Source organism: Gorilla gorilla, chromosome 4 (genome assembly GCF_029281585.2).
Source record: "Gorilla gorilla gorilla isolate KB3781 chromosome 4, NHGRI_mGorGor1-v2.1_pri, whole genome shotgun sequence".
Lineage (NCBI taxonomy): Eukaryota > Metazoa > Chordata > Mammalia > Primates > Hominidae > Gorilla > Gorilla gorilla.
The window spans coordinates 54,859,689-54,930,559 of record NC_073228.2 but is presented as its reverse complement, the minus strand read 5'-3'; the positions used below and the strand labels follow the sequence as shown (position 1 = coordinate 54,930,559).

Here is a 70,871-nt window from a genome sequence, read left to right as displayed (position 1 = left end):
AGCTTCGCATCTTCGTTTTATTTTTGGTTAAACTTATGAGAGTGTATTAAGACAGAGAGCAGCTCGAGAGACATTCAGAGATGGAACACACCAGACCCCAGATCACAAAGCCAACCATGCCCAGCCCCTCCCAACACCCCCAGCCCCACGACCATCGTTCTGAATTCTGACGACACCGTGAGCCTGCCTTTGTACTTTAAACTCATGGAAGGATAACCACCTTCACGTTTTGAAATAAATGTTTCCTGTTGAAATGATTTTAGATTTTAGACAGAAATATTGAAAAGGCACTATAGTGTCCTCCTATAACTTCCATCCAGCTGCCCCTAATAATGATGTTTTGCAGTCCCATGGCACATAAGAAATTTAGGCCGGGTGTGGTGGCTCACACCTGTAATCCCAGCAATTTGAGAGGTCGAGGTGGGAGGTTCAGGTTCACTTGAGTCTAGAAGTCTGAGACCAGCCTGGGAAACCTAGGTGGACCCGGTCTCTAGAGAAAAGTCAAAGAAATTAGCCAGGCATGGTGGCGTGTGCCTATACTCCCACCTAGTCAGGAGGCTGAGGCAGGATTATTGCTGGAGCCCACGAGATCCAGGAAGCAGTGAGCCATGATTGCACCACTGCACTCCAGCCTGGGTGACGGAGTGAGACTTTATCTCTTAAAAAAATTTAAGAAATTTAATGTGGGTACAATTCTATTAACTCAATAATAATGTGAACTATTATCTAACGTTATGAAGGCTAGAATTATCCCATTTTTGCCTAACTTCTCATACCTGTTCCAAGATCCCACCTTGGACTCACCCTCTGCCTTCAGCTCACGTCTCTTCAGCTTCCTCCACATGGTCCAGCAAACACATACCTGGGCTGAATGGGAGAGCTGGTTGGTCATACATAAAGGTAGACCGGTGGGCAGGGATTTTCAAACTTATACAGTCAATGAGTTTTCCTTGGTGTTCTGGAGAGCACCGTTTGAGAAACGCTTTGACAGTGAATCCAGGCCTCAAGATCCATCCGCTGCTCTAGCTTGAATTTTGCTCAAGCTCAGTGAACACCTGCTCTGCCGGGTGCACGTGAAAGGGGCAAGGATGAGTAAGCTGTAGATAAAGAAGACAGGACGCAGGGGGTCTGTCTAAGCTCTATCCCATGCCTTCAGCACTGAGGGATGAAATCCAACTCTTAGGGAACGGTGGCCACGTGCTGGGCCAGCCCCAGGCTCTCAGGATCTGACAGTGAGTGACGCAGAGCCAGGCCTTGCCCCTGGGGAGCTCTCCAGCATACACCTCCCTCTCCCCTCCCAGCGTCCCGCAAAGCAGGCGTCAACGCCATTGTGAATGCACAGAGGAGGAACCTGACTGTTAGACCTGGGTTTTCCAGGGTTGCACGGCTTCTGGGAGAGGGATGTGACCCTGAGGACAGGGCACAGGCCAGTGTAATGCCAGGATGGAATGAGCTGTGATCTGTGCTGCATAGAGGCCTAGGCCAAGGTGGGACTGACGGATGACCAGGTCAGCCGGGTCACTGAAAACACTCTTGGGTCCTCACCTGCCGGTTCCCAGGAGTCCGGAACTGCCAGGAGAGTGGTGGCAGGTCCCCCATCCTCAGCTGGGTGGGCCTGGATAGAACAGCAATGCGAGGGCACATTTCCCTGGCCATTCCCTCCAGGCACAGCTGTGACCTGTTCATTCCAAATTTGTGGAAGTATTTCCACACACACAGAACTGCAAATAGCAGTGGACATGGTGAGAGGCGTTTGCACATGGGATAGGCAGGATTTTGGAGGCAGAGCCTCCAGGGCTTGCCGATGGGTTAGCTGCAGGGCTTGAGAGGGAACAGAGAATCCAGGATGATGTGTTCAAATCTGTCCATTCACCTCTTCCATTCCACGCCTGTGCTGGGCACTGGGAGAGACAGATGCGCACAGGAGCCGCGGCCGAGGGGAGGTGTGGGGGGAAGCCCAGAGTGTCTGGGCAGGGTAGGAAGCCCAGAGCGTCTACTGGGAGCTGGTCCACCTGGGTGCCGTCCAGGTTCTCTGCATGTAGAAGTATAGGCTGAGCTTCCTGGAGGAGGAGCAGCTGCTGTTGCTGGTGACCAGCACATTGAGGAACGGAGACTACTCTGTCAACAGACAGGGGGATGACCTGAGGTCTGGATGGTCTAGGGGGTGGTAGGGCCCAGGAGGACCCAGGAAAGGGTCTCGGGGATGCAGAACATCCTATGGAGGGCATTTGGGAGTCAGTGCTCAGGTCACTCCGGGTCACTCAGGTCATTTGCCGGCCCCTGTCATAATTATTGCCATATGAGAGTGCCACCCGTCCTATGACATATTTTATATATTTCTGTGAATGGCCTACTTGTTTGTATTTATGAATTTATGTTTAAAGGATGGGCAGGGGTGCTCGAGAGGTCCCCAGGAGTTTCCCTCTGGGGAGAGGGGCCCACCCCTTCCCAGCAGCCATCTGAGCCCCCCGATCACTTGGCCACAGCCTCTGCCTGGAGAAAGCATCCCCCTCGGAGATATACGGACATCAGAAGAAACCTTCCTCTGTCACCAGGACAAATCCTGTTCTTATTTGAACCAAGGCCAGTTTTCCTAATGAATGCAGGGAGGACAGCACAGATCAATGAAACCAGCAGATAATCCACAAGACAGTTTCCAGAGCTGGGAAATTTCCTTCCCTGCCAACACTTTTCCTGAAAGTTCTTAAGAATGAGGCAAACAGTTTAAGTCTCTCTTGCACTGTTCTTTTAGTGAAAGAGTTCAATGAGGAAGGAGAGGAAGTGGAGCATATGCTTAGTTTCCAAGCTGGAAAAGTGGCCCATGGTTAACCAAGACTAGATGTAAAAGCACAGGTGGCCGCAGGTCCAGGTGAGCCGGTCCTATGATGGCATGGCTGCTAATGCCAACAGATGCTCCTGTCCTCTCCTTTCAAGACTGACTTCTTCTGGTCTTTCATTCGTTAAAATAAAATTGACAGGGCATCATCCGAGAAGCTCTACACTTTCCCTTACTTGGATTTCAGACTCTAGATTCTGCTGAGATTTGAGCTTCATGGTGAACACATTCTTGGTGTGCTTGCTGCTGAGGGGTGTGGAGGACAGAGAGATGGTGAAATGGCAAAGTGGCTCTTGAGCATGGGTGGGGGAAGCCCCCACATGTCTGAGTCAGTGCCACCTGGACACTACCCTTGGAGCATCCTGCTGAGGTGGCCATTTGGGTTTTCTTTCCTTTCCTTTTATTCCACTGTTTCTGAATCACAAATAAAAATCCAAGGCAAACAGCACATTCAGATCCCCAAGCTCTCCACCTCCAATGTGACCGGGGACGTGCACCACTTCAGGCTCATGCAGGACCCACAGCGTTTGGACCTCAGCTAAGGGACCTGCTTCTCTTCAGCACACTGGGCTTGTTTGTGTTGGGGTCTGAGCCCTGAGCGCATGGTCAAGGAGACCCCCAGGTCTTTCTGAACAGAGACAGCTGGCCTGGCGGCCTCCCTCTCACTGCATGCAAGAGTCTGTTAGGGCGGCTGTCTTGCTTCTATGTGTTGGGAAATTCAATGTAGGTACCTAAAAATGAAAAGTCCCAGGACATCTCCATGGCTTGGGATCCACAGGAGAGCATCATTGATGCTGGGGATAACTTAAACATATAGAAACCCGCAGGACTACCTTAGACAGGGCACAGGGCACAGCACCCGGGGATGCAGAGTGGAAAGTTCACCACTACAGCCTGGAATTGCCTCTGTGATGCCTTCTTCATGACACTTGGCTGCCTTCGTGGCTGGAAAGCTGAGGCCCGGATCCCAACATGGCCACAGGCTAGCAGCTTGCTTCACCTTCCTGAACTGCAATTTCTCCATCTGAGCCTTTCTCCTAAGAGGAGTGTGCAGGGTCACTTAGCCCATATGGGCCAGAAACCCCGCACAGTGCCAGGCACACAGCAGGCCCTCGGCAGATGCTGCCCCCTTCTGTCTCCACCACCCTCCTGGGGATCCCTCCTGAAACAGCCTCCCTCAGCGCCTTGAGTCTTGCACCCTAACAGCCTCTTGCATGCAGTGAGAGGGAGGCCCCCAGGCCAGCTGCCTCTGTTCAGAAAGACCTGGGGGTCTCCTTGACCATGGGCTCAGGGCTCAGACCCCAACACAAACAAGCCCCGTGTGCTGAAGAGAAGGAAGTCCTTTAGCTGAGGTCCAAAGGCTGTGAGTCCTGCATGAGCCTGAAGTGGTGCAGGTGCCGGGTCACACTGGAGGTGTAGAGCTTGGGGATCTGAATGTGCTGTTTGCCTCGGACATCAAACATCTCACAGACTGCCTGGAAGAAGGTGGAGCAGACTGGGGTTAATGGTCAGCAGCAGCAGCATCCCCACCACTGGGGCTATCCCTTTTTAGGCCCTTACCATGGGCCAAACACTGAGCCATGTGCTCCATGTAACTTCTAAGCACGCTTACCTGATAGGGTGACAGCAAAGACTCGAAGAGGTGCCTGGGCTTGGCACATAGTAGCTATTGCTACTATTATGAATGTTGTTTTGCCTTTGTTTTTGTTTTGAGACACGGCCTCACTCTGTTGCCCAGGTTGGAGTACAGCAGTGCCATCATAGCTCACTGAAGCCTCAACCTCCCTGGGTTCGAGCAATCCTCCCACCTCAGCCTCCCAAGTAGCTGAGACTACAGGTGTGCGCCACCAAGCCCAGACAATTTTTTGTATTTTCAGTAGAGACTGGTTTTGCCAAGTCGCCCAGGCTGGTTTTGAACTCTGGGGTTCAAGCAATCTGCCCACCTCAGCCTCCCAAAGTGCTGGCATTACAGGCGTGTGCCACTGCGCCCAGCCATTATGAATGTCAATATTGACATGATCTTGTATCCTTATGCCCACACTGGGAGAGGTCTGATTGTCCCCATGTTCCTGGTGTGGAACCACATGGAAGAGGCCTATGTTATCCCAACAGCGCAGAAGCACAGCCTGAGTCTCTTCTTTGGCTGAGCCAAGGGCATGCTGGAGAGGCCTGAGAGAAGAAGGAGTCGCCCTTGTGACCAGTGCCCTTTTGGTTCACAAGGAACGTCTCCTCTTGTTTAAGCGACTTGGCTGAGCTTGCTACTTCTGCTTTGAGAGTCAAATATCAGGATCAAGACTTTAATTATCCCCAATTTACAGATGATGAAACCATATTGGGCAGGAAAGAAAGTCACCCCAGGAGAGCAAGTTGGACCTGAGCACTGGCTGAGGACAAAGGGGAATGATAATTTGGGATGTAGCTTGTTAAGGGGTCTCACAAGTGTTCTTGTGATCCAGGTGTCGAGAGGATACAGCAGAAAGGTTGCCAGGGAGACGAGGGTAGGGTACACTGCAAGAGTGGGAGAAATTAGAGAGAACATGCAACAAAGCCTTGGGACACTGGGAGGGGGATGGACCACCCTGTTTTGTGCTATGGGAGAAGACAGCAAGAAAAGGAATCTGTGTTAAATCCCGAGAGCCTGCAGGAGAAGCAAATGCCCTTCATTTTCTTCATCAGCGGCGAGACTGGCATCCCTGCAGCTTTGGGAAACCATGCTAGTGTAGATGCCAGCTCACGCCAGCGGGCCTGACTGGGAGACCTTGGGCTGGGGTTCTGGTCTGGGGCTCCTAGTCCTGATGGGAGGAGAGTTCAGCCCCAGGTTTCCTGTACTTCAGCTCATATCCAGACAATGGTAATTATTGAAATGAGAGACTCAAAAGAAGATGGAACGTGAACTTTTTTGTTGTCCCATGTGGACACCTGTGTTCGGTTTCCAGTTCTACCTCTTGCTGTCTGTGTGTTCTTAAGTAACTCACTTAAACCTTTCTGAGTCTCATTTTCTTCATTTATAAAATAAAAGACATAACATTTATGTCAGATATTGTCCTGAGGATTAAATGGGAGAATGAACAAGCCTCTTCTGCATTCCCCTGGCATCCAGGGGGTGGAGGCCAGAGAAGGTGCTAAACGTCCTGCCAGGTGCAGGACAGCCCCCATCACAAAGAATTGACTGGATCCTGATGTCAGTAAGGCAGAATTGAGGATCCTTGGTGTGGGGGAAAAAGAATAAACTCAGAAGCTTGGCAGATCTCAGTTCAAACCCTGGTTGTATCACCTCTAGCTGAGTGACCTTAGGCAGGTCTGTGAACTCCCTGAGACTCGGCCTCCTCATCGGTAGAATGAGGTAGATAAAAATGCCAAGGTCACCCAGAAATAACCCCGTGCATATATGGTCAACAGATCTTTGACAAGGCCATCAAGGATATACAATGTAGATTCTTTTATTCCTTTACTTTCTTAATAGACTTGCTTTCACTGTACTGTAAAAAAAAAAAAAAAAAAGCACAATGTAGAAAGGAAACGCTCTTCAATGAATGGTGTTGGGGAAAGTGCATGAAAAAGAATGAAATTGCACACCTGTTTTACATCATATACACAAAATTAGCTCAAAACGGATTAAAGATTTAAATATAATATCTGAAACCATGTAAATCCTGGAAGTAAACATAGGGAAAAATCTCCTCGACATTGGTCATAATTGGCAATATTTTTTTTGATATAACACCAAAGCACAGGCAACAAAAGTGAAAATAAATAAATGGGACTACATCAATCTTAAAAGGTTTTACACAGCGAAGGAAACCATGACAAAATGAAAAGGCAACCTACGGAATGGAAGAAAATATTTGCAACCCATATATTTGATAAGGGGTTATTTGAAAAAATGTAAGGAATTCACACAACTCAATAGCAAAAATTAATAAATACATGAATAACCCAATTAAAAATAAGCAAAGGACCCCAATGGACTTTTTTCCCCAAGGAAGATATACAAATGGCCAGCCAGCATATGAAAAGGTGCTCAACACCACTGATCATCAGAGAAATGCAAATCCAAACCACAATGAGATATTGCCTCATAGGATAGGACGGCTCTTATAAAAAAACGACAAGAGATAACAAGTGTTGGTGAAAGCATAGAGGAAAGAGAACCCTTGTGCACTGTTGGTTGGAATGTAAAGTGGTATAACCTTTACAGAAAACAGTACGGAGGTTCCTCCAAAAATTAGAAGCAGAACTACCATACGATTCAGCAATCAGGTTAGAACCTTGAAGAGAGATCTGCGCCCCATGTTTATTACAACACTATTCACAATACCCAAGATACGGAAACAGCCTAAGTGTCCAGCAACAGATGAATGGATAAATAAAATACATATAAACAATGGACTATTAGCCATTCAAAAGAAGAAACTCCTGTCCTGGATAAACCTGGAGGACATTACGCTAAGTGAAATAAGCCAGACACAGAAAGACAAGTTTTGTATGATCTCACTTATAGGTGGGATCTAAGAGAGTCAAACTCATAAAAACAGATAGTAGAATGGTGGTTGCCAAGGGCTGGGGGTGGGGAAAATGGGAAGCTATTAATCAAAGGGTGTAAACTTTCAGTTATAAGATGAACAAATTCTAGAGATTTAATGTACGGCATAGGTGGTAATGGATGTAATAAATTTGATTGTGATAATTAGTACACAATATATACATATACGAAATCATCACATTGTATGCATTAAATATACACAATCCTTGTCAACTCAATATTTTTTTAAAAATTTTTTAAATGCCTAGGCCATAAGAATTCTGAGAATGAAATACAACAACATACATGAATGGACCTGCTACACAGAAGGTGCTAAATAGGTTTGTTTTGTTTTATTTTGTTTCAACTCTGGCAGATGTAGACTTATTGGGAAAGAATATAGAATGCACTTGTGCACAAGGATGATCTATACGATGGTTAAATATCCTGCATACATGCCATGTCATTTCTGCTCCTCAGTCAATGGATAATAAAAGCAGAACCAGCCTTCTGGTGGTCACAAAACATTTTGACATGAGAAAGGCTGATCATGAGCAATCTGGCAATGTACATCCCAGAGCGTGCATGCCCTTTGACCCACAGCTACCATGATGTCATGTCTAGCAATTAGTCCTAAGGAGATGATCAGAGATGTGTAAAGAGATTTCATTCTAACAGCATCCTCTGTAGTGGTATATGTCAGGGGCTGGTAAGCCATGTCCAGAGGAGCAGGCTGCATCTAGTCCACCACCTGTTTTTGTAAAGTTTATCAGAACACAGTCATGCCCATTCATTTACAAATTGTGTATGGCTTCTTTCCCTGCAACAGCAGAGTTGAGTGTTGCAACAGAAACCTATGGCCTGCAGAGTTTAAAATATCTACCCTTTGGCCTTTTATAAAAAAAGTTTACTGATTCCTGGTGAGTATATTAAAAAGTTAGGAAAACCTAAATCTTCAAGAGTGGAGAATTAGAAAGTAAGACGTGTTGTATATAAGACAGACAGTTTGTGTGTGCATTTATTTATAAATATATTATTTTGAAATAATGTTGTCGACATATGTTGCAGGTCTTAAAAATTGTTCAATATATAGTGTTAATCAAAAAATGGCAAATTGTAAAATGTAGACAGAATGTGATTGTGTATTTTGTGCATACACCAACAGAAAAGGGTGCTAGGAAACCTGTGGACCAACATAATAAGTGTGGCTCTTTTGATGGTGGTATCATGGATTTTTAAAAATCTTCTTGGTTTTCTGTAGATTCTGACTTTCCTGTAATGAGTATGAATAAGTATGTATTTCTTGAGAAATGTGAAAATAACTTTATCTTCCCAGATTTCTCATAATTGAAAATGTTGGAATAAATGGTCCTGGGACAGATCTTTCCATTGAGAAGGGCAGAAGGGAAACCCTGGGGATTCAGCTGGGTTTCTGTTGCATTTCTGGTAACACACAGTTGTGAAAGGCCAGTGTTGGCCATTCCCCAGGACAGTCTGGGGTAGAGGAGGTCAGGATTTAACTACTTGAGGGTCCGGGGAACAGATGTGGTGGCCACAGTCCTTCCTGACTCACTGTTTTCCCTTCCACAGTCCCCGTCTTCTCTTCACTGATGCACATAGATGCCTGACCAGAGGAGAGATTTAGTTTTCGTCCGAGGATTATCTGTTATGTTGCAGTTCTGAAATTCCCATAACGTTTAAGCTAGAACACAAGTGATTTCATTCTCTCCAATGTGTATGGCTTGATAGAAATATATTCTATTATGTAGCACCTTAAATCCAGATAAAACATAAGGAATTTCTATTGCATGTTTGTATGATCAATGTTAATAATATAAGAAAATCTAAAAAGAAGCTGTTTCCTATATTACAGTATGAAATAAATATGCTGAATGATTTGTTTTGGGGGGTGGAAAGGTATAAGACTGAGGAGGGTGCCTGTGGGGAACAGTGATAGGAATCCTTTCTTAAGGGTTGGGTTTTACATATGTCTTTTAAAATAGATGATATCATTAATAAATTATCTGTGGGCATCATGAAGAAAGTGTATAACGTACAACTTTATGAGCTTGACAGTTGGTGAAAACTTTTCTGTTTGAAATTTTATTTGGCCCTCCCCAAAAGAAATGTTTATTTATGAGCATTAGGATAGTTCCAGCAGTAATGCCTCAAAAGAACCAGGAGGTATAGTGTTGTCTAAAATGTGGACTCAGGAGCCAGACTGCCTGGCTGTGCAACTAGCCTTGTCACTTCCTAGATATGTGGCAAGTTAATTAACTTCTCAGTGTTCTTATCTGTAGAATGGGGATAATCCTAATATACATCTCAGGGTTATATTAAAAATTAAAAAGGTTAATTTTGTAGAGCACTTAGAATGATATCTGGCAAATAAAAGTGTTCATAAAAGTAAACCCTATAAAAGTGTTTACTCATTAAATACAATAATCTGAAACCATTAGTAATTTAAACATTTGCGGCTGACTTGGTAATATTTATGAAAATAAGTACTGTATTTATAATCTTTGACCTTATTTGACTCCTAGGAATTTATTGTCCAGCAAACATTTTCACAGGCAGACAAAAATATTACTATAAAATCATGTTTATTACACCAATCTGTGCAAAAGGAAAAAATAGACGATTAAAATGGCCATCAAAAGGAGTAATGATTAAATGAATGATAGTAAATCCATTCAATAGTGATCGTATTGTCCAAAAAGAATGAGGCATAGTCATGTGACGTGGGAAGATCCACGGCTAATGTTAAACGGTAAATGATATAAAACGTTACGCCCAATAAAATACTTTCTGAGAGAGAATATATGTTAATTTATGCGAGTGGCGCCAATGTGGAGGGTTGATGCTAATTTCATTATACCTCACAGACAGACCTGGGCTCTCCCACTCATTATCTATGTGGCCTGGGGTAAGTCATTTAACTGCTGTAAGCCTCAGCTTCTTCACCTGTCAGGCAGTGATACCCTGACTACTCTGCAGGGTAACTCTGAGATTTAAACGTGATCATCTCAGAATATGCCTGGCAAACAGTAGGAGCTCAGAACTTGATGTTTTTTTCCTACAGCAACTGCTGTAGGGGATAGCAGCTAATGCAAGAGGTTGGTAAATCCTTATATATATATCAAATATTGTAGAAACATAACTACATGCTACTATTGTTTCAAACCCTCCCCCCACCCTCTTTTTCCCCCTGAGACAGAGTCTCACTCTGTTGCCCAGGCTGGAGTGCAGTGGCGCCATCTCGGCTTGGCTCACTGCAACCTCTGACTCCTGGGTTCAAGCGATTCTTGTGCCTCAGTCTCCCAAGTAGCTGGGATTACAGGCATGTGCCACCATGCCCAGGTAATTTTTTTGGTATTTTTAATAGAGATGGGGTTTCTCCATGTTGGCCAGGCGGGTCTCCAGCTCCTGGCCTCAAGTGATCTGCCTGTCTCGGCCCCCCAAAATGCTGGGTCAAACCTCTTATATCCAGTAAAACAGCCTCACTGGGTCAATGGATATCATGTGGCTGCCTAACATTTTTACTTTATAAAAGGTCTTCCTGAGACCATTTGAAAGTATGGATCAAAACACTTTATGAACAGGGCCACGGGTTTGCATGAGGCTTGTCAGTGGACCTCCAGGATGAAGACCAAAGTGACTGTGCAATTTCTAGTGGAATAATTTACACTGAAGGTCTTATTTATTTATCAAAAGACTGCTGTGAGGTAGGAATTCTTAACCCCCATTTGCAGAAACTGAGACTTTGCCTGACACCACAGAGCTAGGAAAAAGTGGGCATAAGATCCTCACCAAGTCTGACTTCCAAAAGAAGATTCAAAAAGAAACGTCCTTGCTACCTGCCAAATCTCTGTAGAGCCAGCCATGTTCACACATGAAACAGGACAATGACAATAGCACCAGGAATAGCTACTCCTGGTCAGATGCCCTCATGAGCTCAACTCTGCGGGATGGGGACACCGGGCCCTGCTTAGGGGAAAGGAAGGGGGTTTGTCGAGGAAGCCCAGCCAGCCAAGCAACCGGAGATGGGAAAAACCTATTGGGAAGAACTTGCTTGCTCTAGCTGGGCTTTGCAAAGAACAGGAAAAGATGAGTCTGCACAGACAGAAATGGTCTAGAATGGCTGAATGTGTCATGTAGAAATTTTATGTTATGATTAATAGACTCGTGCCATTTCTTGGAACCACTTGCTTGTTTAATTCTAGTCTATCAAGTGATAATTTTGTTGATATTTAGAGGCTCCTCAGTTAATTTCTGTGGGATTTTTGGTTATATTTAATAAGGAAAATAATATGAAATGTCTAAGAAAAAAAGAAACAAAGTCAATTATTCCTGAGAATGTTTAAATTTATTGAAGTACACTTGTTAATTGTTAGTATAGAACCTACATTTCATGATAGAAAACCTTGGACTTGCCAGTTGTAGCTGCTGGAATGAGGTGTTTGTCCAGTACATCCAGAACGTCGCCACAGATTAACTTTAGCTCAGTCTCAACCTGAAGAAATAAAAATAAATTTAAAAAAATCAGATCATTGAAGTCTAGAAATTCTGTAAATTATTACACATTCTATCTACCTCTGTTTTTGTGGAAGAGAGCTTAGTGTTACAGAGAATTCATTTCCCTCTCCAAACTGCCTTCCTCCCTTTTGACACAAAAGCAGAGAAAAGCTGCCTGTCGGTTATCAAAAGTATCTTTTCCTTCCTGCCTGCAATTAAGTGCTACACACACACCACCCCCCACCCCAATACCCCCTCACAGTCCAACTGCAGAATCACCGATGACCGAAACTAAACACTGATGCTTCTTGGTAAGTGCTGGTCAATTACATGAATCTTTCACAAAGTAGCAACTATTGTGTCCATTTACTGGGGAAAACAGAAGCTAAGACATTTGCTCAAAGGTCATCCCCTTAAAAGAACTTAATAAGCAGAGCTAGGATTTGAAACCAGGCAGGGTGCAAGGGACAGAACAAAATTCAAACCCAGGCAGTTTGCCTTCAGTACTTACATTCCTAACAAGGTTCAACAGGCAATCCCTTTAGTGAAAGAGACCAAAAGCTAGTTAAGATACCAAAAATCTGTGGACCAAAGTAACAATTGCCACTCATTTATATTCATTTATAATGCTAAAAATGTGCACCACCTCTAAAGGCACATACCCAGTTTACTTCTTTTTTTTTTCTTTTTTTTGAGAGGGAGTCTGGCTTTGTCACCCAGGCTGGAGTGCAGTGGCGTAATGTCAGCTCACTGCAACCTCCACCTCCCGGGTTCATGTTATTCTCCTGCCTCAGCCTCCGGAGGAGCTGGGACCACAGGCGCCTGCCACCACGCCCAGCTAAGTTTTTGTATTTTTAGTAGAGACGGGGTTTCACTGTGTTAGCCAGGATGGTCTCGATCTCCTGACCTCGTGATCCACCTGCCTCGGCCTCCCAAAGTGCTGGGATTACAGGCATGAGCCACCACGCCAGGCCTATTTTCTGTTTTTTAGACAGTCTTCCCCTGTCACCCAGGCTGAAGTGCAGTGGCCCTATCTCAGCTCACTGCAGCCTCTGCCTTCCAGGTTCAAGCAGTTCTCATGCCTCAGGCCCCTGAGTAGCTGGGATTACAGGGGTGCGCCACTGTCTCGGGTTAATTTTTGTATTTTTAGTAGAGATGGGGTTTCACCATGTTGGCTAGGCTGGTCTTGAATTCCTGGCCTCAAGAGGTCCACCTACCTCGGCCTCCCAAAGTGCTGGATTATAGGTGTGGGCCACACATGGCCCAACTCTACTATTTCAATGCAGCTCCTGTACCCTAGGTCATCACTGACTTCCCAGTTGCTGAATCCAGTTGTCTTTACTGAGTTGGTCCTTAATTTAACTTTCTTTTGCATTGAAGCTACTGACTGACCACAGCATTTTGAAACTCTGTTCCTCTTATTACTGTGATTCTACTTTCCTTATTTTTCATCTTATCTCTTAAGTCTGTGGCTTCTCAGACTTCCTCACAATTGATTTCTTATTTTAAAAATTCAAAAATTTAAACCTCCCGAGCAGTTCAAAAACCTTCGAAATTTTTTAAACTTTTCAGAGTTGCAAGAATAGTTCAGTGATCACCAGTTGTTACCATTTTGCCATATTTTCTTTGTCTGTGTGTCCCTCCGTTTCTACCTGCCCCCACATATATATGTATCTATGAATATTGACATTTTTTAACATTAATAAATTTTCTTCCTGTACAATTTGAGAGTTAACTGCAGATTTCATAGCACGTCACCCCTAATTTCTTCTATACATCTCCTAAGAATAAAGGCTTTTTTTTTTTTTTTTTTTTTTTTTTGAGAAGGAGTGTCACTCTGTCACCCAGGCTGGAGTGCAGTGGCGCAATCTTGGCTGACTGCAACCTCCACCTCCTGGGTTCAAGCGATTCTCCTGCCTCACCCCCCAAGTAGCTGGGATTACAGGTGCCTGCTACCATGCCTGCCTAATTTTTGTAATTATAGTAGAGATGGGGTTTTGCCATGTTGGCCAGTCTGGTCTCAAACTCCTGACCTAACTAAGGTGATCCGCCCTCCTTGGCCTCCCAAAGCGTTGGGATTACAGACGTGAGAGTCCATTCTCAGCCTCTTTTTCCTTTTGTAATTAACAAGTGATCTATGGCATGATAGAAACAGTGTGAATATTCTGTCCCATAATAATCTTTACTTAATGGTTTCACCTGGATTGCTTCTTGCCCAAATCAAATATTACTATAGTGATTAGAAAATGGAGACTTTTCTATTTTCTCTGTATTTTTTCTATATGGTCATTCTTCTTTAAAGATTTTTTTATACTCCTTTTTTTTTTTTTTTTTTTTTGAGACGAAGTCTCGCTTTTTCACCAGGCCAGAGTGCAGTGGTATGTTCTCAGCTCACTGGAACTTTTTTGTATTTTTAGTAGAGATGGGGTCTCACCACGTTGGCCAGGATGGTCTTGATCTCTTGACCCCGTGATCCAGCCACCTCGGCCTCCCAAAGTGCTGGGATTACAGGCGTGAGCCACCGCGCCTGGCCCTATACTCCCTTTTTAAATTTTTTTTTTTTTGAGATGGAGGTTCACTCTGTTGCCCAGGCTGGAGTGCAATGATGTGGTCTTGGCTCACTGCAACCTCCGCCTCCCAGGTTCAAGCAATTCTTCTGCCTCAACCTCCTGAGTAGCTGGGATTACAGGTACATGCCACCACACTCGGCTGATTTTTGTATTTTTAGTAGGGATGTGGTTTCACTATGTTGGCCAGGCTGGCCTTGAACTCCTGACCTCATGATCTGCCCTCCTCAGCCTCCTAAAATGCTGGGATTACAGGTGTGAGCCACTGCACCTGGCCCTTTTTGTGTTTTTTTTTTTTTTTTTTGAGACAGGGATTTCCTCTGTTGCCCAGACTTGAGTGCAGTGGTATGATCATGGCTCACCACAGCTTGGACACCAGGCTGCCTCAGCTCACTGCAACCTCTGCTTCCCGGGTTCCAGTGATTCTTATGCCTCAGCCTCTGGAGTAACTGGGAGTACAGGTGCTCACCACCATACCTGGCTAATTCTTGTATTTTTAGTAAAGACGAGGTTTCACCATGTTGGCCAGGCTGGTCTCAAACTCCTGGCCAACATGGTGATCCACCTGCCTTGGCTTCCCAAAGTGCTTCATATTGTTAGCCCTAATTCTAGTCAAATTCCATAGCGTTCTTCTTCTTTATTTTTATTTTTTTATTTTTGAGACGGAGTCTTGATCTGTCCCCCAGGCTGGAGTGCAGTGGTGTGATCTCGGATCACTGCAGCCTCCACCTCCTGGGTTCAAGTAAATCTCTGCTTCTGCCTCCTGAGTAGCTGGGATGACAGATACCTGCCACCATGCCCAGCAAATTTTTGTATTTTTAGTAGACACAGGATTTCATCATCTTGGCCAGGCTGGTCTTGAACTCCTGACCTTGTGATCCACCCACCTCAGCCTCCCAAAGTGCTGGGATTACAGGCGTGAGCCACCGCGCCCGGCCTGTATTAGATATTTTTAAGTCAGTTTCCTAAGACAATTAAATATTTCAGGTAGTTGGGACTTTTCTTTTTTTGGTTTGTTTTATTTTGCTTAATTTAACCATTTTAAATATGATTCTCTGGGAATTTTTTCTTCAAAATATAGAATATGTGTGCATTAGTTTGCTAGGCTTGCTGCAACAAAGTACCACAAACTGGGTGGCTTAGACCACAGAAATTTATTAACTCATAGATCTGGAGACTAGAAGTTCTAGATCACGTTGTTAGAGTTGGTTTCTTCGACAACTGTGAGAAACCTTATGTTCCATGCCTCTCCCCTGGCTTCTGGGGGTTTGCTGGTCATCTTTGGCATACTTTGGCTTGTAGGTGCATCACCTGGATCTCTGCCTTCATGTTCACATGGTGTTCAACCTGTGTGCATATCTGTGGCCAAATTTCCCCTTTTTATAAGGATACCAGGCATATTGGATTAGGGTTCCTCTCTACTCCAGTAGGACCTCATCTTCACTGATTACATCTGCAATAACCCTTTCCAAATAAGGTCACATTCTGAGGAACTAGAGGTTAGAGTTTCAACATACGAAGTTTTCTGGGGGGTGGGTAAGGGACACGATTCAATCCATAACAATATGTTTATGAGTAAATGAGTTAGTGTGTTATTGTCTTTCTGCCACCTCAGAATCTGAGAAAACACAGTTTCTTTTTCCATTCCTTGGGCTGTAGGTGGAGAAGGAGGAGGATGGTGACGGTGATGATTTTTTGGTCACGGAGCATAATGTGACCCACTTTAAAAAACAACAAACAATTGTAAGGAGGAGAACTGTCATACACCTACTGCCCAGCTTAAAAATAATTAGATCATCTTCTTTAAACATAACTGTCATCCCATCATCACACCTAAGAAGTTGACAGTTTCCCCAGTTTTTTTTTTCTCTTTTTTTTTGAGATAGGGTCTTTCTCTGTTGCCCAGGCGGGAGTGCAGTGGCATGATAGTGGCTCATGGCAGCCTCAGCTTCCCAGGCTCAACAGAAATGATGGATTTATATCAGATGACCATCAATGCATACATACTATTTTGCTTAAATACCATATATGCTTGTTGATTTTATTACTGTACTTATATGTCACATGAACATCTTTCTCATTTTGTATCCTTTTTTCTCTTTTGTCATTCCTGTATGGACCCTCTTGGGAGAATAGAATATGGGGAAAACAATTGTTTGGGAGTGTTTTTTTTTTTCCCTCTTTTTGAGTTCACTGGATTTGTCACTAGCTTAATTCTATGCTTTTCTTCCCCACACTGCTCACTGTATAACACAAGTAGTGTTGTATCTTATGGGATGGGAAATAAGCTCTAAAGTTAGCATGGAGTTGGGACATGGTGGCTCACGCCTATAAACTTGAGGTCACGAGTTCGAGACCAGCCTGGCCCACATGGTGAAACCCCATCTCTCCCAAAAATACAAAAATTAGCCGGGTGTGGTGGCATGTACTTGTGCTACCAACTACTTGGGAGGCCGAGGCAGGAGAATGACTTGAACCGGAGAGGCAGAGGTTGCAGGAGCCAAGATCGTGCCACTGCACTCCAGCCTGGGCAATAGAGTGAGTGAGACTCTGTATAAAAAAAAATTAATTAAAAAAATAAAGTTAGCATGGAATGCAAAAGTTGTGTATAGTACAGTACGGTTTCAAGTAAACAACACTGAATAGTAATAATCCTCTAAATTAGTAATATAGAGCACATAGGCAAAATCTAATCTTACAGTATTAATTACATAAGAGATAAAAGATGAGTGAGTGCATGCATGTTTTTAAGTTCAAGTTTGATGTGTGCATGATCAAAGTTACGGCATCTCTGTTAGTAAAATCTTAGGTTCACTCAGGGAAGTGGGCATGAGTCACTTTAATTTTGGCTTTTTTTTTCTCTTTCATGTGCTACTGTTGTGGAATTTATACGTTTGATTTAACATAGACACCTTTTCATCAATTGAACATTGCAGAATTTCAACTTATGTGACAGTTTCCCCCCACAAAATAGAAGCATTTTATTTAGCTACCAAGAAATCCTAAGTTGTGGTGGTAAATGTGAGATATTGATGCTTTCATTGCCAGTTAAAGTATTATTGAGCTTTTCATAATTACTTAATTGGCTATAACTGATGAACAGAGCAACTCATTTGTTAGGTTGTAGCCAGAATTCTGTACATAAAGTGGGTCTCTTGAAACATTAGTAAAAACAAAAATAGGCCAGGTACAGTGGCTCATGCCTGTAATCCCAGCACTTTGGGAGGCTGAAGTGGGTGGATCACAAGGTCAGGAGTTCTAGAACAGCCTGGCCAATATGGTGAAACCCCATCTGTACTAAAAATACAAATATTAGCCAAGTGCGGTGGCACACGCCTGTAATTCCATCTACTCGGGAGGCTGAGGCAGGAGAATCAAAACCAGGAGGTGGCAGTTGCAGTGAGCCAAGATCGTGCCAGTGCATTCCAGCCTGGGCAACAGAATGAGGCTCTATCTCAAAAAAAAAAAAAAAAATCCGCATACAAAAGAAGAGAATATGCATTAAAAAAATCAGCAGAGCCTCACATTCCAGGATTTTCTACACAAGAAACCATTCCTAAAATATGTGCTTGGAATTACTAGGGTTTCTCTTGCAAACATTTTAATAACACCTCATTTGTTTTTTTATTATAATATTTATTTAAGCAAAATTTCTTTTTTTATTTTATTATTTTATTATTATTACACTTTAAGTTGTAGGGTACATGTGCACAATGTGCAGGTTAGTTACATATGTAAACATGTGCCATGCTGGTGTGCTGCACCCATTAACTCGTCATTTAGCATTAGGTATATCTCCTAATGCTATCCCTCCCCCCTCCCCCTACCCCACAACAGTCCCCAGAGTGTGATGTTCCCCTTCCTGTGTCCATGTGTTCTTATTGTTCAATTCCCACCTATGAGTGAGAACATGCGGTAACACCTCATTCTTTAGGGGTGTGGTTATATGTGTCATGTTATTAGATCTTTACAGCAACTCTCCTGGGTAAAGCGGTTATTACTAGGTCATTTTATAGAAGGAAAAATAACCAGTACTTTTTTTTGCTTTACTTCAGTAGCTATTGCCTCCTTCAATTTGACATTTCAATCCTGGCACATAGTGGGGGCTCAACAAATATTTGTTGGAGGAATGCCATTTAAAATACAGTGATTGGATAGGAGAATATTTGAGGGCATTAACATTACTTAAAAGCCAAAAAAAAACTACAATTGGACTTATGAGATTTTGATTTTTTTGTGTATTTTCTTTTAAAAAATAAGCTTCTCTAGGCTGGGCTTGGTGGCTCTTGCCTGTAATCCCAGCACTTTGGGAGGCTGAGGCAGGTGGATTACCTGAGGTCAGGAATTTGAGACCAGCCTGGACAACATGGTGAAAACTCGTCTCTACTAAAAATACAAAAATTAGCTGGCCGTGGTGGCACACACCTGTAATCCCAGCTACTAGGGAGGCTGAGGCAAGAGAATCGCTTGAACCCGGGAGGCAGATGTTGCAGTGAGCCGAGATCACACCACTGTACTCCAGCCTGGGTGACAGAGCAAGACTCTGTCTCAAAAATAAATAAATAAAGTATATAAATAAATAAATAAGCTTCTGTTTTGGCTTCCTCCAATGTAGTCTCTTTGAGTAGGAAGAAATTGTTATGATTTAAACTAGTAAATTCTTTTTTTTTTTTTTTTTTTTTTGAGATGGAGTCTTGCTCTTATTGCCCAGGCTGGAGTGCAGTGGCGTGATCTTGGCTCACTGCAGCCGGCTCACTTGAACCGGGTTCAAGTGATTCTCCTGCCTCAGCCTCCCAAGTAGGTGGGATTACGGGTGCCTGCCATCACGCCTGGCTAATTTTGGTAGTTTTAGTACAGATGGGGTTTCACCATCTTGGCCAGACTGGTCTTGAACTCCTGGTCTTGATCTGCTGACCTATATCCGCCCGCCTCAGCCTCCCAAAGTGCGGGGATTACAGGTGTGAGCCATTGCGCCCGGCCGACAGGTAAATTCTTATATCAAAAAACTGAGTTAGACTTGGTCCCTGGAGCTGTTTTCCATCCCTAAAAAGATGATGTCAAGCTACCATGTATAATAAATAACTCAATTGACCACATATTTTCCTTTAAGCCTAATGATGAAATAATATTATAATGAAATACTTAGAAGTTTTAAGGGAAAAAATCCTTTAAGTCATTAAATTAAAATTGAAACCAAAACAATAACTTCACTGTTTTAGGATAAAATTGGCATATGAAAGGTTTGATAGTGAATGACAGTAAGATTAACCTACTACAGCATTTGCCTTTAGCTTTTACTGAGTAATACTTGGAGCTATATATTTATAGCATTTGCTATAAATGTGCAAATGAAGACATTATTTATTGTATTACTGCTGAGATTAATATTGTCTTTTTCAGATTTCTAAAACATTACAGCAAATGCACACATGAGGGCGCTCTAATCAGCTAGCTATGGAGAGGGTAGGCATTTGTTGACTGTTGAGTCAAAACTAGTTCTATACTTTTACAGATGGAAAAATCAAGGTCCACCAGAGAGGTTATGATTCTACATGAGTTATTCTCTAGAGGAAATAAATTGGGTATTAGAATTTAGAAAAGGTTAAACAGAAATCCCTGTCAGTAAATTTATGCTGGAGAATTTTGACTTTTATCCTAGCAACTCCTTAGTGAAAATCTTTACCCATGCCATGATATAATTTATCTTCAATCTTAAATGGGTTTGGTAATAGTGTTTATAAGATGTAGGAGAGTTAATTAGAATATTTATTTTTATGAACTTTTGCTCTATAAAATTAAAAAATGTTAATTGTGCTTCATTTATACTTTTTTTTTTTTTTTTTGAGACAGAGTCTTACTCTGTCACCCAGGCTGGAGTGCAGTGGCGTGATCTCAGCTCACTGCAACCTCTGCCTCCCAGGTTCAAGCGATTCTCCTGCCTCAGCCTCCCAAGTAGCTGGGACCACAGGCATGTGCCACCACGCCTGGCTAATTTTGGTATTTTTAGTAGAGACGGGGTTTCACCATGTTGGCCAGGGCGGTCTCGAACTCCTGACCTCAAGTGATCTGCCCGCCTTGGCCTCCCAAAGTGCTAGGATTACAGGTGTGAGCCACCAACACCTGGCCCATTTATACTTAAGGCTGATTCTCAACTGATTTGGGTAAGATCCTTAGTCTTTCCCCATCTCTGATGTAATTCCTAGTTTGTCCTTTGGCTTTCCTGTATATATAAAGCTATCAGGCTGCTTGCAGATTTTCCAGGGAATAAGTCCCATAAACACTCACAAAGATTTTATTAGGGAGAAGTTATGATGCGAATATAGAATGTAGATTTTTTTAATTTAAAAATCAGTATGGGCCGGGCGCGGTGGCTCACGCCTGTAATCCCAGCACTTTGGGAGGCCGAGGCAGGCAGATCACGAGGTCAGGAGATCGAGACCATCCTGGTTAACACGGTGAAACCCCGTCTCTACTAAAAATACAAAAAATTAGTGGGCGCAGTGGCAGGCGCCTGTAATCCCAGCTACTCGGGAGGCTGAGGCAGGAGAATGGCGTGAACTCGGGAGGCGGAGCTTGCAGTGAGCGGAGATCGCGCCACTGCACTCCAGCCTGGGCGACAGAGCGAAGACTCCATCTCAAAAAAAAAAAAAATTCAGTATGTAGAGCTGGACATGGTGGTGTGTGCCTATTAGCCCAGCCACTGGGGAGGCTGAGGCAGGAGAAGCCCTTGAGCCCAAGAGTTCAAGACTAGCCTGGGCAACACAGCGAGACCCTCATCTCAAAAAAATAAATAAATAAATAAAGTATTGCAATATTAATTATATAGGCAAAGTTTTTTCGACTTAAGTGCTACCCTCATCAGGGGAAGATTTGTTTGATTAGATCCCCACACAGGCTGGCCGCTTCCTCATTTCTACTTTTTCTTTTCTTTTTGAGATGGAATTTTGCTCTTGTTGCCCAGGCTGGAGTGCAATGGCGCAATCTTGGCTCACTGCAACCTCCGCCTCCCGGGTTCAAGCGATTCTCCTGCCTCAGCCTCCCGAGAAGCTGGGATTACAGGCACCTGCCACCACAGCCGGCTAATGTTTGTATTTTTAGTAGAGATGGGGTTTCACCATGTTGGCCAGATTGGTCTCAAAGTCTTCAGTTCAAGCGATCTACCTGCCTCGGCCTCCCAAAGTGCTGGAATTACAGGTGTGAGCCACTGCGCCCGGCCTCATTTCTACGTTTTCAAAGAAGTCAATTTTCTTTAAAAAATAAACTCTTTTGGCCACGCGGCGGCTCATTCCTGTAACCTTAGCACTTTGAGACTCAGAGGCAGATGGATCGCTTGAACTCAGGAGTTCAAGACCAGCCTGGCCAACATGGTGAAACCCTGTCTCTACAAAAAATTAGCTGGATGCAGCGGCACGTGCCTGTAGTCCCAGCTACTCAGGAGGCTGAGGCAAGAGAGTCACTTGAGTCCAGGAGGCAGAAGTTGCAGTGAACTGAGATCACGCCATTGCACTCCAGCCTGGCTGATGGGAGTGAAACCTTGTCTCAAATAAATAAATAAATAAACTCTTATTTAAAAAGAAAGAAAGCAAATCATGAAACAAAACAAAACAAAACCCAGGGCTCTGAATGAAAAAGATCTCTCCTTTAGGGGGCTAGGTGATGGAAAAGAAAATAGGTCATGAATTTCATGTTCTCATTTGTCTTCGTTAATGACTTATATGTATATATATTTCCATTGAAGACAAAGATATGCATTTGATCCCCTACATTTGTTTGTATTTTGAGTCATAAATTAAGGCATTTCCTGTCCAGAAAGCACCTGACAATCTTATGATAAAAAACATGGAATTTTAAAATCACAAATGCAAATAACAAGCCAGGCACAGTGGCTCACGCCTGTAATGTTAGCTCTTTGGGAGACCAAGGTGGGTAGATTGTTTGAGCTCAAGAGTTTGAGACCAGCCTGGGTAACATGGAGAAACCCTGTCTTTACAAAAAATAAAAAATTAGTGGGGCACGGTGGCATGTGCCTGTAGTCCCAGATACTCAGGAGGCTAAGGTGGGAGGAGTGCTTGAGCCCAGGAGGTCGAGGCTGCTGTGAGCTGTGGTGGCAACACTGCACTCCAGCCTGGGTGACAGAGTGAGACCCTATCTCAAAAAAAAAAAAAAAAAAAAAAAAAAAGGAGTGCAAATAACAGATGACCTTACAAACATCAAGAGTTATGTCTTTATAATAAGTTTTGTCTACATTTAATGAAATATATTGGACAAGGAAAAAATGTAACAGTATGCATATGGCTTTCTTTTATCTTGGCCCTGCCCACTACTGTGCCCTCATCTCTTTTCCTTCCCACTGAGTCCTTCCACACTAGCCACACCACAGCAAACCTGACAAGCTTCTGCCTGAAATAGCACCATTGCACTTCTCTTCCCTTTGCCTGAAACACTTTTTTTTTTTCTTTTTTCTTTTTTTTTTTTATGAGATGGAGTCTCACTCTCTCGCCAGACTGGAGTGCAGTGGCACGATCTCAGCTCACTGCAACCTCCACCTCCCTGGTTCAAGCGATTCTCCTGCCTCAGCCTCCCGAGTAGCTGGGATTACAGGTATGCACCACCATGCCCGGCTAATTTTGTATTTTTAGTAGAGACGGGGTTTCTCCATGTTGGTCAGGCTAGTCTCGAACTCCCGACCTCAGGTGATCCGCCCGCCTCGGCCTCTCAAAGTGCTGGGATTACAGGTGTGAGTCCCTGTGCCTGGCCACCACAATCAATTTTAGAATATTTTCATTTCTCTCAAAAAAAAAATACCATACCTATGAGCAGTCACTCCCCATTTCCTCCATCCCTCAGTCCTAGGCAACCACTAATTTACTTTCTTTTAGGATAGGATTTGCCTATTTGGACATTTCATATAAATGGAACCATACAATTTGTGATCTTTTGTGACTGGCTTTTTTCAAGTAACCTAATGTTTTCAAGGTTCATTCATGTTATAGCATGTGTCAGTACTTATTTCCTTTTATTTTTATGGCTCAATAATATTCTGTTGTAGGAATATAACACATTTCATTTATCTGCTTATCACTTTTTTTTTTTTTTGAGATGGAGTCTCAGTCTGTCACTCAGGCTGGAGTACGGTGGTGTGATCTTGGCTCACTGCGGCCTCTGCCTCCTGGATTCAAGCCATTCACCTGCCTCAGCCTCCCAAGTAGCTGGGATTACAGGCACGTATACCATGTCCCGCTGATTTTTGTATTTTCAGTAGAGATCGGATTTCACTGTGTTGGCCAGGCTGGTCTCGAACTCCTGACCTCAAGCAATCCTCCCGCCTTGGCCTCCCAAAGTGTTGGGAGCCACCACACCCAGCTGTCTCCACTTTTTGACTATTATGAATAATGCTGCTATGAACATTCATGTATAAGTTTTTGTGTGGTCATATGTTTTCCTTTCCCTTGGGAATATGATGAAGCCTGGCATTGCCAGGCCATATGATAACTCTATGTTTAAGCTTTGGAGGAACTGCCAGACTATTTCCAAAGCAGTTCCAACTTCATTGCAAAGCGTTTTACATTCCCTCCAGCAACATATGAGTGTTTCAATTTTTCCACATTTTCTCCAACACTTGTTATTATCTGTCTGTTTATTATAGCCATTCTTGTGAGTGTGAAGTGGTATCTTAACATGGTTTGGATTTGCACTTCCCTGATGGCTAATGATGTTTCTATGGTTTGAATGTTGGAGTCCTCCAAAATTCATGTTATAACCTAAGACCTAATGTGACGATGTTAAGAAGTGAGGCCTTCAAGGTGGTGATTAGGTCATGAGTGCTCTGCCCTCGTGAATGAAATTAATGCCCTTATAAAAAGGCTTCACATAACATTTCTTCTTCTTTTTTCCTTTCTTCTCCTGCCATGTGAAGATGCCACTGCGAGAACGGGAACAATGGAACAGGCCCTCACCAAATGCCAAATGTGCTATCACCTTGATTTTGGATTTCCCAGCCTCTGGAACTGTGAGGAATAAATTTTTTTACTTATAAATTACTCAGTCTCAGGTATTTTGTTATAGCAGCACAAACAGACTAAGACAGAAATTGAGTGTATTTTCTTGTGCTTATTGGCCATTTATTTTCTTTCTTTTATTTTTATTTATTTATTTATTTTTAGGTGGGGTTTTGCTCTGTTGCCCAGGCTGGAGTGCAGTGGTGCAGTCTTAGCTCATTGCAACCTCTGCCTCCCGGGTTCGAGTGATTCTTGTGCCTCATCTGCCTGAGTACCTGGGACTACAGGCATGCGCCACAACGCCTGGCTGATTTTTATATTTTTAGTAGAGATGGGTTTTCGCCATGTTGGCCAGACTGGTCTTGAACTCCTGGCCTCAAGTGATCCACCTGCCTTGGCCTCCCAAAGTGTTGGGATTATAGGCATAAGCCACAGCACCTGGCCCTTATTGGCCATTTGTATGTCTTCTTTGGAGAAATATCTGTTCCGATCTTTTGTCCATTTTAAAATTGGGTTATATCCTTCTTATTATCAAGTTGTAAGAGTTCTTTATGTATTCTAGATCCAAGTCCATTGTCAGATACTGTAGTCCCCCGTATGCTCTCTGCAGTTTCAGTTACCTGCGGGCAGCTGCAATCCCAAATATTACAGTATTTTGAGAGAGAGAAAACTATTCATGTAACTTTGTTAAAGTATATTCTAGCCGGGCACAGTGGCTCACACCTGTAATCCCAGCACTTTGGGAGGCCGAGGTGGGGGGATCACAAGGTCAGGAATTGGAGACCAGCCTGGCCAATATGGTGAAACTCTGCCTCTACTAAAGATACAAAAATTAGCTGGGCGTGGTGGCAGGTGCCTGTAGGCTCAGCTACTCGGGAGGCTGAGGCAGGAGAATCGCTTGAACCTGGGAGGCGGAAGTTGCAGTGAGCCGAGATGGTGCCATGGCACTCCAGCCTGGGTGACAGAGCAAGACTCCATCTCAAAAACAAAAAGTATATTCTTATTGTTCTCTTTTATTATTAGTTATTGTTGTTATTCTATTACAGTGCCTAATTTATAAATTAAACTTCATCATAGGTATGTATGTATGTATAGAAAAAAACATAGTACATATAGAGTTTGGTACTATCTGCAGTTTCAGGTATACACTGGAGGTCTTGGAACATATTTTGTTACATATATATCTATATATTTATAAATATATATTTATATATAGCTATATATTTATGTATCTATATATCTATAAATATGTTTACATATCTATATTAATCTATATCTATATATGAATATATAGGTAGATAGATAAATATATATATATATTTTTTTTTTTTTTTTGAGATAAGGTCTCGGTCTATCGCCCAGGCTGGGGTACATTAATGTTATCTTGGCTCACTGCAGCCTCAGCCTCCTGGGCTCACGTGATTCTCCCACCTCAACCTCCCAAGTAGCTGGGACCAGAGGCACATGTCACCACATCTGGGTAATTTTATTTATTTATTGTAGAGATAGGGTATCCCTATGTTGCCCAGGTTAGTCTTGAGCTCCTGGGCTCAAGTGATCCTCCCACCTCAGCTTTCCAAATTTCTGGGATTACAGGCATGAGCCACTGTGTCTGGCTACATATTTTCCACAAATAAAGTGAGCCTACTTTGTATATAATTTGCAAGTATTTTCTCCCATTCTGTGGGTTGTCTTTCACTTTTTTTTTCTTGAGTCCTCCAAAATTCATGTTATAACCTAAGACCTAATGTGATGATGTTAAGAAGTGAGGCTTTCAAGGTGGTGATTAGGTCATGAGTGCTCTGCCCTCGTGAATCAAATTAATGCGCTTATAAAAAGGCTTCACATAGCATTTCTTCTTCTTTTTTTGCCTCAGCCTCCTGAGTAGCTGGGATTACAGACGTGTACTACCATGCATGGCTAACTTTTGTATTTTTAGTAGAGACAGGGTTTCACCATGTTGGCCAGGCTGGTCTCGAACTCCTAACCTCAGGTGATCGGCCCGCCTCGGTCTCACAAAGTGCGGGGATTGCAGGCGTGAGCCACCATGCCCGGCACATGCATCAGTTTTTATGCTTCCTTGCTTGGACTGATTAACCAGTCAACTACTGGTTCCAATAAGGTTGGATGAGGTGGCATATAGTCTACTTATTTGCCGCCCCCGCTTCTTCCTTTTTTTTGAGACAGGGCCTTTGACGCGCTGGCTGGAGTGCCGTGGTGTGATCTTGGCTCACTGCAGCCTCAACTTCCTGGGCTCAAGCAGTCTTCCCACCTCAGCCTCTAAGTAGCTGGAACTACAGATGTGTGACCCTATGCCTGGCTAATTTTTGTATTTTTGTCGAGACGGGGTCTCCCCATGTTGTCCAGGCTGGTCTCCAACTCCTGGGCTCAAGAGATCCGCCCACCTTGGCCTCCCAAAGCCCTGGGATTGCAGACATGAGCCACTCTGCCTGGCAACTTGTAACAATTCTTTGTATGTTCTTGATACAAGTCAGTTGTCAGATACAGTAGTAGTACATAATTAAACATAATTATATAAAACTATATTTTATGTAAGTGCAGCATTATATAAAATAGCAAAAATTTGGAAATAACCAAATGTCCAACAACAGGTAGTTAGCTAAGTAAATTGTGAAACATCCATGTAATGAAAGGTATACAACTATAAAAAATGATCTAGATCTATTCATACTGACATCGACAGATGCCTAACATAAATTACATGAAAATAGGAAGTGACAGAGAAGAGAGTATGGTATAATCTCATTTGCATTAAAGTAATCAAAAAAACCAGCTTATATAATAGATACAGGCTGGGCAGGATGGCTCACGCCTGTAATCCCAGCACTTTGGGAGGTCAGGGCAGGAGGATCACTTAAGCCTAGGAGTTCAAGATCAGGCTGGGCAACATACCCAGACCCCATATCTACAAAAAGTTTAAAAATTAGCCAAGTGAGCTACGATCACGCCACTGCACTCCAGCCTTGGGGACAGAGCAAGACTGTCTCTAATAAAATAAAACAAAATAAAATAAAATAGGCTGGGCATGGCAGCTCATGCTGTAAAAGTGCTGTAATCCCGGCACTTTGGGAGGCTGGGGCAGGTGGATCACCTGGGGTCAGGAGTTCAAGACCAGCCTGGCCAACATGGTGAAACCTCGTCTGTACTAAAAATACAAAAATTAGCTAGGCATGGTGGTGCACATCTGTAATCCCAGCTACTCGGGAGGCTGAGGCAGAAGAATTGCTTGAACCTGGGAGGCGGAGGTCACAGTGAGCTGAGACTGCACCATTGCACTCCAGCCTGGGTGACAGAGTGAAACTCTTTCCCAAAAATTAAAATAAAATAAAGTAAAATAAAATATAATAGATATAGCTACCTATGTGTGAAAAGGACGATAACAGTAAATCATGAGTGTTTTCTGTTGCTGTTTCTGTCCTCCCTTGGGGGACCTTTCTAAATAAATAGGAGTATACTCTAAAATAATGATTAAAGGTGTAGTATAGTAAATGACTACATCAAAAGAGCAGAAAGCAAAAACAAGTAAATGGCTACAATGTCACTAGGCAATAGGAATTTTTCAGCTCTACTCTTATCTTATGGGATCACAGTTGTGTATGCAGTCCATCGTTAACCAAAACATCATCATGCAGCACAGCACTGTATAGGTATGTATAACATGGACAGAAACAGACACCTCAGAAAAAGCAAGATACAAAATTTTATGTACATTATGATTAAAACAATACTAAACACTAATTTGATAAAAGAGTAACAGCAAATAATTAGCTGTGTTTGGTGATGAGATCATTAGTGAAATTTTCTCCCTTTATCTTCCAATCTCTTAGTAATCTTGTATATTGTTTTTTGTAATATTTAAATAAGTTTTACAAGAGTGCTGTTGGTGGCTGGTAGTTGATATTCCTGTTTGTCTTTGTTTATGAAGCTCCCTCCTTCTCTGTGGATACCACGCTTCTTCTTACCCTATATATCTATAACAAACTGTGAGAGAGTTTTTAATGTTTTGACAAAAATTTTTAAAGGTCACATAGAACAATCATAATTTTTTCCACTGATTACTATGATCCGTTTGAATAGTCTTAGCTTGCATGGTCATTTTTACAGTCCCATACTACTATGCAAACTGAGAAATGACTACATATAATATAGATTTACTCTCTATCTTAGCAATTTTAATCTTTATCATTGAGTGCTTAAAGGAACGTCTACAATGCACCATAAACCATACAGCAGAATGTTAGAATTTTCACTATAAAACCAAACACATCATATATGCACACCCATGAAGTGTACAAACAATACATACTAAGTTATCTCTTAACACTATTTTTCCTTTTCCTGGTGTTTTGTTGTTGTTTGTTTGTTTTTGAGACGGAGTCTCGCTCTGTCGCCCAGGCTGGAGTGCAGTGGCATGATCTTGGCTCACTGCAACCTCTGCCTCCTGGGTTCAAGTGATTCTCCTGCCTCAGTCTCCCCAAGTAGCTGGGACTACAGGTGCATGCCACCATGCCCAGCTAATTTTTATTGTATTTTTAGTAGAGACGAGGTTTCACCATGTTGGCGAGGGTGGTCTCAAACTCTTGACCTCAGGTGATCTGCCTGTCTCAGCCTCCCAAAGTGCTCAGATTACAGGGGTGAGCCACTATGCCCAGCCAAATCTTTAATTTCTAAACTAATTTGGAAAGACAGAAAAATTCGTATCTTCCTATGTATGTAATCAAAAAATAGTAGTCGAAATATTCATTGCATTTTCACTGTCACTCAATCTTTTGCCAATTATAATCTATATTTTTTTAGTTTTTATTTTTAGAGATGGGGTCTCATTCCTGTCGCCCAGGCTGGAATGCAGTGGCACAATCATGGCTCACTGCAGCCTCAAATTTCTGGACTCAAGAAATCCTGCAGTCTAAGCTTCCCAAGGAGCTGAGATTACAAATGCGAGCCACTGAGCCCAACTATAATCAGATTTTTTATTTGTATATCTAATTATTATATAATTTTATATATAATTGCACAATATATATTTTATGAAAAGTAACGGTTTCTAAGATGAAGAAAATCTAACCCCTTCCATGAGTTCCAGTATCTTATTATAACTACACTAAGCTACAATAATAGCTTAATATTAAACATTAATGTTTCTTCGACCTAAGGAAGCTGATTTTTAAAAATAATAAATATTAATTTTAAACACAGTATTAAAGTATTAATAATCAAAGCCACGCAGTGAAACGACATTTGAATTTTGGGAAATTTTCTTTTTTTTTCCTTTTCTTTTTTTTTTGAGACAGAGTCTCACTCTGTCGCTCAGGCTAGAGTGCAGTGAGGCAATTTTGGCTCATTGCAACCTCCACCTCCCGGATTCAAGCAATTCTCCTGCCTTAGCCTCCCAAGTAGCTGGGATTACAGGTGCCTGCCATCACGCCCAGCTAATTTTTGTATTTTTAGTAGACAGGGTTTCACCATGTTGGCCAGGCTGGTCTCAAACTCCTGACTTCAAGTGATCCGCCCGACTCCACCTCCCAAAGTGCTGGGATTACAGGTTGAGCCACCACACCTGGTAAGAATGTTGGGAAAATTTTTTCATACTAACACATTGGCATATCAGTTATCAGTTGGATAAAAGTTTTCTTCCATATATGAAGTTATAAAATGCCACTGCCCAGAGACAAAATCTTCTGAAGAGTTATTAGATGAATGGCTGACAACAACTCACCTACTACTCTCTCTCTCTATATGCCCATTAAGATAGGATATCTTTTGAGAACCTGCCTCCAGAAATAAAGTCTTTAAAAAGTTTGGGCCAGGCACGTGGTTCACACCTGTAATCCCAGCACTTTGGGAGGCCAAGGCAGGAGGATCTCTTGAGGCCAAGAGTTTGAGACCAGCCTGGGCAACACAGCAAGACCTCATCTCTGCAAAAAATAATAAAAATAATTTTTAAAAGTTTAAAAATATAGCATTTCATTTTAAAAAGTGCCTAGAAAAGCAGAAGATTTTAAAATATATAAATGTCACTTGCATCACTAAATACCCCCTTAACCTTCAAACAGTCTCTACTCCAATAACACACATAACAAATAAACCCTAGGCCCTTACAGCAATTGGGTTAAGAAAGGTTAAATTTCAGAATTCATAAAGATAGGAGGCATTTCTCATTCTTATGGTAGAGACTACCTGCTGTCGTCTGTGTACATGCTTACAATAATAAAGGCCAACCTTTTATTAATGTTTGCTAATAAATATCCTCCTGATTTTCCATTCCAGCTAAGATTTGATAACATAATTGACTCTTCTGTGTTTTCATCACAAGCAGCACTGTTACAGATATCATTTCCTCTTAATTTATTCACAGGCTGTGTGAATAATTTAGAAAATTATTTTCGAAGGACTCTATCTAGGGAAGTCTTTTGGGTTTTAGAGTAGGGTTCTTTCTATTCTGGTTTTCTGCAGCTGTGGGGTCACTCCATCAGAATTTCATGGTTATATCCTTTGCGCAATCTGTAACATTGTTTAAGTTCAAAACTACATACATTATTTCATCAAAATTAAAAACTTTTGGGCATTAAAAGATCCTATCAAGATCATGAAAGACAATCCACAGATATTAATATATCTGTAACCCACAGAAATATTTGGGAGAAAATATTTGTAAATCATATATCTGATGTGAGAATAATATCCAGAATGTATAAAGAACTACAGAACTACAACTCAACAACAAAAAAGCTCACATCTCCATTCAAAAATGGGCAAAGGATTGAATAGACATTTCTCCAAAAAAGACATACAAATGACCAATAGCACATAAAAAAATGCTCATTAGCACTAGCCATTAGGAAGCTAAAAATCAAAATGACAATACTATGTCACACCCATTAGGATGGTTATTAATTAAAAGAAAACAGAAAATAACAAGTATTGGGTAGATATGGAGAAAATGGAAGGAGCACTTGTGCATTGCTGGTGGAAATATAAAGTGGTACAGAAGCCATGGAAACCAGGTTAGCTGTTCCTTAAAAGGTTAAATATAGAATTACCATATGACCCAGCAATTCCATTCCTAGGTTTATATCCAAAAGAAGTGAAAGCAGGACTCAGATAGATATTTGCACACCAATGTTCACAGCAACATTATTCACAATAGCCAAAAGGTGGAAACAACCCAAATATGTCCCATCAACAGATGGATGTACAAACAAGATGTAGTATATACAAATTATTCAGTCAAAAAAAAGAAATTAAATTCTGCTATGTACTACAACATGGATAAACCTTGAAAACATTATCCTAAGTGAAATAAGAAAGGTCAAATATTGTTTGATTCTGTTTACATGAAGTGTCTAGAATAGGCAAATTCATAAAAACAGAAAGTAGAATAGAGGTTACCAGGGGCTGGGGAAAAAAAGGGATACAGAATTTCTGTTTGGGATGATGAACAAGTTCTGGAAATGGGTAGTGGTGATGGTTGTACAATATTGTGAATGTACTTCATGCCACTAATTGTACACTTTTTAAAATAGTTCAAATGGTAAATGGTATGTTTTATATATATATAATATATAACCACAATAAAAATAAAATAAATTGCCAAAGCCAGGAGAAGGTGGGGGAGAGCTATGTACATACCTGAGTTTGTGAAGATGAGACAAAAATTCACATGAACTATTTTGAAAGTCTTTTACAATAATCCTAGTAAGACATAGTTGAAAATATAATACTGATCATGACTAAGCCATAATCCTATTACAGTCAAAATCATAATTTAGTACAATTTTTTGCTTTCTCAAAGATATGAGAAAAGCTGCATACATGTATTTATATACCAGAAAAATATACCTTTTAGTAAGGGTTTTACAGCAATGCAAATGTCAAAGTAGCACTGGCATAAATTGAGGCAAATAGTTTTTTAACTAGTAGGAGATAACTGTGAAGGACTTAGTAAATGTGAAAACTTTGAAAAGCTGAAAAATCCACCTGTAGTATTTTGACTTCACTGACATAGGGAAATGCACAAACATCTACTACATTCCAGATTTAGGGACTCAGGATACTAAGATAAACAGAAAAAGTCTACCCTTTCAAAAGTTTAGCTTATCTCTGCCAGGATCACAAGAGGCACTAGTGAAGAACAGACATTTTGGGGGCATTTTCAAATTCTCAAACTGACACAAATACATGAGATGCGCAAAAGTCTTCTAAATTACAGTGTAACCTACAATTGTCTATCTTCTAATAAATTCTTCTAACACATAGAGAACTTCTGTGTAGTGCAGTTCTCTGAGACCTGTAATTATAAACTTCAGTTACATTGCTATAAACTTCCAAATTGGGAGTTTGAAATATGAGCCACATGTTACTTAACATTCAGAAGACATATAAATGAGAGCAAAAGGTTATGGCTTAACAGAAAACTAAATAAGAAATAGCTATTGATTTTTAAATAGCAACATATCACAATCATACAGACACACCAATGACTGGAACCATATGGTTCTCTCAATCATCAAGCATATGCTAAATTTGTGCTTAAAACAGTCCATTTTGACTTTAAAAAAAGGTTACTCTTCAAGCAGCTTGCAATCTAGTTGGGAGAGTAAATTAATACACATAAAACATGTGTTATTTATGTACATATATATGTAAAAATACTCAAATACAAAGGATCCAAATGTAAGAATTCAAAGGAGATAAGTTAGTTCAGGAAAGCTCCAAAGAAGGTAAGATTTAGGCAAAGTCCAGAAGGATAGACAGAATTGAATGGAAATGAACCTTCATAATCTAACTTCATCTTGCCTTTCCAACACATTGTACAATACAAAATTATTAGAATAGATAAAAGCAGTCTATGGCCATACCAACCTGAACATGCCGATCTCATCTGATCTCAGAATAAAAACAAATTAGAAAAGAAGCTGAGTGCAGTGGCTCACACCTGTAATCCCAACACTTTGGGAGGTTGCCGTGGGTGGCTCTCTTGAGCTCAGGAGTTCAAGACTAGCCAGGGCAACATAGCAAAACCCCATCTCTACAAAAAAAAACACAAAAATTAGCAGGGTATAGTGGTGCACACCTGTAGTCCTAGCTGCTAGGGAAGCTGAAATAGGAGGATGGCTTGACCCTGGGGAGTGGAGGCTGCAGTGAGCAGTAAATGTGCCACTGCACTCCAGCATGGGTAGCATAAAAAAGTCATTCCAGATAAGAGAAATCACAGAAATATGGAATAAGAAGAGCATACTAATTAGCCCACTTAATGCTTATTGTAGAGAAGTGGTTAAATATTTTACATAGGAATACACATGTCAAATTATATAAATCACATGGGAGAAAAAACGCTCCAAAAATTACATGGAATTTTGACATGACTTTCCAATGTACCCTATTCATACCCACTACTCATTTGCTATTTGAGAGAAATGTCTCAGAACCAGTCAAACCAAGGCTCACCTTCAAAACCAGGTGGGTACCCAAATTGTAACAAGAATTAGAAATTTGTGCTTGTCCTTGCATATAAGGCTGTGTTTCATTTTTCCTTAATATTTACTACTGATTGCTTCATGAATTCAGATAATTTCAGAGCCAGGAGGCATTATTTATAACCCAAATTTTAAACGTTTATATTCCTGAAACATTTGAATATTTGCATAAATGTCATGAGACAAACAAAATTTACTCTGTAGAAAGCACAGTTTAGCAGATTATTACTGCTAGTTTTATTCTGTCAGCTTTCTCCTTTAAGGAGAAAGCACAGCACTAGGTAGTCCCACTTATTACATCAACATTTTAATAAGGCCAGGCACTGTAGCCCACACCTGTAATGCCAGCACTTTGAGAGGTCAAGGCCAGAAGATTGCCTGAGTTCAGGAGTTCAAGACCAGCCTGGGAAACAACAGTGAGATTCCTGTCACTACAACAAAATAAAAAAATTAGCCAGGTGTGGTCCGCACATCTGGAGTCCCAGATACTTGGGAGGCTGAGATGGAAGGATTGCATGAGCGCAGGAAGTAGAGGCTGCAGTGAGCCATGATCGCACAACTGCACTCCAGCTAGGGTGACAGAGGGAGACCCTGTCTCAAAAAAAAAAAAGAAAAAAGAAAGGTCTGTACCTGTCCCTTGGACTATTTGCCTCCTACTCCTCCAATTCGTTCTTTATATTTCCAATAGAATAATCTTTGAAATGCACCTCTAGTCATTTTACTCAGGTGCTCTTCTTCAGTGGAAGGTTCGTATGCCCTATGGTTTGAAGTCAGTCGTTTCAGCATGGCAAGCCCTAGTAGTTTCTATGATTTGGTCCCTGTCTGAACACTGTGTACCCTTGCAAATGTTGCTTTCTAGATCTTGAAATGTTCTGCTTCTCCACAGGTTCCCCCTCTTATCTCTCCTATTACTTACACAAACTGCACAAATCTTACTACATAGCTTGACTGAATTTTTAGGGATGCATCCAAGGAATTATCCTGCAAAATTAAGATACAGAACATTTCCAGCACCCCAGTAGGCTCTCTTCTGTTCTCTCCCAGTCGATACTGACCCTCAGAGGTCACCACTATTCTGTCACCATAAATTAGTTTTGCCTATTTTGGAACCTCATATATACAGTAATGCAGTATTTACTTTTTTCGTGTGTATGTGTGCATGGCGAACTCATTTTTAAGACCAAATTTTATGCATCTTCTCTGTGAAGCAAAACCCTGTCTGTTCCACACAGACTTAGAGTGGCAGACGAGTACCTTAACCTATCAAAGGCTATTTTGAGCAAAAGCCACTTTGTGTCATTGAAGCTGTAGAACTGAGCCACAAGAGGGAACTGTTAAAGTCCCAGGGTCAAGGACCAGGTACCTACGTTATCCCCACAGCACAGAAGCACAGCCTGAGTCTCTTCTTTGGCTGAGCCAAGGGCGTGCTGGAGAGGCCTGAGAGAAGGAGCGGCCCTTGTGACCAGTGCCCTTTTGGTTCACAAGGAACGTCTCCTCTTGTTTAAGTGACTTGGCTGAGCTTGCTACTTCTGCTTTGAGAGCCCAATATCAGGATCAAGACTTTAATTATCCCCAATTTACAGATGATGAAACCATATTGGGCAGGAAAGAAAGTCACCCCAGGAGAGCAAGTTGGACCTGGGCACTGGCTGAGGACAAAGGGGAATGATAATTTGGGATGTAGCTTGTTAAGGGGCCTCCCAACTGTTCTTGTGATCCAGGTGTCGAGAGGATAGAGCAGAAAGGTTGCCAGGGAGACGAGGGTAGGGTGCACTGTGAGAGTGGGAGAAATTAAAGAGAACATGCAACAAAGCCTTGGGACACCAGGAGGGGGATGGACCACCCAGTTTTGTGCTATGGGAGAAGACAGCAAGAAAAGGAATCTGTGTTAAATCCCGACAGCCTGCAGGAGAAGCAAATGCCCTTCATTTTCTTCATCAGCGGTGAGACTGGCATCCCTGTAGCTTTGAGAAACCATGCTAGTGTGGATGCCAGCTCCCTCCAGCGGGCCTGACTGGGAGACCTTGGGCTGGGGTTCTGGTCTGGGGCTCCGAGGCCTGATGGGAGGATAGTTCAGCCCAGCTTTCCTGTACTTCAGCTCATATGCAGACGGTGGCCATTGTTGAAATGAGAGACTCAAAGGAAGCTGGAACCTGAAATTTTTTGTTGTCTCATGTGAACACCTGTGTTCAGTTTCGGGTTCTACCTCTTGCTGTCTGTGTGTTCTTAGGTGACTCACTTAAACCTTTCTGAGTCTCATTTTCTTCATTTATAAAATAAAAGACATAACATTTATGTCAGATATTGTCCTGAGCATTAAATGGGAGAATAAGCAAGCCTTTTCTGCGTTCCCCTGGCATCCAGTGGGTGGAGGCCAGAGAAGCTGCTAAACATCCTGCCAGGTGCAGGACAGCCCCCATCGCAAAGAATTGTCTGGCCCCTGATGTCAGTAATGCAGTATTGAGGATCTTTGGTGTGGGGGAAACAGAATAAACTCAGAAGCTTGGCAGGTCTCAATTCAAAACCCGGTTGTACCGCCTCCAGCAGGCCTTGGTCAGGGAATAGTATCTAGCTAAAGTTCATTGACTTAATTTTGTTTTCATTGAATTTACGTTTTGCTGGCTTTCCATTTATGAGAGTGATACAAATTTCCTTTAAACATGAAGTTGTAAATATAAACAGGTAGGCCATTCACAGGAATATCTAAATTATGTCACAGGAAATGTGGCACTCTCATATGGCAAAAATTATGACAGAGGCTGGCAAATGACCTGAGTGACCTGGAGTGACCTGAGCACTGACTCCCAAATGCCCTATGTAGAACGTCCTGCATCCCCCAGACCCTTTCCTGGGTCCTCCTGGGCCCTATCACCCCCTAGACCATCCAGACCTCAGGCCACCCATCTCTCTGTTACCAGAGCAGTCTCCGTTCCCGAACGTGCTGGTCACCAGCAACAGCAGCTGCTCCTCCTCCAGGAAGCTCAGCCTGTACTTGTTCATACAGAGAACGCGGACGGCACTGAGGTAGACATAAGCCTTCAGCTCCCAGTAGACACTCTGGGCTTCCTACCCTGCCCAGACACTCTGGGCTTCCCCCCACACCTCCCCCAGCCTGGTGCTCCCGTGCGCATCTGTCTCTCCCAGTGCCCAGCACAGGCGTGGAATGGAAGAGGTGAATGGACCGATTTGAACACATCATCCTGGATTCTCCGTTCCCTCTCAAGCCCTGCAGCTAACCCATCGGCAAGCCCTGGAGGCTCTGCCTCCAAAATCCTGCCTATCCCATGTGCAAACGCCTCTCACCATGTCCACTGCTATTTGCAGTTCTGTGTGTGTGGAAATACTTCCACAAATTTGGAATGAACAGGTCACAGCTGTGCCTGGAGGGAATGGCCAGGGAAATGTGCCCTCGCATTGCTGTTCTATCCAGGCCCACCCAGCTGAGGATGGGGGACCTGCCACCACTCTCCTGGCAGTTCCGGACTCCTGGGAACCGGCAGGTGAGGACCCAAGAGTGTTTTCAGTGACCCGGCTGACCTGGTCATCCGTCAGTCCCACCTTGGCCTAGGCCTCTATGCAGCACAGATCACAGCTCATTCCATCCTGGCATTACACTGGCCTGTGCCCTGTCCTCAGGGTCACATCCCTCTCCCAGAAGCCGTGCAACCCTGGAAAACCCAGGTCTAACAGTCAGGTTCCTCCTCTGTGCATTCACAATGGCGTTGACGCCTGCTTTGCGGGACGCTGGGAGGGGAGAGGGAGGTGTATGCTGGAGAGCTCCCCAGGGGCAAGGCCTGGCTCTGCGTCACTCACTGTCAGATCCTGAGAGCCTGGGGCTGGCCCAGCACGTGGCCACCGTTCCCTAAGAGTTGGATTTCATCCCTCAGTGCTGAAGGCATGGGATAGAGCTTAGACAGACCCCCTGCGTCCTGTCTTCTTTATCTACAGCTTACTCATCCTTGCCCCTTTCACGTGCACCCGGCAGAGCAGGTGTTCACTGAGCTTGAGCAAAATTCAAGCTAGAGCAGCGGATGGATCTTGAGGCCTGGATTCACTGTCAAAGCGTTTCTCAAACGGTGCTCTCCAGAACACCAAGGAAAACTCATTGACTGTATAAGTTTGAAAATCCCTGCCCACCGGTCTACCTTTATGTATGACCAACCAGCTCTCCCATTCAGCCCAGGTATGTGTTTGCTGGACCATGTGGAGGAAGCTGAAGAGACGTGAGCTGAAGGCAGAGGGTGAGTCCAAGGTGGGATCTTGGAACAGGTATGAGAAGTTAGGCAAAAATGGGATAATTCTAGCCTTCATAACGTTAGATAATAGTTCACATTATTATTGAGTTAATAGAATTGTACCCACATTAAATTTCTTAAATTTTTTTAAGAGATAAAGTCTCACTCCGTCACCCAGGCTGGAGTGCAGTGGTGCAATCATGGCTCACTGCTTCCTGGATCTCGTGGGCTCCAACAATAATCCTGCCTCAGCCTCCTGACTAGGTGGGAGTATAGGCACACGCCACCATGCCTGGCTAATTTCTTTGACTTTTCTCTAGAGACCGGGTCCACCTAGGTTTCCCAGGCTGGTCTCAGACTTCTAGACTCAAGTGAACCTGAACCTCCCACCTCGACCTCTCAAATTGCTGGGATTACAGGTGTGAGCCACCACACCCGGCCTAAATTTCTTATGTGCCATGGGACTGCAAAACATCATTATTAGGGGCAGCTGGATGGAAGTTATAGGAGGACACTATAGTGCCTTTTCAATATTTCTGTCTAAAATCTAAAATCATTTCAACAGGAAACATTTATTTCAAAACGTGAAGGTGGTTATCCTTCCATGAGTTTAAAGTACAAAGGCAGGCTCACGGTGTCGTCAGAATTCAGAACGATGGTCGTGGGGCTGGGGGTGTTGGGAGGGGCTGGGCATGGTTGGCTTTGTGATCTGGGGTCTGGTGTGTTCCATCTCTGAATGTCTCTCGAGCTGCTCTCTGTCTTAATACACTCTCATAAGTTTAACCAAAAATAAAACGAAGATGCGAAGCTTGCTTGGGTTGTTAAGCCTAGGGAAATTATCCAGCCATGAGCCCTGGCCCAGATGCTTCTAGAAGCCTGGAGGGAACTGAGAACTTTCCAAGTGGAGGCCGCAGAGGCAAGGCCCCGAGGTGGGAGCACACTGCTGTTCGTCCCTAGCTCCGAAGGGGGCGCCCTGGTTGGAATCAGTGCTGGGTGCACTGCAGGGCCGGGAAGTCCATGCCCACGTTGTGGCTCAGTGCAGCGAAAGCCGATCTCACCCGCTCCGCAGGGTGTTCAGCCTGCCAGCAGGGGGCCAGCTGGTCCTCCTGGGATATGGCACGGACCCAGCAGCTCTGTCTGAAATCATAATGGCGGAACCAAGGGCCCTCTACGTCCAGGTCCATTGGGAGGCGGGGCATGGAGTTCCACTGCAGGAATCTCCAGGAACCCTGAGGTCCTCCCTGAGCCAGGGCCGGGCTGGGCACACCCTGAGTGCCCACAGGGTAGGTGTCTTCCTGGACAGCCCCACCAGGACAGGGTGTGGAAGAACGAGGTGCCCGTGGCGGGGAAGCTGACCAAATGGGCCGCGGGAACCGGGCTGGTGGGCCTGGAGGGGCCTGCCTGTCCCCCTTGCAGAGGGTCTTCCCGCCACGTGAAGCCGGCACAGGCCTGGATGCCGACGACCCTTGCTCGGCTTTGGCTGAAAGGAAAACAGACGCGGTCAGCATCTCCAGTGAGCCCACGCAGGCCTTTCCGGGCTGGGCCCCACCTGCCTGCGTCTCTGGAGTCCTCGGGGTCTCTGTGTGGCCCCCGTGGACTGACACTGAGGACACGCCTGTAGTCTGCTGATCCCAGAGGGAGGGGTGCGTGCTGCCTGGCGTGGGGAATCTGTCGTGGCATGGCGGGTGGCTCCTGGGACTGCCCCCAGGGTTCAGACTGGCTGGGGGCTTCCTGCCACACACCTTCGTCCCAGGGCTGTTGGGCCTGGGATACGGCCCCCAGTCAGAACTCAGGTGGGAGGGGCCTTGGATGTCACCCAGCCCCTTGTCACCTCACGTGGGGACCTGTCTCCGCAGTGGGTGATTGGGCCCGGATGCGGGTCACCCTCTGCCCTCCTGGGCTGCCCAGTCCGTGCCAGGACTCAACGTTCCCACTTCTGGCTGAACTCTTGGCTCTGGCTCTGGGGCTGGGGTCCCGCCTGTGCCCTCTCCCTGAATGCTCTGTGGCTCAGGGACACTGATTCCCTTGTCTCCCTGGCTCAAGGCTTGTTGTCCTGGCAACCTTGGAGGAGCGTGCAGGAGTGAGGGGCCTCTGCTGCTCTCTGAGGCTGTGGGTGCTTGCAGGGAGGGGCGGGGTCTCCCATAAATGGGTCTGGGCTCCTGTAGTAACTTGGAGGGCCCTGCGAGGGGGAGAGGGAGACACCGTGGAAAGTGGGAGGGGGCTCGTTGGAGGGTCTTGCCCACATCCCCCTCCTGCGTGCACAGCATGTCCAGTATACACGCACTGAGCGCCTGGCCTGAGGACCGGTGGGCCTCCTGTACTTTCTTAGAGTCCAGGAGGAAGAGGAGGAAGAAAAGGTGAAGAGGAAGGCCCAGGTAGTAGGGTTGCGGGTCCCGGGCACTCCCCTACTATTGACTACCCCAGAGGGTGACATGGGAGGGGACATGGCACTGGAGCCCACCTGGGGGTCGCAGGTCCCCCTGCTTTCTTGTTACTTTCTTCATAGAGGCCCTAAGACGCTTGAGCACGGCGTCATCATCCCTGGCCCAGGTATCAACGAACCGGTGGCAAAAACGTTCCCACAGGCCACAGCTGGACGTCTTCGTGAGGCGCTCTAGGGACAGGGTGGATATCAGGCCAGGGGCGTTACCTGGGAATGGTCACAGCTCATACCCCGTGGCCACTTCAGTCTCCTACTGGGCGGTGCCGGATCCTTTTGTGGCCACCCCAGGCGTCCAGATATACACAGGAGACTGTGGCTGGGGGGCGATCCGGACAGGGAAGTGCTCACCACACTCTCGACTTTCATCTGGGTCATGTGGGGGATGGGCTCGGTGTCACAGTGTCCTGCCCAGCCCACCTGGCCAGACCTCCCTCTGGGCCAGAACAGAGGATCATGAGGACAGTGTGAGGAAGCTGCCCTCGGGCCAGTCGGGGTCTGACCCCAGGGCTCCCCAGGCCCCGCTGGGCACACGTAGACTTACTCTGCTGAACCTTAAAGGCGATTCTTGTTATCGGCATCAACGCCTGTTCGCCTTCTACCAGATACACGTCCCACAGGCGCAGGGTGAGCCCGAGAGAGATCTGTGGGGACAGCAGGTGTGAAAGAACCTGGTCCTTCCAGGCTGGGGCTGGTGGCTCGAGCTGCGCACACTGGGGCTTCAGTCTCCGGAGTCAGTGACCTTCCCCATGAGGGTCGCCTGAGCCCTCCAGGACGCTGGGTCAGACAAGGTCTTGAAGCTCCTCATGGGGGGCACTCATTTGAGTGGGGATGTGGCTCCTGGAGAGAGGGGCTTGCCCAGGGCTTGAGGCTTCCCTGAGCCCTCTCAAGTGGGGTCCTGGCCCAGTCTGCCCATGAGGCTGGGCCTGAGCCCCAGCCATTGCCCTGGGATGACCCCTCTTGGGCAGAGGGTTTTGCTTGTGTGTCCTTTGGGGACCCGCCTGAGCCTCCTGTGGGCTGGGAGTGAGCCAGACCCCCGGGCTGGGGAAGCAGGGCACTGCAGGGCAAGGAGGGTCCCTGAGCCAGGGTCTCCCTATGCCTCCTTACCCCGTCAATCAATAGCCGGATGAGGCAGCCTAACGGGGAACGCTGCCCACGTAGATCTTTCTTGTCCTGATGGAAGCAACAGAGGTGCTCAGGCCACTGGGCTGCCCTAAAAACCTCCCTCTTCCAGGGCCTCTGAAGACCCTTCCCCTAGTGCAGAACACTGGGCGGTGTCCAGAGCTCCCCACAACACTGTCACCTTCCCACACTCCCGGTGGACACACTGCCCTTTGCCCTGCTCTGCGGGAGCTTGGCCCCCATCCCTGTGCCTCTGTCTCCTCCAGGGCAGGAAAGGAAACCAACTCCCAGCCCATGGAGAACCCGACGTCCCAGGTCAGGCCCTGGCTGGGACTCAGCCAGTCACCAGCCCCACGAGGGGCTCCAGCCCCCCTGCTCCTACAGCCCCACGGGAGGCAGGGCCTCTGGGAAGAGCTGAGGGGACCATAAGCTCACCTGATTCCCCATGGTCTTCGGTTGTGACGTGGCTACCTCATGCTCCTGTTGGTCTTGGAGCCCCTGGACGGTCCCGCCATTTGGGCTGTGAAATCCTGAGAAGCCCCCAGCCCATCATGAAATCAGAGCCTTCCCCCAAGATGTGGAGCCATCAGCTGCAAGAGCTGGGCAGCTGGAGAGGCCCCCAAACCCCAAGGCCTCCCACCCTCCCATCTGGTGACCTCAACATGCGGCCTTTACCCTGGGGAGGTGGGGCGGGAACATTCCCTGGAGCCTGGCTGGAGGTTCCCCTGGAGGCCTCCTGGGCCAGGGTGCAAAAAGGGCAAGCCTGACTTTCAGGCCACGACAGGGCGGCCGGAACTGGGTGGGCGCTTGGCTTCCCGGTCACCTCCTGGTAGTTGGGTCGGGCCAGGGAACAGGGGATGGGGAGATGCTGCCACCTGGGCTTGGTCGGCCCATTCGTGGGCACCGATGGCAGCAGGAGCCCGGGCAGCTGGAGGGCAGGAGGACTCTCAGGGAGGGGAGAGTCAGCTGCACACAATCAGAGCCGGAGGGCGTGGCTCCAGGACACAGAGGGTGGCCACGGGGAGGATGAGATGCCCTCTGCTGATGGGGATGAGAGGCGTGTGATTTGGGCTTTGGGGGTCAGCCGTGGACTCCTGTGGGACCCTCAGCAGAGACATCCTAAAGTCTCCCAACAAGCTGGCGACACAAGGAGGGTGCCTTGGCTGAAAGCTGTGATCACCTGGCCAGGGTGGCCATCCCCAGGTCTGGCTGCAGGAGGTCCCCGGGGCAGCTGTTCACTTACCCTGCAGGGAGTGCCTCTCACTGGCCAGCAGCTGCACCAGCGCCCAGAATGCATCCTCCTCAGGAAGATAGAGGAGGAACAAGGCGGCGATGTGGCTCAGGTCCCTGCAGTAGCCCACCTCCTGCAAGAGCCAGAGTCACCATGGAAGGACATCACCTCAGAGAGCTGAGGTCACCTGGGAGGACTCATGTCATTGGAGAGGGCAGAGGTGACTGGAGAGGCTTCCTCTGAAAAAGAGGCTTCCTCAGGATGCGCATTCATTTCATGACAAGAGCCAAGTCCGTCAGGCACTTCAGCACCTTGTCCAAAATGTCTGCTGATAGCACCATCCTGTGTGCGATGCTGCCAAGCTCCTGGGCTTTGGGGCAGCCCCAGGAGGAGGGCGTCATTTCTTGTTCTGAGAAGTGGTGGTCAGGCCCAGGTGACACCAGGAGTCCAGGCCCTGACTCCTTTGTGTCTCAGCTTGACCCCTTGAGACCACCCCCTTCCTTGGAGTTTTATGCCAGCGGTGAGCTGACATCCTACCTCCTATATCCTGGTGGGTCACAAATACTAACTTTAAAAGAAGCAACGACACCCCCACCAGACACCCACTCCTGTCAATATGGAAATATGGCCCGGGAACCTCACTGCCGGGAATACTCACCTGGTTATACTCCTCATACGCCAGCAGGATGTGGAGCAGTTCCCGCTGCCTAGGAAACAGAGAAAGGGGGCTTTGGTTTGTTTTGTGCAGATGTTGTTAATTTCACTTTGTCTATAAAGCCTAACAGCAAATCCCATTTCAGGTTCAGATGATTCACCAGATAAGCAGTGAGCTCTGCAGGGCCTGAGACTCTTGAAGAAATGTTTCAGTAAAATCCACATCTGTGACATGCAAATAGCCCAGTTGTACAGTGACTTGCCTGATCCTTTTCACTCTGAATGATTTTTCTTTTTTTTTCAGTTTGCACACACGCCAGTTCAGTCTGTGGGTGTACAGTTCCTCCACGGTTCCGAACCAATGTGCAGAGTCTCCCGGCCACCGCGCCAGCCCCTCCTGGGGCGACTCCTTCATCCTCCAAGTCTCCAGGGTGGCCCCTATGTACCCAGCCTCTCCCCGATCCATCAGCCCCTGGCCACCCAGACTGCTTCTATGTCCCTGTGGTTTGGCCTTTTCCAGAATGGCCTAGGAATGGGAATCCTACTGTGGTAGCTTATTGGGTCTGGCTTCTGTCCCTCAGCAAAATGCATCTAGGATCCACCCACGTTCGTGCGGGCATCACCGGCTCGTTCCCTTTTCTCACTGGGTCTTCCGTTTGAAGGGAGGACCAGCCTTGCTCTCCCCATTCCCGTGTTGAAGGCCGTCCCCGAAGGCTCCGTGTGTGAGTGACGAGGAGTCAAGCAGTGAACCTGGCATGCAGGTTTCATGTGGATGGCAGTTTCCAAATCAGTGGGTTCAATATCTGTGACACTTTGGGGATGTGTGGTTCAAGTCCATCGAGCTTTGTGAGCCACTGCCCAACTGGCTGCCAACGTGGCCGTGCCACGTCCTGTTCCCAGCAGACCTGGATGAGAGTTTCCAGGACCCCTAATTCTCCCAGCATTTGGTGCTGTCACTGTTGCCTGGGGGGGCTCATGGGCCCTCTATCCTGCCACCCTCCCGTGGGTCCTACCATGGGTCCCCATGAGTCAGGGAGAGCACCTTTCACCATTGTGCATGATTTTGTTTGCTGCCTTCCATCTCCTCAGGACCCTCCTGGGTTCTGGCCCCACATGTTCCAGTCTGGCCCAGGGCTTGGAACCAGGGAGGTGCTCGGTTCATGGTGCCGGCTGCTCCCTGGGCCGGGAGAGCTCTTGGCAGCTGTGTCATCCCTCCTGGGTGACCCTGGCTTCTGCTCCGGGGAAGCCCCCATCCCTCTCATTCACCCCATCTCTGCTGGGACCCTGTGGCTCCCGTAGGCTTACTTGGTTCCGTATCGATCCTTGAAAAATATATGCTTCCTTAATGTCCCGCTGATGTCCCGGTCGATGCGCTGGATGTGCTCAGATGACCTCTTGCCCTTCTCCTTCATGATCTGTAGGGCAGGGCCAAGAGGAGGAAGCAGTCTCAGGACAGATGGAAGACTCCCTGCCCCCAGTGGCAGTCAGCCCACAGTCAGCACTTCGGGAAGGAAGGACAGAAGGAAGGTTTCCTTCTGCAGAAAGCTGCATTTTGGCTTGTTACTGAAGCCAGGGAGGGTCACCAGAGCTGAGTTTGTCTGTGGTGACTGTGTCACCGTCTGTGCCCAGGGTGTTCATCTGACCTTCACCCCCAGCTCCCCAGGGTGGTCTTGACGTTCCCTCCAGCTGGAGACCTGGGCCCCTGACACGGCCTGTCCTGTTTGTTGTGCTCTGGCTGAGCGTACCTGGTATCTTCCGGGGTTTTTCAACTTCATTTCCTCAATGTTCAGGAGGACTGACCACATCGGGCCCCGGATGTTCATGGGCATTCCCTTGTACGCTCGATCTATGAGCTGTCGGCAGAAAACAATCTGGTGTCACAGGCCACGGGGTGACCCCAGTGAGGACCAGAGCCCGGGGATTCTGGAAATTGTCGGTTTTGGCCCCATGATTCCTCAGTAGAGGTGAGATCAAGCTGGGACAGGGTCTCCCTTCCCAGGACTGAAAGAGTGGATGGACACTCAGAGTCGAAACTCTGATCTGAACCTTTTCCTTCCTTCAGGTCACCAGGGCATCCCTAGCCTTGAGCTCCGGGTAGTCCCAGCCCTAGATTCAGATTCCCTCCCAGCAAGGTGACGCTTGCACGAATAGGCAGGAAATCTGGCAACCAGGCCTGCAGTCCTCTGGGCGAGGACAGTGTGCCACCCACCCTCTGAGAGGCTGACGGTGCCAGGCCACAGCCATGGGTGCCTGTCCCCTGTCTCTGCAGAGAGTGCTTCCTCCCTCCACACATTACCTTCCTGCTGCTTTTGTATTTCTCCCAGGCTCCCAGCATATCCACCCACTTGCTCTTTCGGCCGATCTCCCGCCGAATTTGCTGTCAAATGAGGCATGTTGGAGTTAGCGGAGCTGCCAGGCTTCCCAGAGCCACCCACGGATGCTGGGTATTGGGCTCTGGAGCCCTGGTGGGAGCCAGCTGGAAGGAGCCAGGGAAGGGCAGACCTCAAGGGCTGAGAGCCTTTGAGCAAATGAGCACCAGTGGGCTGGCTTTGGGACCCCGGGATGTACCATCCTCAGGCCACAGACACACCAGTCTTAGGTCCCAGCCTCTAGGTGGGGTCCTGACACAAGCGCGCAGCCACCCCCAAGCCAGGACTGTGGTTCTCCTTTTGGAATTTTATCAAACTGCCAAAGTGAACAGCAACCTGGGGTCAGGTCCAGCAGGGACTGCTGCCCCTCCCAGTGACAGCGTGTTGCCCTCACCAGCCACCGCTCAGGCCAGCTGCTTCCTCTACCTCACTGACCACCCGCCCAGTCCCTACGTCCCTGGACCAGCCCCTCCATGCATCAGGCTCTTACCTTCACCTCCCGCGCAGTCAGAGGAGGCAGCTCCGTCTCACTGTAAGGCAACCCAGGCAGAGCTGAGGAACTGCACGGGGCCTGGAGCGGCCCCAGCCTGGGTGCCGACCCCCAGAAAGGACTGGCTCTGTCCCTTTCCAGCTCAGGGCTCAGCCCAGGAGAAGGCACAGGGAAGGGAGGACAAGGGCCTTCCTGTGGGGCTGACTCCCAGGGGGGTCAGGATCTGGGAGAAGAAGGAGTGTAGGGACAGCCTGGCCGGGATTACTGGGGCCCCTGGCGTGGGGGGCGGTCAGGCTGCCCAATGGGGCTGCCCGTCCTGGACTCGAGGTGGTGCTTTCTGCTGGAGCTGAGAAAGGTTAGCCCTGAGATGGGATGGGGGCCGCCCAGGGTGGGCGACCGGGCCCTGACAGGACTCCCTCAGGGAGTGACCACATCACCCCGCCAGGGTCAAGGGAGCCTGCCCTGAGACCTGCCCAGTGTACTCTGGGTGCACCAGAGGCCCACCCCACTTGACAGCCCCAAGGCCCTTGCAGGTTCTGACCTCCCAGCATCCACCTGCCTCTCCCTGCACCCGAGCCACACACCCTCCATTTCAGAAGTGGCACGGCTCATCAGCTCCCTCCCACCCTACCTCCCCAGGGATCCTCTGTCTCTCTATCCTGTGATCCCTGAGGGATGGGCTCCTGGCTGGGCTCCTCTTGCCCGGCCCCAGATCCCTTCCCAGCACCAGACCCAGGTCTTTAGCCGCAAGCCCTGCTGCCTCCCTGGCCTCACCGTGAGATGCCCAGAACGGGGCCCTGCCCATCTTCTCCCCCATTCTCCTAGGGCTACAGCCCCCATTATCACCATGCCTTTTCCCCTCACAGGACAGTGAGGGCTGTAGCTCTAGGGGAATGGGGGAGAACAGGGGCAGGTGGGCCCTCAGAGACCTGCTGGACAACAGCCCTGAAGCTGGGCCAGGCGTCCCCTCACCCTGTGGCCATAACCCTTGCATCTCACCGGGGTTGTCTCCAAGTAGACAGGGCCAGACCCTCAGGCTGCCCCGCTCCTCTTGTGCTCACTTGCCGACAGAACTGCTGAGCGCCCAGGGGCCTGACCTAGCCCAGTCTCCATTCCCACCGGCTCCCTAGATGGGCCCCACACCTCTGGCCTAACAACAACCTCGGGCTGGACCTGCAGGGGAGTCAGGGAGGAGTTCTGTCCCTGGAAAGGAGGTTGACCCGACCTGGTGAGACATGTCCTGCATCAGAAAGGCCTTTCTAAAAGCAAACCCATCCCTGAGCTGAGACAGGTGCTTTAGGGGTGAGGGGAGTGCAGAGGACTCACTGTACAATCCCCAAATGATCGACGTTGTTGTAGCCTCCAAAAGCCTTAGGCCCGTTGTCCTCTGACAGCCCAGCTCGGTGTCCCTGTAGCCCAGAGGGAGCCTTGGTGAGGGGTCCAAGGTAAAGGGTGCAAGGGCCTGGGGGCATTGGCCACCCGTCCCTGCCCTGTGCTCCTAGGGAGCCCAGGACCCTTTGACCAGGGCACACTGGAAGAGGCCTCCCTCCAAGAAGCAGACCGACTTGTACCTTTTCGTATTCCATAATGATGTCCTCTCGCTCTTGTGCCCAGCAACTACCCGCGACCTCTACCACGTCCATCCTGTGAGACAAAGTTGTCTAAAGGTTACACTGTACGCGGCGGCTTCGGAGAACACCTGAACCGCTCTCGCCGGGCTCCCAGATGCTGGCTGGCTGCGTAACCCCCATTCCACCGCCGCCCCCAGGTAAAAAGGGGCCAGACCCAGTGGCCCACAGCTGCTCGAGTCTCTGGAGTCTCAAGTCCCAAGCAGGGGTGGGCATCTTCCCAAGGACTTGAGTACAGTGGGACCGAGACAGAATCCTGTTGTCCCCCAATGCCATGAAATGGGGACACACCGGCCCCAGCAGGTTGAATGGTTTCCACCTGCCAAGGGTGAAGGGCCCATGATGGGCTATTCCAGGGATGTGGAGGCAGACTGAGGTCAGCGACCAGAGGTCTCTGTGCAATCGGCCTCCTGGGATGCTCAGGGCCTCAGAGATGCCCAGTTTCCTACAGGGAACAAGATCTCTCCCGACTGCTCGGTTCTACTCCGCTCATCACTTTGGCTACTGTGGCTCTTCAGTCTGAACAGTGAAGCCACTTTAGGAATAACGCCTGTTGAGCAGGAGGGTGTTCGGTTTGGGGGATGAGAAAGATCTATTGTACGCATGGAAACCATGTCTCTCGTGGAGGGACTGTGGAGTCCACCATTCTGAGCCGTCCCAACAGGAGGAGGCTTCATTTTCCTGGGTCACTGAGGAAGAACAGTGGGTCCTTGGTCCTGGAGAACACCTGGATGGACCGTCCCTCCTGGGAATACTCGAGGCAAAAGGAGGGCGAGGCCTCAAGAGGACCACGCAGAGCAAGAAATACCTGGGGAGAACCCTAGTGCCCGGACCCCTTTGAACACAAGGGAAGATAGTCTCCCCTCAGCCAGCCCTCCAGGGCTCCTTCATTTTCCACAGCTGCCCAAGGGCAGCAGGCTCCCCCAGACAAGGGACCATGTGTGTTCAGTGGGGCCCACAGCGACCGTCAGGACCCAGCTTAGGGCACAGAGGTGTTCTGAGGACCGTCAGTGGATCTATGCCAGTGGATCTATACCAGTGGCTCTATAGCAGTGGCTCTGCCAGGACCAAGCTCTGCCCCATCGGGATCGGAAACCTGGGCAGATTTGGGATCTAGGGCAGGGAGGTCACAGGGTTCAGGCCTGAATTCCAGCACAGCACACGGCAGGGCTGAGAGCAAAACTCAGGGTCATGTCCGGATTCCCAGGCCAGTTACTGCCTCTCTGACCCCAGACGTCTCATCTGTCGAATGGGGACATTTGGGAACAGCACCCACTCTACGAAGCCACCATGGAGACGAAAGAGCCAATCGTCTACACGGGCAGTGTAGAACGGGCGCCTGGTGAGTGCTCAGGGATGACCCTCCTCGGTAGCTGCCCCACAGAGGCCAACACCGCCCGCACCGTAGCCACTGTCCCCAAGTCCGCCTGGAGGGAAGAGAGCAGGTCACGCTCACCTGATTCTGATGAATCAGCTGGCCTGGGTCATGCCTCTCAGGAAGAAAACCTTTGAGTCCACAGAGCTGCTCACAGATACCACTGCCTGTGTGTAACTGCTGTAGAACACTGAGGCAGGCCAGAGAGCGGATAGGTGCTAAGCACCAGTGACATTCTGAGGTCATGGCACGCATCACAATGGGGCCTTGCCCGGGTCAGCAGCGCCCAGAGTCAGGGTCCTCCGCTGCCTGAGGCGTCAACATGCCTGACTGCAATGTGTTTGTGCACATGCGTGCACACGTGTATGTGGGTAAACACGTCTGTGCACGTGTGTGCTGCTTCTCTGGCCAGGCCCGGCTGCCCCACTGATGTGTGCACCCAGTTCCTCATCACTGTCACTCCCGAGGCCCAGGGCCAGCATCAGAGCATCCATGGCTGCTCCCTAACCTCAGCCCTCCCGACCCAGGGTGGTCCTGGGATACACATAGGGGTGGAGGGAAGTGACTGCTGCTGTTGGATCTCAGAATACAAAAGCTAATACTATTACCTAATGTTCTTTTTAGTGTCTCTAATGGTATCGCTTTTTCATTTCTGATATTTTAACTGGGTATTTCTCTCCATGACCCTTAGATATTTCAGCTAGAGGATCCTGTGGGGAAAGTGCCGGGCACACAGGAGGGGCTCACTCTTCTAGACATGTTATCTAAAACCTGGTTCATCTGTCCTTCCACGCAGGGCCTAGGGGATGCCAAATTCCAGGGGCCAGAAAGAACTTGGGATAAAATGAAACTTCAAGGGGACGGCTTTGACCTGGGCTGAGTCTACCTGTGCCATCCAACTGGAGTCTCAAGTCCTGAGGCAGGACGTCCAGATGCCCCAGTGCAGGGCCCTCCTGATCAACACCTGCTCCCCTCTACTCATTAGCAACCTCACCCACCCTACTCTCAAAGCACACTTGGCTCTCGTATCCAGGAGCTCTGCATCTGTAGATTCAGCAACAGCAGATGGAAAATATTCAGAAAATAAATTGGACGGTTATGTTTGTATTGAACATGTGCAGACTTTGTTCTTGTCATCATTCCCTAAAGAATACAGTATCACGACCATTTATGCAGCATCTGCATTGTATTACATATCATAAATAATCTAGTAACGGTCTAACATATACGGGAGGATGCGCATAGCTTATACGTAAATACTAGGCCATGTTATTATATCAGAGACTTGAGCATCCATGGATTTTGGCATTCCCGGGGACCCTAGAACTAATCCTCCATGGATACCAAGGGATGACTGTATATACTCACTCAGGAAGGCTTCTCATTGGAGGAAGGGCCCGGTTCAGGACAGACAGGGACATCATCCCTGGACTCCTGTCCATCCATCCATTCATCCATTGGCACCACCCTCTAGGACTGTCCCAATGACAGCCCTAGCAAGTGGAGACAAGAAAAAAGACCGGCTCAAATGGTACAGCTTTGAGGTCTTGGAAGATGTTGCACCAGTATGAGAATAGGGGGTCAGTTTCCTCCAGGATCCAGAAAGCGTATCAGGCAGGCTCGGGGAGAGGAAAGGAACACGGCCTCTCCAGCAGCCACACAGGCCTGCAGTAGGATGGGGATGGGGCTGGGGCTGGGGCTGGGGCTGGGGCTGGGGCTGGGGCTGGGGCTGGGGCTGGCCCTGTTTATCACTTGGGCCTCATGAGGGGACAAGAAAGAACAGGGGGCAGAGGAGGAGCATGGGGGCAGCAGGTTGCCTAAGGAGAAGGCGCCTCAGGGAAGGGGTATTAGTTTGTTTTCACACTGCTATAAAGAAATACTTGAGCCTAGGTAATTTATAAAGGAAAGAGGTTTAATCGACTCCCAGTTCAGGGAACTTACAGTCATGGCAGAAGGCGAAGGGGAAGCAGGCACCTTCTCCACAAGGCGGCAGGAGGGAGTGAGCGGAGAAGCAGGAAGTGCCACACTTTCAAACCATCAGCTCTCCTGAGAACTCCCTCACTATCAGGGGAGCAGCAGGGGGGAAACTGTCCCCAGATCCCATCCCCTCCCACCAGGTTCCTCCCTTGACACAGGAGGATTACAATTCCAGATGAGACTTGGGTAGGGACACAGAGCCCAACCTGTGAGGGTCTCAGTCTATCTTGCAGCTCCCCTGGGGCTGGGGCTGAGTACAGTTCTGCTGGCCCTGCTCTACAGCACGTGGGGACTCTGCCTGTGTGCCCCCATCTGCTCTTCCTGGGGATGGTGGCTGCTTCCTCAAGAGGAGGGTGGATCTGCTCTCCTGCCCACCCCTCTCCAGGGCCTTTTGGAGCCCTGGCCACGTCCTCCCCAGGTAAGGGCAGGAAACCGGGCTCCTTGCCCTTCTTGCTGCATGGGTGACAATCCTGGGGTCATCCATAGGCCCCATCACTGTTCCCGCTTCTAAATGGAGGGTATTTTGGCACATCTTCCTGGCGGAGTCTGGGGCCTCATCCCTGTTATTTATTCTATCTTGGTAAAGCCAGGTTAAGACATCTGGGCAAGGAGATAGTAGAGTGGGCCCCAGGAAGGGTGGGTGGAGGGCCTGGCCTTTGGGCTTGCCTGGAGCAGGGTGGGAGGAGGCAAGGTTACCAGGAAGCAGGGCTGTCAGGGCCAAAATCAGGAGGCGGTAATAATGCTGGTGGGGGGACAGGGCTGTGTGCTTGGCTTGGGGTGGGGCATGAGAGCCAAGGCTTGTCAGCATGCAGAGGGGTGGCTGACTCATGGACTAGGGGCTATGGAACCCAGTGGCTGCCCTTAGCTCCTGGATCCTGGGAAACTTCTGGAGCCTGGGTGTGGGGCAGCCCAGGGGTGGAGGTGGGGCAGACAGGGGTAGGGGTAGGAGAGGAGGACTTGCATGGCAGGGTGCAGGGTAGGAAACCAGCCAGGGGCCAGTTTGCATTGGCGGCTCCCATCCCCATCCCCACCCCCAAGCCCACCCCTACCCCCACCCTGCTGCAGAGATGGGCCTGGGCTGCTGTCCTCTGCTTTGGACTCAGCAGATCACACGATGGAAGCTGGCAGCCCTGTGGGCACCGCACGAGCCAGCTGTGACCTGCAGTTTCTGCTTCCTGGAGTGTGGGGCGCCCACTCAGGAGAGCACGGCACACCCCACACCCCTCATTTTGAGGATGCTGGGAGGTGGGGACCAAGGTCCTGCAGCCCTCTGCTTGCGCTATGAAAGGTAACCTAGGAGTCCTGTGTCCGCCCATCCACGTGGGGCCCCAGGAGCCTGAACAGTGGCAGGCAGAGAGATGAGGAGGGTGAGAGAAGTGGAAAAGAAGGAGAGAGAAAGAGAGATGGGGAGAAGGGAGTGAGATAGAGAGAGAGAGGATGAGAGATAAGGAGAGAGACAGAGGAGGCTGAGAGGAAAAGGAGCGAGAGAGACAGGCAGAGAGACACAAAAGGCAAAGAGAGAGACAGGGAGAGACGAGCATGAGTAGGAGGTCGGGTCACTCTCGATCCCAGTCCCCAGTGAAAACCGTAGGTCGCCATCACCTAACTACGCGTGCAATAAAGTCTTCTGCCTGCTGCTTACAGCCCGAGAACCCTTTTCCGAGAGAATAAAATCTTTGACTGTTGCCCTTTCTCGCCGGAGTTTGCTTGTGTCTTCTGATGAACTGTGATGTCTCACCTATCGCCTTCCTGGGCTCAAGGATCCATGAAAAGCCGACGACTCTTTTGGGGAGGCTCTGCAGTGCCTTCATCTCACTAGGCTCCCCAGGAAGCTTGCGAACTTGGCTTGAGCCCTAAGCAGCCAAGTATGTGCCGGGCCTCTGCTTCTCTCTTTCAGTAAGAGGGAGAACCAAGAAAGAGACTGAAGCATGGTCTGCAGAGAAGGCACTTGTGCAAACACCAGGAGAATGAGGGGCCTGAGTTGTCTTCATTTGTCCTAAAACCACGCATTTCCTCCCAGGCCACCCTAGTGAGGGCATGAAGCACAGCGTGTGTGTGTGTGTGTTTGTGTGTTTGCAGGAATATGCATGTGTATGTGTGTGCATGTGTGTGTGTGCAGGTATATACATGTGAATGTATTTATGTATGTGCATCTGTGTGCATGTGTGTGTGCATGTGTGTGTGCAAGTATATGCATGTGTATGTATGTGCATGTGTGCGTGCGTGTATGTGTGTGTTGCAGGGCTTTACAGTGGACAGGATGTGGGAGGGCAGCTGCAGCTCCAAGCTGCAAGTCTTTCTGATAGAATGGTTAAGATTCCCTGGACCACAGAAAGAGTGTTTTCATTTGCACCTATTTTTATTAGCATGTAAAGCTGTATTCTTCGTAGCATGTGAAGCTTAAGTTGCTTAACTATTCTTAGAAACATTTACACCAGCGGTCCCCAAACTTTTTGGCACCAGAGAGCAGTTTTCTTGAAGACAGCTCTTCCACGGACCTGGGAGAAGGGGAAGGGATGATGCAGAGATGATTCGAGCCCATTACATTTATTGTGTGCTTTATTTCTATGATTATTTCACTGTAATATATAATGAAATAATTACACAACTCAACATAACATAGAATCAGTGGGAGCCCTGAGCTTGTTTTCCTGTAATTACGTGGTCCCACTTGGGGGTGATGGGAGACAGTCAGAGATCATCAGGCATTAGGTTCTCATAAGGAGCACGCAATCTAGATCCCTGGCATGCGCAGTTCACAGTAGGTTCATGCTCCTATGAGAATGGAACGGCACCACTCATCTGACAGGTGGCAGAGCTCATGCCGTAATGCGAGGGATGGGGAGCGGCTGTTTCTACAGATGAAGCTTTGCTCCCTGGCTGTCTGCTCACCTCCTGCTGTGTTGCCTGGTTCCTAACAGGTGGGGATCCGATTTACCCAGCAAGATAAATACATTATTATGTCAATTTAAATTATTCACCTTGAACCACCCAAAATTACCTTGCATACCTCACCCACCCAAGGGTCCCGTAGCACACTTTGGGAGCTGCAGACAGTAAATCTGGAGCTCCATAGAGCATTCCATCTCTCCACCATCTGTGGAGAAACAGCCAAACATTGAAAATGTTTACAGGTAAAATTAAAGTTTAGAATAATGTGATTATTTCTATTTTAGCAACCAAAGGACACAATGAGATTAGATGAAACGATGCTGGTCAAACAGTTGCTGCCAGAAATCTGCCATTTTCTTCACACCTGTCGCGAAGGAAACCAGTGTGCAGCTGAACTTCGGAATTGTGCCTCTGGGGTTTTATTTTCTCTCAGCTGCAACAACTTCAATGCAGTCTTTAGTCGCATTTCTACCAGGTTAGTGTGTAAATTCCACATGGGACTACTGAAGTAATATGAACATTAGAAGTCTTGTTTTTTGTCTACATAAAAATAAAAAGTTAATGGAAATGAGGTTTTTTTGTTTTTGAGACAAGTTCTGTTGCCCCTCACAGCAGTTTCGACCTCCCAGGCTTAGGTGATCCTCCTACCTCAGCCTCCAGAGAAATGAGTTTGTCTGGGCTTTTGTAGAAATTTTATGCATTAATATCTTTGACATTTTAATTGTGTAATATTGTGATATTGATATGTGCAATTAAATAAGAGCACTGTTATGAATGTGAAAGTCTAAATTTCAGATAAAAATATCTGCCGTGAGCAGGATTTAAAAAACAATACAAGGTATGAACTTTTGGTTTGGCTTTTTAAACATATTATCCCTTTAAATGAAACTACCCAATCAGATGGAATAATTAATGAGAGTAGTCAAAATTCAAATACTTTCACAACTCTACCCTTTATCACAAGATCTTAGGTTACCAAAAAACAAAACAAAAACAAAAACAAAAAAAACCTAAGTGATGTGAAAACACAAGGAAGTGAATAATTGCAAAGTAGAATTCTCCAGAAAGTGGACTGCATTTTAAAGGTATGTAAAATACTGCCATTTATTGAGTATTTGCAGCATTTCCTTTGCTGTCTCATCCTCACAGTAACCCTGATGATACTTCCCTCATTTTACAGGTGAGCAAACTAATACTCAAAAAAGTTCAGGTGATGTGCCAAATAATGGAGGACCCAAAATTTCTAAGTCAGGCTGGCTTCAGAATTTATATTAGTTTCACTATACCAGATTGCTTCCCTGTCTATTTTAGCCACATTTTGATGAAATCCATTTTATAAAATATACTTCTGTTTTTAAAGATTTATCAAAAATATAATTTAAGCTTTTATTGACGACTCAAAATCATCCTGAGCATTAGTTGTGATATGCTACATACAGGTGGAGAAATTACTATAGGTAGTGCCCTATGGGATAGAATTATAAGTGACAGTAGCAAGTAACTGCAAATTGTTGTTATGCACATGATTTGCCTTTCTAAGGCAAGTAAAGTCAAATGGGTTATTAACTTAATTAGAAACTATAGCACAAATTATTTAGTGATTCGTGAATCGAAGACTAATACCGAATAGAGAAAAACAATCCTCTTTGTTGGTGCCTGCATCTTTGGCTCGTCAGTGTTGTACGAACAGTGGACTTTGATTAGTCAGATTTACTGATTCCCTTGTTGTTTTCCAGCAGGTGTGAAAGACAACATACATCACCATTTGAGAATTTGTGTTACGGTTTTTTGGGGGAATTGATTAACTTCAAAGTCCTGCAATCTTTTTAATCAACAATGACATTTCTATAATTAAAATCCTAGGCAGCAATATTTTTCAACCTCAATGCAATTCTTGATCCAAAGAAAATTAAAGTTTTATTTAATAGTATATTATTGATAATGTTGGGTAATATTTATACGGTAGAAAAATGTTTTCATGAAATCTTTTGAGCAGTAACATTTTATATTCTGAGTAATAATACAGTGGTTGAGTCAGCAAGGTAACAAATACCTAGAGAATAGGAGGGTGGAAAATTGTATTTAATAAAAAACACAAACCCTTTTCATTTAGGTGACTGCTAGGCCAGCCTTACTATTTGAAACACCTGTTACATTGAAGGTAGAAAGTGATACAAAAAAACCCAAATGTCTTTTAGTCTATCAATGCATGAACTGCCTTAGAGAACACAACAAATGTGCCACCTTGGAGAATTCTAGAAAATTTCTAATCACCAAAGGTTTTACTTTATGGGATTTTGCAGCATTAGCACATGTAAAAATAGCAACTTTTGTTTATTTCCTGAATCTGGTTCACTGCTGCCGGAATAGAAACCAAGTGTCTAAAATTTTATTAGCTTTCAGAGGACAGACCGCTCAGAAATGGCATCTGTGAAATAACATTGTTTCAAACAACTGCATTTGCAGTTTCGTTTAGCTTGTATCAGAAATAGGAGCTGATCTTGTTGAAGGATCACTCACCTAAAAGACCATTATGATGGTTTAGTTTAGGTGGGAACATCTTATGCTGTCATAGTATTAGGTGACTTAAAATATGTGTGTGGCTTGAATGGCAGTTCTTTCTAAAGATTGATTTTATATTTTATATATAATAGATGAATCAGTACCATGAAGATGTTTCGTGTTTGTCCATTCTCCCCGTCAGTGTTTCTCCTTTAAGATTAAGATTGGGTTTTTATATTTCTGACCTTTACTTTTCTTTAGGGGAAGATAGGCTATAGATTTATTTCTTTCATGTTTTTGAGACACAGACTCTCTCTGTCACCTAGTCTGGAGTGCAGTGATGTGAACATGTCTCACTGCAGCCTCGACCTCCTGGGCTCAAGAGATCCTCCCACCTCAGCCTCTTGAGTAGCCGGGACTACAGGCACGTGCCACCATGCCCGGCTAGTTTCTTTAATTTTTTTGTAGAGACAGGGTCTTGCCATGTTCCCCAGGCTTGTCTTGAACCCCTGGGCTCAAGGGATCCTCCTGCCTTGGCCTCCCAAAGTGTTGGGATTACAGGGTGTGAGCTACCATGCCTGGCTGGCTATAAATCTTAAGATAGCTTTATTTTTTTCTGGGAGTATACCATTTTCTGTGGCTCATAGTATTTATGTAGCGGAGTAACTGCTTTCTTCACAGAATTACTCCACAAATGCAGTTGATCTAGTTGTTTTGTAGTGAGAAGGTGCTTCAGAATATCTAATTTGATATACCACCAGAAGCAGAAAACTCAATGACTTTAAAAGTCGTTTGGTTCTTTACAGTTTACTATTTGGTTCTATACAAATCTGTTTGTTATGGTTTCTTACTCCTGTTTTAATAATAGTTTTCAGTTTTTGTATATGTCTCTGATCATTTAAAACATATTTTACGTTCTCTTTAGTATTGTTTAATATTGATTTGTTTATGCTGATTCATTCATAGTGAATTGTTTCATCTCAGTTTTGGAATCCTCGATTGCAAAGTTATCTTTAGTGTGGCCTGTATTTTGTTTGAGAATCCTTGTAGCCTTGGGCTGAGAGAGTGTTCTAGTGATGGTTTTGCATTTCCATTAGCCAAGTGCCCAGTTCTGGAGCTATTTTTTTCTTAATTTCTCAGTCCCAGCCTGTATGGGCAGTACAAATTTGAACCCTAAACTCGTAGAAGGTAAACAGCTCTAGATGACTTTTTTCACTTTATCCAAAGTTTAGGCAGAGCAGGTGAGCTTCTTTGTGCTGGTAGGTTTTTTTCTTTTTTTCTTTTTTTTTTTTTTTTGTGGGGAGTGGGGGCGGCAGGGGGAGTGCATTGTTCTTTCTAGTTCATGTTTTATGCAGGGCCCAAGTTAGAATCCTGAATTATTAGGGTACAAGGCTTTTTTTTTTTTTTTTTGAGGCGGAGTCTCGCTCTGTCGCCCAGGCTGGAGTGCAGTGGCGCGATCTCGGCTCACTGCAAGCTCCGCCTCCTGGGTTCACGCCATTCTCCTGCCTCAGCCTCCCGAGTAGCTGGGACTACAGGCGCCCGCCACCACGCCCGGCTAATTTTTTAGTATTTTTAGTAGAGACGGGGTTTCACCGTGTTAGCCAGGATGGTCTCGATCTCCTGAGCTCGTGATCCACCCGCCTCGGCCTCCCAAAGTGCTGGGATTACAGGCGTGAGCCACCGCGCCCGGCCTGGTACAAGGCTTTATATCCAGTCTCCATGTGGATGTTAAGCCCCAAGCTCCTAGGTTAAGGAGATCAAAAACCTCACTCATCTTTCCTTTGTTGCAGGGCCGGGTCATGTACTCGTGCACTTAACTCTCTGGTTTTCAGTTTTCTTCTTCTTTTCTGGACCTATACATTTAAAATATCTTTCAGTATGCCTAGTCTTTCTAGCTGTTTTAGTGATAGGTTTTCTACTCTTCATTTCTTTTGCTCAGACTACCCTTTATTTGATTTCTCTGCTTCGGAAATGATGTTTAACCTTCACAAAATACCTGCTCCCTATAAGGGTACCAGACTATAAAAGGGACAAGATTTTTCTCCCATTTTTCACAAACAACCACAAGAGTCAACTTTTCAGAAGTTGGTGTTGCTGATCTGTGATGTTGTGTTTTCTAAGGAGCCGTACTCCGTATTTCTACGCGCTTTGCAGCATCTGTGGAATTTTTAGCATTGAGGACAACCTCATTCCCAGCTTGAAATGCTGAGCTTTTCTTACCCTGATGATAGGAAGAGAGTTCATATAAGTGCTTAGAATAGTTGTACTGTTAGCTGTAGTCTAATTAAAGCTAAAGTGAGTGAAAGGAGAATTTGAGAAGGAAGAATGGGATTGATTACATTCTTATCAACTGAAGGTTTAGTGTGATGATTAATAACTCCTTTGCAAATTGCACTAAATGATTGAAATTCAAGTTAACACGTATAAACTATAAGACCATATAGTATTTGTGCCTTTTCACCATAGCTCTATTGCTGCTTTTATAAAAGTTTGCAATTTAATTGTGCTGCTTATATTTTTGATGTCTATTAATATGAATAATGAGTATGCCTCATTAGGTAGCATAATTTAATAGATTAACAATACCAACTTTTGAAAATCAGCACTGTGGTTTTTGGTGTAAAATGGAAGAAAAGTTTAATTCCTTTTATTAACATTTAGGCTGAGTGAATTTCTTTTATCAGTTTCAAAATAGCTACATATCTGTTAAGTGTTAAATGTTTCTACATTTGTGATAACTTCATATTCAACATAAGAGAAGCTTGGGTTTAAACAGATACTCCTGTCTTTATAAGCTTACGTTCTACTGTGAAGGAGGGATATTAAGCAAATAATTACATAAACACGTGTACAAACTGTGAAAAGTGCAATGAAAAAAGGCTTACTCGGTTTTCAAATACAAAGTAAATGTACCCTGTGAATATAAAGTTTTGTTCGTGTTTCAAAAATCTAGTTGATAAAAGTAGAAGTTAGTAAAATCAAGCTTACTTATTATAGTTTTACTTTTAATTCAAGTTATACTTTTACTTGTAATTGGAAATATGAATTTTTAAAACTATTCATTGTGGAAAAATTAAAAAATACACATAGGAGAGAGAACAGTACTTCAAATCCCCACGCATCTCTTACCCCGCTTTAACTGTTTCCGGCATGCTATGGTTTCTCTTCCTCCCTTTTCAGTAATTTAAAGCAAACCCCAGATGTCATTTCACCTGTAAATATTTCAGTATATATCTCTAATAAATAGATTTTTAAGCATTTAACTATAATATTGTCATACCTATCAAGAATCATAATTCCTTAATATCATGCATTGCCCAATTTGTGGTTTTTTTCATTATCTCAGAAATGGCTTTTTTATTTGTTTTGTTCAAATTAAGATACAAACAGGATGCATACTTTGGAATTGGTTGATATTTCTCCTGAGCCTCTGTTAATCAGTATCATTTCTTCATTTCTTCACCTTGCTCTCCATTTTTTCCCGTGCTGTTTATTTGTTGGACTGCGTTATTTGCCTTTCTACATTCTGTACTTGGGTTTCACTGGATTCAGGTTCATTTGGTTGGGGGGGACAAGAATACTTTACTGATGATGCTATGTGGTTCCTAATGAATCACATCAGGAAACATGTCCTATTATTGACTTCTAATGTTATGATCAGTGATTGGATTTCGATGTTATCAGCATTATGCATTCATTATACAGTTTCCCATAAATTTTTACCTAATGTTTTTAGTAATCACTGATGATCACTGCCTGGATTCCACTTCATTGGGGGCTGCAAAATGAAAAGTTTTCTATTCTGTCATTCATTCTTTATTTTAAAATTGTGACTTCTATGAAAGATTTTTGCTTCGTTGTGTGTTTTAGTTATCTTGCAATACAGTCCACGTAGGGAATGCAGGATACAGACTTGACTTTCATTATTCATTATCAGAATGAGTTGGTACCCTAACAGTTGCGAAAGGTTACCCATGAAGTTTTTTCTTTCAATATTATAATAGGCTCATGTATTTTAATTTATTGTATGTGTTTCCATTGTAGACATAATTCTTTTGATCCTCAGATTATCCCATTTTTGACAGTTGAGATGCCTAAAGTGCATACCTGTGTGATATTTGACATGACTCTGAGAGTTGTTGATAGTTTCCATGTTTTCAAGCCCAAGGTGACCTGCCCTCACCTTGTGTATCTTGTGCCCCCATCCTGGAATTAACTAACTTTCCCAAAGAACCCTGGCTCCGAAAGTCGGAAATATCTAGACACCTCAATCTTAAGGATAAGGATGCTACGATGCTATGTTTACTAGATTATCATGGTTTCTTGTATCATATCCCTTAAGTTAGTTATGTTCCTTTAGGTTTTTATAAGAAATATTTATTGCCTTATTTTTATATGTGTCTTTACTCTTATGAACTCATCTTTGGGGGAAGAATCTGTTGAATTCAGAATTTAGAGATACCCTAAGACTTTTTTTGTTTTTGTTTTTTTTAAGAGATAGGGCCCACTCTGTTACTCAGGCTGAAGTACAGTGGTGTGATCACAGCTCACTGCAGCTTCAAACTTCTAGGCTCAAGAGATCCTCCTCCCTTAGCCTCCTGAGTAGCTGGGCCTATAGGTGTGTGCCATCATGCCCAGCTAATTTTTGTATTTTTTTTAGAGATGATGTCTTGCTATGTTGCCCAGGCTGGTCTTGAACTCTGGGCCTCAAGTGATCCTCCTGCCTTGGCCTCCCGAAGTGCTGGGATTACAGGTGTGAGATACCACACCTGTCCCCTAATACTTAATTTGATAAGTTATTTTTGGTTTTTACTTTTTAGGTTACAGGAATTAACTGTTTGTTCAGAAGACAATGTTGATGTTCATGATGTAGAATTGTACCAGTATATCAATGTGGATTGTGGAAAATTAAAACGACTCCTGAAGGGTAAGTTTAAATGTATAATATATCTGAAAAAAATCACTGGGTCAAAAACCAGTATCATGAATGTACTAATTATATTAATCGTGCTGAACTAGAACATCAAACTGGATTTTATAATGACATTTCCTTGTGAAATAACCAGTAATACATATGGTTAATTATTTTTCAATCTTTGAAAATAATGCAGTAGAGAAAATGAGCATTTTAAATCTTGGCAATGGAAAGTTTTGCTTAACTACAATTTTTGTTTTCAATACAGAGAATGCAAGGGTGCTATTATTTCATTTTTCTGGAATTTGATCTCTCAAGGCAGGCTATAGGTTACAGAAGCTATCTGTTTAGCTATTATAGCGCTTTACAAAATTGTCTGTAGTGGGATATCAAAGTTTTATTGCAGAATGGAACGAGGAGATTGTGATGTTATGGTGAGAGGATGAATTGAGCCAGAGATTTCATTTCTGACATTTCTGTTTTCAGCTCTCTACTGACTCACTTTACAGCATTACAAAGTCCCTTAACCTTCCATTGCCTGGTTTTGTCTCCTTGTAGAACAAGTCAGTAGTAGTTCCACATGGGGATATTGTAACACCTAATATGTGACTTTAAAGCTTTGGAAGTACTTTACATGATTATGTGGATTGAAATAAATGATCAGAAGGAATTGATATATATTCTGTAGTAAGCAGTGATGTGTTCATGTAAATCAGATATCAGTGAGTATTCATAAACTGAGTATGATCCGAAGGAACTGAGATAAATTCTGTGGTAAGCAGTGATGTATTCATGTAAATCAGATATCAATGAGTATTCATAAACTGAGTATGAATATCTAAATTTCATTTTACAAAAAAATGTTTTTTAGTTTTTGGCATTATTAGACCCTGGCTAATTTAGATATGAAACCTTATACAGTTTACACATATTTTTATTTGTAACTTAAGGAATTGTCAAAAAACCTACAGAATAGAGAATGTTTAGGGCCAATTAGAAATTAGGCCCTAAATTAGAAAATCAATTTGGGGCTAAATTGTCCTATGTTTAAATATTAGGGTAAATGAAATCCTATATATAATAAAAAACTTTTGAAGGTTTCTAGCTGTCCTTCCCTGAAGTCACTGATTTATTTGCTTATTTATTTATTTACTTAAGTTCCTAAGCAGGGAGATGATATATTGAATATTGAAGTCTGATGTCATAGAAGAGTGAAGTATGGAGTGATAAGAGAACATCAACAAGTTGCTTATCTTGACTCTGCCACTTACTGGCTGTGTGACCTTGGACAAGTTATTTTCTCTGAGGCCAGTGTCCTTATCTGTCATAGGAAGAATAATAGAGTCCTCAGCTTAGTGAGGTGTTGCAAAGGTTATAGATAATATCTCTAAAATGCTTGGTGTATTGCCTAGTACACAGGAAGCCAATAAATGGAGAAGATTTTTCAGCTAGCTATGTGCAGCACAGATTGATGGAGAAGAAGTGAGGGCATGAGTCTCCCCTCTTGTAAAGTAATCACAACTACATGGGGTTAAGGTCATGAGGAGTTGGGCTAAGATAGTCAAGGTAGTAAGAAAAACAACCCTAAATATATAAAAAAAAACTACTAGAACTTGGAAACTAATTGAGCATTATGATAGCTAATGTTTACTGCGTGCCTAGTATGTGCCACAAGCTATTTTAAACACTTCAAAATATTAGCTCAGTTCTAAAAATGCTGTGAGGAGGTACTATTATTGTTGCCATCTCAGAGTCTATCATCTCAAACAGACGCTCAACGAGATAGAATAACTTGCCTGAAGTCGTATAACTAAGGCCAACAGGAACTCAAACCCAGGCAGCACAGTACCAAAGCCCATGTGCTAATCTACCAGACTATATTGTCTTGCACCTCAGGAGGAGGTTAGGGAGCAATCGGTGAGGATTCATAGGTCTGGAGACCAAGGAGGGCAGGAGGAGCAGAAGTGTGCTAAGAGAAAATGATGCTGTGTGTCCTGACATATTGAGTCTGAGCTTCGGGAACATCGAAGTGGATGTGGCCTATAGGGAGTTTGAAGTTGGGGCCTGGAGCTTGCCCGTGTGAGAGGATCTGTTTGAAGACAAAGATGTGAGAATCACCTACTGCATAGGAGATAGTTGAGTAGTTTATCAGCATCACCCTTTTGAATGGTCAAAGGTGTTGTGACTCTGGTCAGAGACTGCCTGGCATAGCTGACTAGGAATTGGAGAAGCGATCAGTCTGGCACTTTTCAGACTGGGGTTTCAGCAAGTGTTGTTATTGTTGTTATACCAGGGCATTCTGTCTTTGCAGAAAGACACTCAGGCACCTGCTGCCACCAACAATTATTTCCCAAGATCTGGAAGGCAAAGACATGGGCTTTTCCTTTTAACCTTATCACTGCCCTGTCTGCCATGCTTGACTCTTCTTCATTTCTCTGTGATAGACATCATGATATAATAGAAAAAGTTCCAGAGTTGGAGTTACGCCTGAGTTGAAATCACAGCTCTGTAACTCACCAGCTCAGTCATTTTGTGTAAGTTAATTAAGTCATTTAATCTTAAATGTATTTTTTAAGCTGTCAAATGGGAATAATACTTTTTTCAGAAGGTTGTAGTGAAATAACTACTAAAAACCTTTAGTAAATGTTGGTTACTTGCCTCCCAACAATTCCATCTTCTTTCCCCTGGGGTGGTTTAAGCATGGCCACAAATTATTTGATCTTTCCTCATTAAGAGTTGGGGGTTATGTTCCCTCCCCTTGAATCTAAGCAGGCTCATGACTACTTCAACCAGCAGAGTAGGGTGGAAGTGTCTTTTTGTGACTTCTGGAGTTAGATCATAAAAAGATGTAGCTTTTGCCTGTTTGTTGAACTGCTTGTTCCTGGAGCCCTGAACCTTCATGTAAGAAGTCTGACCATCCTGAAGCCAGACGCCGCAGCTGAGCCCAGCCTTACGACCGTACCCACCAAGGCACTGGGCATATAGTACAGCTGAACTGGACCTTTAAAACCAGCCTGTCCAGGCCGGGCGCGGTGGCTCACGCCTGTAATCCCAGCACTCTGGGAGGCCGAGGTGGGCGGATCACGAGGTCAGGAGATCGAGACCACGGTGAAACCCCATCTCTACTAAAAATACAAAAAAATTAGCCGGGCGCAGTGGCGGGCGCCTGTAGTCCCAGCTACTCGGGAGGCTGAGGCAGGAGAATAGTGTGAACCCGGGAGGCGGAGCTTGCAGTGAGCCGAGATCGCGCCACTGCACTCCAGCCTGGGCGACAGAGCGAGACTCCGTCTCAAAAAAAAAAAAAAACAAAAAAAAAAAAAAAAAAAACCCAGCCTGTCTGCCAGCTGAATACCACCAAGTCATCTCCATTGACACTACATGGGACTGAAGGATCACCCAATCAAACCCTGTCCACCAAATGTCTAACCCCAAAAATCACGAGATACAATAAAATGGTTGTTACATTTCCGAGTAGTTGATAACTCAGCAATAGTGAACTAGAACAAATCCTTTTATTCCAATCCCTTTAATTCTCCCTTCTCCACCTGCCTGCTTACTGGAAATAACCAATCCTGAGTGTATTCTGATTTGAATCCTGTTCTAATATTTCATTGTGCAAAATGTGATTTGAGGGTAATTCATTTTATCTCCTTGAGCCTCCTTCCTTCCTTCTTTTTTTCCTCCCTTTCCTCCATAAGAATTTTCAGAGTGTTTTCATTGTATCAGATGCTAGATTGGGCGTGGTCACTTTCCTCTATGTCAGGGATTAGCAAAATTGTTTAAAAGATCAGAAAGTACATAATTTAGGTGTGCAGACAAGTACCCAAATGTGCCGCTGAAGCATGAAAGCAGCTATAGATGTAAACAAATAGGTGTGGCTATATACTAATAGATGTTCATTCATCCAAATGAGTTTTGTATTCATTTACAAAAATCGGGAGTAGGTTAGATTGGGCACCCAGGCCATAGCTTGCTGACCCCTTCTCTAAGTGCCCAACACCTGGTTGGGAACATATGTATGTGTTCAGATGTCTTCCCAGGCCATATCTGGTACGTGGCAATGCTATTCAGTAGCTAGAGAAAGAGCCTCCAGCCACCCCAATTCAAAAAGGACCTGGAATTTAAGTCAGGTCTTGGCTGACAGAGGAATGGATGTTCATACTTGGAGATGGAGGTGCAGAGGCATGTAGTCCCAGAGCGCAAACAGGGATGTCAAAGCGGCTCATGGAGCTGGAGATGAGGATGGGCTGAGCAGAAAAGTGAGAGATCAGGCAGAAATGCTAGAGAGCCTTATTTTCTAAAATTGACAGAATGCTTCTTCTGCTCACTCATTTTTCTCTCCAAGGAGTTGAAGGACAAATCTGATAAGGTAAAAATGGCTGTGAGCTCTGCAGATGCCTGCCAGGTATTATTGAAGCTATCATCTTTCCTTTTCAGAAAAATAGCTCCTTAAAGTAGATGTCTTCGGAACACAACGTAAAACCTCTTCCCCTCCCTCTAGCATAGCAGGAATTCACAGGAGGGAACCAGAATAGCATGTCATGTTCTAACAGCTCTTCCAGCAGTGAGACTAAATACACATAAACTCTTCTAAATTTGTGTCTGCTGCAAACATGAACAATGACATCTTGTCATTCTGCTACGAGGTTCATCTGGACAAATTATATGCAGCGAAGGACACACTCCATCACTTTCCTGACTTTTTCAACTTCAACATCAGACCTTCATGTCCCAAAAATATCTCTGGCTTCCCTTTTATTCTTCTTTAATTGATAGCACTGTCATGAAGTCAGTGAATCCAGATTGAGAGAGAAATAGAAAATTTAGAGGAGATAAAATGCAGGTTTTTCTGATTATCTCGGCTTTGACTCTTCAAATCAGCACAGTTTATCTCAGTTAAAGGGGTTTATTTGAAGGCTATCCATGGCAAAAAAAGAAGGAAAAACATCTTCTCAGAAGCTGCAAAGCCAGAGAATCTCACGAAGAACTAATGAAATGGAGGATACAGCAGTGGCTTTAAACCTGCAGCCAAAGTTCTGGAATCTCAAAAGCAAGTGAGCTGCGGTCCTGACTCGGTTCCTCCATCCACCTGCTTCGTCTCCTGACCCTTCTCCCTGCTTCTTTTGATGGGTCGGTTTGTCTTATTGTTTTCTTACTGTCTTCTTCCTTCATGTCTTTTGGTTTCTACTCCCACTGCCAACTCTTCACTCTCTCTTTCTAGCTCTCTCATTCAAACTTCATATGAGAAAGGATATGAGCACAATAGTCAATCCTATCAGAGTAGAACATACTGGTGGGAGGAATGGTGCAGGACTGGCTAGCCTATAGGCCATAGCGTAGGAGCAGCACTCATCCTTGGTTCCATCAGCTGAGGCTGGGGGTGCAGGTCAGGAGACACAAAGCCTGATGGCTTACACGGCTTTCCTCATGGACTCTTCTTCACACCACAGCCCAATATACCCATGCCCCACTGTCAAGCCATGGGCACCAACAGCCAATGCTCCGGGACCTACCTCCCTTGCCCCCCTTCTGATCCTGAGCCCACCGGTTACCTGACTGAATCCTCTCTTTATTTATTTTTTATTTATTTTTTGAGACAAGGTTTCACTCCCGTAGCCCAGGCTGGAGTGTAGCAGCATGATCTTGGCTCACTACAACCTCTGCCTCCTGAGTTCAAGTGATTCTCTTGCCTCAGCCTCCCAAGTAGCTGAGACTACAGGTGCACACCACCATGCCCAGCTGATTTTTGTATTTTTAGTAGAGATGGAGTTTCAACATGTTGGACAGGCTGGCCTCGAACTCCTGACCTCATGTGATCCACCCACCTCAGCCTCCCAAAGTGCTGGGATTACAGGTGTGAGCCACCACACCCATACAGAATTCCTTCTTTATCATGATTCTATTTCTGAACACTTGTATTTTTGAAGAGACAAAGCTGAGACAGCCAGAAAAACCTGCATTGTATCTCAACTAAATTTTCTATTTCTTTCTCAGTCTGGATCGCTGTCTTCATGACAGTGCTATCAATTAAAGGAGAATAAGAGGGAATCTTTATCATGATTCTATTCCTAACTACTTGTATATCTGTCTCTCCAGCTTCTCACTCTTCAATACCCTCCAAAGGCTTTGACTCAGGCGTACTCTGCCAACTCTCTCCATTTCACATTGCCTCTGAAGTAAACCCTGACCCAGTGAATCCAATGGGAGAGAAGAGCACAGGCTGAGCTGTTGTCAAAAAAAGGCCCCCAAAGTACAGAGGCTTAAGTAAACATGAGCTTGTATCTCTCTCAAGTAATAGTGCAGAGGGAAGTATATCGTGAACATGGCTTCGTCTCTGGGTCCAACGTGGCTGCTCCCAGCTAATGCCTTTTGTCAGCCAAAAGAAAGAGGGGAAATAAAAAAGGGGAGCACACACTCTTGCAAAAGGGAAAACCCAGCAATTGCTCATGTTACTTCTGCTCTCATCTGACAAAAATGTCCTGGTGGCCGGGTGCAGTGGCTGATGCCTGTAATTCCAGCATTTTGGGAGGTTGAGACAGGAGGATGCCTTGAAGCCAGGAGTTCAAGACAAGCCTGGGCAACAAAGTGAGAACCTCATCTCTACCAAAAAAAAAAAAAAAAAAAATGCCAGGTCTGGTGGTGCACACCTGTAACCCTAGCTTCTCAAAAGGCTGAAGTAGGAGGATCACTTGTGCCCAGGAGTTTGAGGCTGCAGTGAGCTGAGATTGTGCCACTGCACTCTAGCCTGGGAAACAGAGCAAAACCCTGTCTCAAATTTGTCCTGGTCACATGCCCCACCTAGCCTCTAAAAAGGCTGAGAAATGTAGACAGACGTGGGCAGACATGCCTTTCTAAAACTTGGAGTGGGGTGGGTGGTTAGATCATTCAATTAATGAAAGAGAATAGATCCTATGGAACGATTAGGGGGCTCTGCCACAGGACAACTTATGGCTGAAGTCCATGGGCTGATCCAGATTTGATGGGACTAAAGTTTTTGCAACTCCTGGGGTCCTCTTTAAGATACAGAATGCAAACTGAAAACCACAAAATTAGAAATACAAGGCCTTTGAAGGGGCTCATGCTAGCGAGGGGCCAGGAAACTTAAGCTTTATTAGCTTTGTGATAATAGCACCTCTGCTTGGATTTGCTAATCAATGTCCGAATCACGTTCTTCTCACTCCCACAAAAGATAGTTTAGACCATTTTATAGGATGGATTTTGTAAACTTTCAAGGTCAGTGCCAAATGTGGCAGCAACATTTTGCTAAATGATAGTAAAACAAAACAAGTCTTAAATTTCCCCTTCCTGATGTTTTCACTGTAGTTCTTAAATATGCAGTGCAGTTTGCTGGTGGGCTGTCCCCAGCAAGGGCTGAAAAATGCCGCCTCTAATGGTGTAGCTGCGTTATAGTCATACAACCTGCTGCTGTGATTTCTCCTTGGGTGCCGCCTACTTCCCAGCCCCTGATTGGTGGACAGACCCCGTTATTTATGGGCAATTTTTCTGTACGGACAAGATAGCACAAGAAGCCCGTCTGGCAGCTGCTCATGGAAACTCTTGCTGTGTCTTCATTTTCATATCAGTACGCACGCTGTAGGAGACAAAGAGCAGACTGAGGACTATGGCATTATCCTGTGCACAGTCAATCAAGACCAGGCTAATTAGATTTTTCAGGTGCTTGGACTCTGTGGGACCGCATATTACACAAATACATAGATAAACATTCCCATCCACGAGGACCAAAGAATTGTTGAAGACGGCTGCAAAATAAGTCTCTAGCAACGGCTTCATTCAATTCTCTGGCTTATGCATTCTTTCCCTCTCTTTTAGAAAACATAATGAAACCTCAGTACAATTGAAGTGCTTGGACTTGTGTATTATTAATGAGTTTCACCCGGTATAGCAGTGTTCCCCCCAAAATGAAAATCTGAAAACATACATACCTGAGGTTAGATAAAATCAAATATATAAATACTAGTACATTTTGGAAAATATTTAAGAACGGTTTGCTGCGAGGGATAATGATTGCTATGCATATCTATGTGCATGCCATCCCTCAACTACATTTAATCTCTCTAACTTTGTTTTTATTTTTATTTATTTACTTATTTTGAGATGGAGTCTCACTCTTTCACCCAGGCTAGAGTGCAATGGCATGATCTCAGCTCACTACAACATCCACCTCCTGAGTTCAAGCAATTCTTCTGCCTCAGCCTCCCGAGCAGCTGGGATTACAGGTGCCCGCCCCCACACCTGGCTAGTTTTTGTACTTTTAGTAGAGACGGGGGTTTCACCATGTTGGCCAGGCTGGTCTCGAACTTCTGACCTCAGGTGATCCACCCACCTCAGCCTCCCAAAGTGCTGGGATTACTGGTGTGAGCCACCGCACCCAGCCATGACTTTATATTAGAAACAAAATTATGTTCTTCATTCATTAAAGCTAGAGCCTACTCTGGCTACTGAGAAGCCATTGGTCTGATGATGAACATATGGCTCACACATAGGCAATCCTGCTTCCAATGGCCTTAGCATACCCCTGAAGGCTACACCGATATCTGTGTATCTAGGAGCATTATGGTTTCATGATTCTTTCACTTTGAAGATGGACACCTGGGTACTTCATCAGCATGTCTTCTTATGCCTTGCATGGATTTTCCTCAGGGACCTGTCCTTAGTCCTTTCCTCCTCCTCTTTCACTTAACATTCATGTGTTGATTTCCTGTACTTTATCTCCAACTCAGAGTTCTTTTTTTTCCTCTCTGAATTTTGAATAGATTCTATGAGATAACTCCACTAGCATACCAGTGCTACAATCTCAATAGTTTCCAAATACGAAGTCATTATCTTACCCCTCTGGCCTTCGTCTCTCATATTCCGTATCTATATGAATGGCTCTGTCATTCTACCAGTCTGGGAACCAAACTTAACCCTTCCCGCTTTTTTATCTGTATCTTTATGTTCAATTAGTCACTTTGCTGTTTAATTCTTCCCCACTAACTTTTCTCACATCCCCTAATGTTCATTCTCCACTGTAGAGATCTCTAGCTAGAATTCCATTATCTCTCACCTAGATAGATGACTGAACAGCTCTCTTGTCTCCCTGCTT

The 70,871-nt window shown here is 45.3% G+C and overlaps 3 protein-coding genes and 1 long non-coding RNA gene across 6 annotated transcripts in view; 3 read left to right on the top strand and 1 right to left on the bottom strand.

Moving 5' to 3' along the window:
* The window catches only part of LOC129533806 (TBC1 domain family member 3G-like), a 10,949-nt gene extending 10,692 nt beyond the window's left edge, over nucleotides 1-257 (top strand). For both annotated transcript variants that reach the window (XM_055388408.2, XM_055388407.2), the window contains one exon: nucleotides 1-257. This exon is cut by the window's left edge. The gene's annotated coding sequence lies outside the window, so the exon portion shown is untranslated.
* Nucleotides 258-38,723: 38,466 nt separating this feature from the next.
* LOC129533808 (TBC1 domain family member 3G-like) lies at nucleotides 38,724-49,679 on the bottom strand. Of its 2 annotated transcripts, XM_055388410.2 has the most exons (15): nucleotides 49,561-49,679; nucleotides 48,048-48,120; nucleotides 47,803-47,885; nucleotides 46,477-46,516; nucleotides 45,914-45,994; nucleotides 45,363-45,470; nucleotides 44,923-45,032; nucleotides 43,622-43,670; nucleotides 42,976-43,096; nucleotides 42,168-42,262; nucleotides 41,718-41,783; nucleotides 41,155-41,254; nucleotides 40,632-40,784; nucleotides 39,212-39,650; nucleotides 38,724-39,168 (listed from the first exon to the last, which is right to left on the bottom strand). In XM_055388410.2, the coding sequence occupies exons 2-15, from the start codon at nucleotides 48,117-48,119 to the stop codon at nucleotides 39,039-39,041; spliced, it is 1,647 nt and encodes a 548-aa protein (XP_055244385.2). In that variant the 5' UTR covers nucleotide 48,120; nucleotides 49,561-49,679; the 3' UTR covers nucleotides 38,724-39,038. The 2 variants fall into 2 exon arrangements, with proteins under 2 accessions (XP_055244385.2, XP_055244384.2); XM_055388409.2 differs by having other exon boundaries at nucleotides 38,724-39,650.
* Nucleotides 49,680-49,993: 314 nt separating this feature from the next.
* On the top strand, nucleotides 49,994-50,591 carry LOC109027082 (uncharacterized). Its single transcript, XR_010133653.1, has 2 exons — nucleotides 49,994-50,114; nucleotides 50,276-50,591. It is a non-coding gene; the product is annotated as an uncharacterized lncRNA (long non-coding RNA).
* Nucleotides 50,592-54,627: 4,036 nt separating this feature from the next.
* LOC129533809 (neurofibromin-like) lies at nucleotides 54,628-62,443 on the top strand. Its single transcript, XM_055388411.2, has 2 exons — nucleotides 54,628-54,823; nucleotides 61,671-62,443. The coding sequence occupies exons 1-2, from the start codon at nucleotides 54,648-54,650 to the stop codon at nucleotides 61,867-61,869; spliced, it is 375 nt and encodes a 124-aa protein (XP_055244386.1). The 5' UTR covers nucleotides 54,628-54,647; the 3' UTR covers nucleotides 61,870-62,443.
* Nucleotides 62,444-70,871: the final 8,428 nt, after the last annotated feature.

Bases quoted from the DNA above. Each gene is read 5' to 3' on its own strand.
- LOC129533809 (XM_055388411.2), top strand. From the start codon at position 54,648: ATGAGATTAGATGAAACGATGCTGGTCAAACAGTTGCTGCCAGAAATC. The intron at 54,824-61,670 runs GTTAGTGTGTAA...TTTACTTTTTAG, and splicing joins TTTAGTCGCATTTCTACCAG to GTTACAGGAATTAACTGTTT.
- LOC129533808 (XM_055388410.2), bottom strand. From the start codon at position 48,119: ATGGACGTGGTAGAGGTCGCGGGTAGTTGCTGGGCACAAGAGCGAGAG. The intron at 40,785-41,154 runs GTAAGTCTACGT...CCCTGTCCCTAG, and splicing joins CGCCTTTAAGGTTCAGCAGA to AGCGCCTCACGAAGACGTCC. The intron at 39,651-40,631 runs GTGGGCTCCAGT...TTTTCCTTTCAG, and splicing joins GGGGGACCTGCGACCCCCAG to CCAAAGCCGAGCAAGGGTCG.